We start from the raw sequence: 69,384 nt of genomic DNA on the forward strand, positions 1-69,384 counted from the left end.
GCTTCTCAGAGCCATCTGTGGACATCTCACCACTCAGCCCCAATTTTGCTCTGCTTTTACCGCTGTTTCAGGCAATCATGACATTACACAACTGCCCCTGATCCGTTTTTCACAAGTGTCCTGGGGGAAAGGTTTTTCGCCTTTCATGTGAGTTGGGTCAAATACAGTGGGGTCTCTCGTAGAACCACCTAGAAGCCACGGAGGAGCATGCTCTGGGGAGGTTCCAGTCCGGTCTCTCCTTCCCAGGCCCCCAGGCTCCTGCTTTCAAGATTCTGAGCAGACAGGGCGGAGGAGAGGGGTCGCGGGCGTCAAGGTTCTTGCTGAGAGGAGGTTGTTTTTCCTGAAGGCAGGCTCACGGGTTACCGCGACCTTGGGGAACTGCCAGCGGTCAAGGAGCGCTGATGGCGACCGATCCTGCCAGTGCTGACGCTGCTTCAAGGAGGAGAGGATTTCTGGAGGTCTGTCCTAGCCATTCACAGTGACGCCCACCCTGCCTCCGCAGCACCCCCCGAAACCAAGCTGACAGGTCACCAGCCGGAGTTCACTGTGTCGTGGAACGTCTGCATCGTGCGGCGCTGTGAAACCACTCGGGAGTGGGAGCCGTGTCTCGTGCTGTGTGAGATCAGAAACGTTGGAGGGGGGAGTGCGTCCACTCATCTCCCACTTTTCTGAAAGCACGACCACCCGAGTCCCTGAGTGTGTGTCTGTTTTTCTTTGTTCGGGGGACAGGTGTGTCAGGGTAACACGGGGGTCAGGACTGGCTGCAGTGAGACTGGGGCGTGTGGCGGCTGCTCAGCGGTCTATCGGCTTTGCGTTCTTCAGAGATTGTGGGGGGCATGTCTCACATTTGCGATTTCTGAAGATGTTATCTCAAGAAGTATTTGTGAGGGTAAAACTATGCATCATTCTACAGTCCTGAAGGGTTTTACATGTAAAGTTCTCTCTTTTTTCCTCCACTTTCTATATCCACAACAGTACATTTCTAGGGTCATAGCATCGATAAACGTGTATTGTTCTTGTTCATGTACACAAAAAACCGCCTCATTCAGAAGAGTACTTTTTACTTTTGCCCTGACTCCCCATGTTTGCTTTCTAGACTCAAGTGAGGAGCCATTCACCTGATGCTCCAGCCAATTCCCAGATTTGCTTCCGGCGACTCAGGGTTACCCCCGAGACTGCTGCAAGGGGCCCCCAGAGCCGGTGCCAGCGGCCAGGCACTCGGAACCTTCGGGACCCGGTGAAGGGTGAGGGGCGTGGCCAGTGGGCGTGGCCGTCCCGTGGAGCCTTGTTCTGTTCCCAGCCCCCAAGTGTCCGCTCCAGAATCTGTAGTCGCCAAGACCCCGGACAGCCGCTCTTTGCTCTTGAGATGCCCCAAGTCCTCTCTGCCCTTCCCCCCCAATGCAGGGGCCCCTCCCACCCAGCACCGTGTAGGTTCAAGAAGCCACGCGAGGGAAGGGGCTGGCGGACTGGGGCGGGCAGCCTGGGGTCCAACACCCAGGCTTTGGACCCACAGGGCAGAGCTGCTGCCAAATCAATTCCTCAAGCCGCTGCAAGACCATGGACAAGTGACCGGCCGTGTGTGCAGGCCCCTTACCTGTACCGGGGGAGGCGGGCGGTGCCGAGTCCAGGATCGCAGGCTCCTGAGTGAGGACGCGTGTGAGAACAGCCCTGTGCTGACGCCTAGCTTGCCTGCTAACGCGGGGTGCTGGACAGGCTGGGGGTGAAGTCCGAGACCCACCCCTGCTGTGAAAGCAGCAGGAGCGATGAGGTCCATCCGCGTATTTTGTTCTTTTAGGTACCGAAGACTGCAAATCTGGGGTCCTGTGAATAAAATCTTCCCGATCTTTGAGAAACCTTCACTTACAGAGATGTGAGTACTGAGAGAATGAAGCTGCAAATGTAGAGCCTCCGTTTACAACCTGTAGCTGTATGTGGGGAAAAAAACCCAAACCTGAGCTACCAGGGGCCTGAGGGTTGTTGGCCAGACTTTTTTCTCTTAAACTGACAAGCTGAGAAATGTATATGGTAAAAAAAAAAAAAAAAAAAAAAAGAATGCTAAAAGTTCAAAATGTATGAAAAATCTTCCTGGTTCAGTGCCTGGGTCCTGCTGCCCTGAAGGGACTACTTTGTCAAGTTTTGTGTTTTCTCCTAGGAATAATCTGTGTGTGAGCAAATTTAGGCCAAATATTTACCTATTTCTTTTTATATTTAATTGTGGTAAGATACACACAGGGCAAAATTTACCACCTTAATCATTGTTACGTCCACAGGCTAGTCGCACACCCGATCTCCAGAACTTCTTCGTCTTACAAAACTGGAACCCTGTCCCCATTAAACAACAAAACCCACTCAGCTCTTTCCCTCAGCCCCTGACACCCACCCTCCTAATCTGTTCCTTGGAATTTGGTGACTCTAGGGCCTTCACACGGTGAAGACACACAGCACCTTTCCTTGTGGCTGACGGACGTCACTGAACACAGGCTTCGGGTTTCCCCTGTGTTGCAGCAGGCGAGTCTTCTCCATGCAGCAGGGGAGAGGAGCTTGAGAAGCCCCTTTGGGCTGGACGGTGAGGCTGCTCGTCTTCCTGATGGGGTGTCTGCCCGCGGCTCCCCGCGTTGTGCGAGCCGGTGATCTGACTCCACCCCGAGGCCAGCGCTCTTCCCATAGCTCAGTCTCACAGACCCGGATTCTTTCTGAAATGCATCAGAAAAGCCTTTATGTTTCTTCCTGAACTGGTCTGACTTCCAGAACGAGCAGTTTGTGGTCAGCGGGGTACACGTTGTGTAGGATGCTGCCCCGTTGTGGGACCCTTGCTTCTCAACGTGATGGTGATGCAGGGACCCAGCCCACCCTGCTCCAGGCTGCACGATGCCAGCCTGCACTTTGCTTCTGGCTCCGAGATCCTGATGGGGTGAGGGCCACAGACCACCCGTCACTGCTGAGAAGGAGGACGGTGAGCCTGGCCGCCTGGCTGGCGGAGGAGGAAGTCACCCGATGACGCCGTGGGTTCTGGGAAGAGGAGCAGGACCTCGGGGATGGATGGCTCAGGACAGACGGTTGCCGTGACGTCAGTCCCACTCAGAGCCTTGATACTTCCCTCATGCTGGCAGTGAAGGGGCGGTCCTGCTGGGCTCTATGACCTTGGATTTGGAGGGAACCCCTGGGTGACTTTAGGTTAGCCTTGCCTGTGGTGTATCCTTGGAGGAGAACACGCAGCTGAGGCTGGGACTGCAGCAGCCAGGCTGAACTTAGGGGGTGACAGCTGAATATGACCATCAGCCAGCGCCCTGACCTGAGCAGGGCGCCCAACCAGAGCCAGTCACGTCTGCCTACCAGCGCCCGGGGAGGCAGAGCCACCAGCCTCTTGTGTCAGCTCAGCCTCCTGCAACTCGGAGCTGATGGGTGGTCCTGCCAGCCTTCAGGTGGGGACCCAAGGCCACCGGGATGCATGGCTCCCTGGCCCCCAGGACAAGAGCTGGGGAAGGGAGGTTGGCTGAAATGGAGGCCTCCTGGGCTGCGGATGAGGTGGAAAGACTGATGAGACTCTTCTCTAAAATGGAACTGCTTAGAGGTTGGTGTGTGTGCGTCTCCAGTCGTGTCTGACTCTTTGCAGCCCTGTGCACTGTAGCCCACCAGGTTCCTCTGTTCATGGGATCCTTCAGGCGAGAATACCAGAGTGGGTTGCCATTTCTTTCTCCAGGGGATCTTCCTGACCCAGGGATTGAACCTGGGTCTCCTTTATTGCAGGCAGACTCATTACCAGCTGAGTGTGGAAATCGTTTGGGCATCTGTGACAATGCAGACAGATTGTCACAGACAGTCAGTGGGTCTGGGGCCAGGCTGGCTGCTCTGCATTTCTAATGAGTACTTGAAAGAAGCCCAAGTGAATGGTCAAAGATCACCCAAAAAGCAAGGCTCTACTGAAATCTAAGCAAAATTGGCATTTATTTTCTTTTTTCTTAGATCCCTCTCCCCACTTAGGGCTTCTCTGGTGGCTCAGATAGTGAAGAATCTTCCTGCAATCCAGGAGAACTGGGTTCAATCCCTGGGTCAGAAAGATCCCCTGGAGAAGGAAATGGCAACCCATCCCAGTATTTTTGCCTGGAGAACCCCATGGAGAGAGGAACCTGGTGGGCCACAGTCCACGGGGTCGCATAGAGTCAGACACGACTGAGTGTGCGCACACACACACACACCCCACTTAACCTGCCTCCCTGAGAAAATGCTCCAAATATGTACATTTCGAGTCTTCATTCTTATTTAAAGACTGTTTTGTATCCATGGCATGTCAGTTCCTAGTGGTGGACATTTACGTGGCTTCTCATCTTTGTTCTTTTAAGAAATAATTTAAATTTTACTAGTGTATAGTTGATTTACAATGTTGTGTTAATTTCGAGTGTACAGCCATGTGACTCAGTTATTTGCTTACATGTATTCACTCTTTTTTAGATTCTTTGTAATCTTTGTTCTTAAAGCCAAAATGCAAGGAGCAGACTTGCTCACATGAATATCGCAAGTGTGTTTGAAAAGGTGTGAATTCGAATGAAGGGAAGCATATGGGACGCTTGTACACCGGAAACTGTGATTATTCTGTCGAGGACCCCAGGGCCCAGGCGTTCCAACAGGCTGGTGTTCTCTGGACTCGGGTCAAGCTGGCCATCTTCCACGACGCTGTCAGCCTTGCACGTGCTATTTTTCGGCCCCATTATCTTTCCATCTCATGCTTGTGCAATTCTTTTCCTGGAGTCTAAGTGTGGGATTGACTTACACAGCCTGTTAAGTTCCATTTGCTGGCTTCAGACTGTCATCTCACCTGCTGAGATAATTGTGGTTATTGACTTTGTCATCTAACATTTTCCTTCACTCTCTTGGGTTATTTCATCTTCACAGTTGATTCTTCCCTCCATCCCCCCATCCGTCCCTCCCTCCCTCCACCTGGTGACTGTCTCCTGAGAGCCCCGTGTTCTGAAGGCTGTGCGCTCATCTCTGGGGTGTTCACCATGGTGAACCAAACAGAAAGGAATCTGTGTTCTCCTGGACTGTCATTCCAGTGGGGAAGACAGACACTAAACAAGGACAAATAAGTTACATGGATGTTATGGTGATGCTGAGCGCCAGGGAGGAACATAAAGCAAGGACGAGAGACAGGGAAAGGGTGGCCAGAGAAAAACCTCACAGAACGTGACATCTGAGCAGAAGATGTTTCAGTCCAATTCATTGGGCAACAGGCTGAAAAAGAATTCTTTGATCTGTCACCAGAGGCCTCCCTATGGGCCGATGTTAATCCGTGAGCTGGCACCTTTGGGTTACAGCTGATGAATCTACGGACGTGCTCTGTGATGAAGTATCCAGACTGCATTTCTCAGCATCTGTGGCTCTTCCCTGATCCCGGCTGGCCCCACTTTCACATTAGAGAAGTGAGTTTAATGTGAAGGAGGTTTTCCCCTTGTTGCCGCGATGTCATAGTGAGCTGTGAGTGGAGAGAGAGAAGGGGCAGCTTGGCATTGACCATCTTCATGGCCTCAGTGAAAAATCACAGGTGGAAAGACCAGAGTCTCTTGGCAAAATCATAGGAAATTCAAGATTTTTCCCCAGGAAACTTTGGCAAAGGTGCTTCTGAATAGCAGGCACGCCTGGTTCTCCACTGTCTCTGGCCAAACCCCAAGCGGCCCACGGTCAGTGGCCCTGCAGGGTGGAGGCGGCCAATGGCCCGGCCCCGCGCTGCTGCCCAGGGGGCTCGGTCCAGGTGAAGAGGTGTCTTCCTCAGACTCACCTGCAGGCTGCAGTGTTGCCATGACTATCCTCACAGCTCTGGGGCGGGCTCTCCAGGTGAGCAGACGGGCGGAGGAGGCGCAGGCAGACACTGAAGTCACCGGGAGGAGGGAGCACGTGAGGTTCCCGTGCAGCCCAAGAACCCAGGTAGCAGCAGGGCCTCATCAGGCCGGCTGTGCACAGAGCCAGCTGGCCTGGGCCCCTCCGTCTGTGGCGTCAGTGGGCTGGGCCAGGTCGTTGCTGGAGCCGGTGCTCTGTCCCTGAACGTCAGGTTCTATGTGTGTGCTCTATGAGTGGCCACCAGGGCAGCTACGCTTTGGAACCTGGTTTCGCAGAAGCTGGTCCTGATGGGTGAAGGCCCTGGGGCCTGAGGACAGCCTGGTGCCGGCCAGGAGGGGCTGGGACCCGGGGAGGCTTGGAGCCCCTCGGGGGTGCGGCCCCAGCTGGCGAGCAAGGCGGAGGGCCCAGAACCAAAGCGTCTTGATCTGGTGAGAGATTAAACAGCGGCAACAACTGCAAGAACCAGACCCTCCCCACAGAGCCCTTCAGCTCCCTTGCTCCGGAAGCAGGGGACCCCGGTTCCAGAGCCAGGAGAGCAGACCCCGCCCTGGTCAGAATGGCCCTTTGTTCTGAGACTGTGACTAACGATGCTGCTATGCAAAGGCTTATGCAACCTGGCAGAGCTGGGCCCTCACCCCGACCCGGAGCCTGTGATCCGGGCACCCGGCCCGCAGTTGCGCAAGAAGTAATTAGGGGTCCAGCCGAGGCTTGCTGGCTCCTCGTCAGGCCGGGCTCCCGGGCCCAGCACCCCGACAGGCTCATTAATGTTTAAACCTCCTGGTGTGGGAGGCTGTTTTGTCACCACAGAGGGTTCAGCGCGGGGCTGGGGGGGCCCGGGGAGAGCCCACATGCTGTTCCTCCTGCCCCCTCCCCCTTTTCCATAGAAAAGTCATTTTTAAAGCGCTCTAAAAATCTTTGAGTTTTCTAAAAAGTTCTTTAAAAATAAATAATTTTCTCCACCAATCCATTATCTTCTAAAAATATACCTCAAGTATAACTTTAACCTTGAGAAATAAGTGAAAAAAAAAAAAAACAAAAAACTAGTCTAGCTTCCTGTCTGCTACCAGAATCTCAGGGGGGACGACAGAAAGCTATTTTATCTGGTGAAAGCTTGAGGGCACGTGTGGCAGAGGACGCCGCTGCCAGGAAGCCGCCCCCTCTGCCTCCAGGAGGGCATGGCCTTAGAAAGCAAGCCGGCCTGGAGACACCCTGTCTGTGGACCCCTCTCTGCAGAAGCCCGCGAGCTCCCCACTCTGCTCCAGGGCCTTGTCGCCGGACATCGGGACACCCTCCTGTTTTTGCCTCCTGGAAGGACGTGCGGGTCTCAGTCCCCGAGGACTTCATCCCAGGGGCTTTGCCGGGACCAGGGACAGGGCCCAGGCCAGCAGCTGGCACTTCCTGCCTCACTCGTGGAAGAACCCGAAGTTGTCCGTCTGCGCAGTCTGGGGACATCGCTCAGATTTGCGATGTACTGGCTTCTGTCCTCATGGGCCCAGGGCTCCTCTCAGAAGAACGAGGTTCCTGCCCCGCTCACCTGCCGCCTCGCCTTCCTCCCTGCTTTGCTTTCCTTCCTTCTCAGTGAAATTGTGAAGCAATGAAATATAATGGTAAAAAAAAATAGTTCTTCCAACCAGAATAAAAGTGCAGATAAATGGCTTTCCCCACGCCCGCATCTCTGCAACCCCGTCAGCTACCCCCAGGTAACTCTACAGCGTGAGTGTTTGGTAAAATCCTCCTGACCACTTCCTCTGTGAGCACGTCTGTGGATGGAGATGCACACGAAGCCCTGTCCTGCGCACAGGACCACGGTCAGCGTGCGGAACACACGGCTTTCCACCGCACTCCCGTCCTGACTGCCTGGCGGTCCGCTGTGAGGCTATGCCCCGGCCGACTTAAACTAGACCCAGGAGCTGGTGTATATACATCCTCCCCCGTTTGGGGGACCACAAGCAGGGCTGCCCTACACACCCCAACATGTGCCCTTGTGCTCAGCTGAAATAGTGCACCCTTGGGATAAATTCCTAGCAGTGGTTTTGCTGGGTCAAAGGTTATGTGCATTTTGCATTTTAATAGGCATTGCTCAACTGCCCTGCAGAAAAGGTGCACCAATTTACAGCCCCATTAACACTGTGTGAACAGCCATCTCCTCACAGCCTCGCCAAACCACATACTGTCAGACTTGCAGGTCTCTGCTATAGACAGAAAACAGCAAGTGTTTCTTTTCTTAAATTTGCATTTGTGTTATGAAGAGTGTTTATGGACTATTTGCCTTTGCCGTTTGGGGTGGAAATATGCTAGCCTTGACCACGGTTCATTTCTATTTTTAGTTGTTTTAAAAATGGCTTTCTAACAGCTTTCATTTATCATTAGCCAGCTAGGTCACAAATATCTTCCCATGTGCCTGCTATTTAGGCACAGAGGAGTTTGCAATATTTACAGAGAGAATTGATCTGTACTGAGAGTTTCCGCCGGGCTCAAGGGAGCCCTGCCTGCACAGAGAAGACTTAACCTCTCCCTCTCCCCTGTCGCTCTGCCCTGGGCTTGCTTTCCACACACTCCGGCCTGTGCTCTGGTGTGCGGGGTGAGGTAGGGATTCATTCGGTTCTTTGGAGTTTGCTCATCGGCTTGCTGGCTGGAGGGGCCTTTCTGCTCCCTGTGAAGTCACTGGATCCAGACAGGAACTCACCTCCTTCCCTTCTTCTTAGATAGATCTGGCCCCTTCCCGGAACCCTGGCCTTTTTTGAAGGAAGCTTCAAGGAGTAAATGCAAAAAAGAATGATTGAGAGGAAAGCAGAAAATGGAGGCTTCTGGTAGGAAAAGAAAAACACCAACTTAACAGGGTTAAATCACTTATAAGCCACTTAAGATTTCACTTTAACCAAGTGCAGGGTCCCTTGGACAGCAAGAAGATCAAACCAGTCAGTCCTAAAGGAAATCAACCCGGAATATTTATTGGCAGAGCTGATGCTGAAGCTGAAGTGTCAGTACTTTGGTCACCTGATGTGAAGAGCCAGCTCGTTGGAAAAGACCCTGATGCTGAGAAAGATTGAGGGCAGGAGGAGAAGGGGATGACACAGGATGAGATGGTCGGATGGCATCACCGACTTGATGGACATGAGCTTGAGCAAACTGCAGGAGATAGTAGAGGACAGAGGAGCCTGGCGTGCTGCAGTGCATGGAGTCACAAAGAGTTGGACACGACTTGGTAACTGAAAAACAACAGCAATAAACAGAATCCCTGGGCTATAAAAACAGCTAAGCAGATGAATTATGTTTGCCGTTTGTTTGCCCAATTCTGCTCAAGAAAGAGAGAAGGGATATACAACTCTCATTTTAACAGTATCTCTGCATTGAGTTTTCTTAGTTGAACAGATCAAAAATCTTGTGGGAAGTTCAAGAGGTCACATTTATAGCCTGGGTTTTCAGGATTCCTCCCATAGTTCCTAAGTAGGTGGGGTATTTTCTCTTTAAAGACCAAATAAGTTAATTGCACAATCAGTAGCATCAGCAATTTCAACTTGTTGGCATGAGTGATGTGATATGCATGTTGGCAAAGACCTACATAGTCTGATTTGCAGCATAATTCATATAATCCTGTAGATCAGACTCCAGGTGATTTAGTTAAAAGGTACTGAAGCACTCCTTCTCCCCCCCGCCCCAAGTACCCACCTCATGGTAAACTGTGTAATTTGTACGATGATCTAAGGTGATTGATGAGGATTTGGGTTCATCGTTCGGGGCTAAAGAGTATCACTGCTGTTGGTCCTGGTCCAGCGAGCCACCTCTGCTGCGCCTGCCCCGTCCCCTCCTGAAACGCGGCTTTTCTGGTTTTTGTGAGTCGTTTTCTCCCCCTCCCCCCTTCTCAGGCTCCTGCGTCAGCTTCTCCTTGTGCATCTCGTACCCCAGCTCCCCTGGCCCTCCCTCAGCTCAGGACACTCACCTCATCTTTAACTTGAGCTTAATTTGCTGACTTTGTGTCTTTCAACTGATTTTCACCCAAGTCATCTCGCGTGCCCTGGATGAGGCCTTCATGCCTCCAGTGGTGGGAACTGTGTGGCCCGTTCCCAACCATGCCCGAGCCCCGTCTGTCCTGGACTTCAGACAAGGGGTGCCCCTCAGGGAACCAGACTCCGCTGCCTACGGAGTCTGCCCCGCCCCTGTGCAGTTGGAGTGGCTCAGATGGTGCCTTTGAGCACATTCGAGAAGTGTTCTTTCCTCAAAACACTTACTTCCATTGGGCAAAAGTTGTTGGAATTACCAAGACTGCTGAGAATGGCACCCTTCACCTGTATTAGGGAGGGGACAACCGCAGTCACACGGCCCTTTGTCCTGTGTTTCAGAGACTCTGTCGCTGCTGGTTGCGGGGTTCCCGGTGGCCCCCCTTCCGCCGGGGCCCTGGGGCTGAGGGTGCACGGCTGCCTACCTGCCTGCCTGCCCGCTGCCCGGGAAGTGTCCGCCTCTCCAGGAGGACGCGCGGCGTCCAGCTGACTTCCCCTCGATGGAAGGAGTGATGTGGCTTGCTGTCATCTCATGGGTGAGCAGAGAGATGTGCCTGCCAGGCCCAGAGTGCGTGCCGCCTGGCTTTTGGTCCAGGAGGAATCCAACACTTCACCAGTTGCCCAGGGAGACAGCAGAAGGCACCACGGGCAGGACGTGTGGGCAAGTGGTCTCTTGGAACTAGTGTGTCCCCTGGTCTGGTGGGGTGGCCGTGTGTGGTCACGTGACCCGCACATCCTTCAGGCAATTGTCTTCCCAGGACCAGAACCTCTGCCCTGGGCATGCTCAGACCCTTCAACACAGCCTCCTCATCCCAAAGGGCGAAGCGGCGCTGCTCAGGGGGCCGTTGGGGGGCCACGGCCTCCAGGCAGCGTCTGGACTGAGGGCCAGGTCGGAGGGATAGCAGGGCCGTGGGCTCCTAGCGGGCCCTGGTGCCCAGTCACTCCCCCGGAGCCTGGCTGCTGACTGTGGGCATGTGCTTTAGGCCCTGCGTTTGCTTTCTAACTTGGACAGTTCATAGTGGAAGGAATTCAAGAGCAGATTTATTCCAGTGCGCTTGAATAATGCAGCTGAGCATATCACTCACATCCCTGCAGGAAGGAGGCGGCAGCCCCGTGGGGAAAGCCCCGTGTCCTACGGGCAGTGGGACGTCTTCATCTGCAGACTGGACTTGCTGCCGGTCGCTGGACCTGGCTGGGGGTTCCCTGGACTGGCAGCCACTTTCCAGAGGTGTTTCTTTCATACCGAGCATCCCCACTAGTGCCTTGTGACAGATAAAAGCTTGAGGAGTATTCCCGAAGACTCTGCCGTTCATGTCGGTCTGTGGACGGGTGTCTCTGGGTGTGGACGGTGAGCGCTTGAGGCCGGCGAGCCCGTCCACAGCCCCGCAGTCACAGCACGAGGAGGGGGTGTCTGTGACGCAGCGTGGTCTTCCATGCCCATCTTCTCTATCTTCCCCCTGGAGAATGTCCTGTGTCTGCCGCGTGACTTAGAGTGACTCGATGTCCTAGGAAGCAGAGGCGGAGGCTGCCCTCAACCTTTCCTGGATCTGGGCAGACAGGCTGCCCGCCTGAGGGCTTGCTTCAGCCAGAACCCAGAAAGAGCCCCGTCATTTTGCAGTAAACAATGATGCACCTTTTATTGCATTTATAAATGTCCCCAGAGGCTATTACTCAAAAGGGGTTCAGCTAATAAATACATAACTAATAATTACCTCGGTTCAGAGTGCTGACTTGTGTAACTGCCATCGGGGTCAAGAATGTCCGTTTGCTCAGCCTCCCCGGCACCTCGACACCTGTGGTTACGGAGCCGGGGTGCAGGCTGAGGTCAGGAGTCAGGGAACAGGATGTCCTCCCGCCGGGTCGGAGCGTGGCGGACAGGCTGCGGCTCTGTCACCGGTCCTTGGGGCGTCCTTTCCTTGTAGGGGTGCTGGGTCCTGCTGTGGACGCTGGACAGACGGCAGCCCCGGAGCTGCTCTGGGGCTGCCCGGGCGTCAGGTGGGACCGCAGCAGGGCTGTTTCTCTTCCACTTGGGCACTTGGTCCTTGTCCATCCTCAGCCAGGTGGCCAGACCAAGGGAACAGTCAGCCCGTGCTGTGCGTGGACTCGGCCAGAGACTGGGCCAGGCCCCCAGTGTCCATTCTCGTCTCCGGGGCCAGGGCGGGAGAAGGCAGAGCTGCCCGCACTGCCGGCCTGAGGCTCACCGCACGAGGCGCGGCCCCGTGTCCCCACGTCCTCCCGCCAGGCCCCATAGGGTCCCCAGCTGGCCAGCGCGAGCGGTCACCCAGGAGAGGCCTGGCTCTGCGCCGGGCTGGCCCAGAGCCTGGCACCAGAGGCGCTGGCAACCGACACGTGGGTGAACCAACGGGATCAAGACAGGGCTGCTCTGGAGGCCTCCCCTGAGGAGGCAGCCAGGCCTCCCGCAGCCGAGACTGAGGGGCCACCTCTCGGGCCCAGGGACAAGTCAGCTCCCTCTGTCTGGGACGGAGTCCCTCCCGCCCCAGCTCCGGAGCCCTGGGGAGACGGCCGGGCCCCACCGCGCCCCCACCGCGGGCGGGAGCAGAGCCTGAGGAGGTCGGAGGTGCCCCCGCTGACAGGGCAGGCCTCTGAGGGGCCCTGGAGCCTGGGTCGCTCCGGTTCATCTTCCTGGAGCCCCATCCTGAGCGCTCCTGTGGATGGACCGGCTCCGTGGTTCTGAGCCTTACAGACTTCTGATGGCAGTGAGCACAGCTAGCCAGACATTGCCAAACCTTTCTGCCTTTTCCCTTAACCATTAGACCTTGGTGATCAGAAACAGCAAATCCGTGTCAAGGCTGTTGAATACGTTTGCTATCTCAGATTCCAGATGTGATAGAAAGGCCAAGCTGTGGCAAATCCTCTGGGCTAAACTCCCTGAGAAGAGTGGCAGAGAGGCTCCGGGAGTGCTGAGGGCAGTGTCGCTGTAGCAGCGTTTGTGTTTGCCTGCAGTGCCCCGGGAAGGAGCATGTAAGGCCCGTGTGTGAGCTGGCGAAGGGCAGGACGGCGCTTGCTTCCAACCAACCGTCCTTCTGAAAGCCGAACACAGAGGTCCACACTAGCGCTGTGTGACGTCAGAGCCTCTGCCAGTTTGAAAAGGACCTGGAATAGGGGGAAGATGCATTTTCATCTTTTTGATCACAATCTTAGAAGACACTTATTAGAGCTGTTTGCTGACAACATTAAGAATTAACAAGTTATGTCATCAAAGCATAACAAGAGTTTAATGGTTTCATGAGGGAGCTATAAAGTCTATTACTTAGAACTATTGTGGTGTTAGAAAGCAGGAAATATTTACTGGACTCTTTGGGGTCTAACTTCTAGAACCAGGCAAAACTCAGCTGTTATGATATAAAGAATTTGTGGTTGTTTAGTTGCTAAGTCGTGTCTGACTCTTTGCGACCCCGTGGACTGTAGCCCACCAGGCTCCTCTGTCCATGGAATTCCCCAGGCAAGAATCCTGGAGTGGGCTGCCATGCCCTCCTCCAGGGGATCCTCCTGACCCAGGGATCAAACCCACATCTCTCACACTGCAGGCAGATCTTTTACTGCTGAGCCTCCCGGGAAGCCCAGAGTAGAGAAATGAACAGTAAAACAGAGGAGCAATGTTTTTGGACATGTGATGCCAACAAAGCTCTTGACACCTAAGAAAGTTGTGGATCATGTGACTGCATTGCGCTGGCATTTTTTAGAGGTGGAAACGGAAGGCGGGTTACTAGAAGTTCTTTCTTTCTAGCGAGAGGCCATTTCCGTTGTTTTGGGGGAGCAGGAGAGGCCTGGGGGAGGGCGTCCACCCATCCCTGTCACCAGAGAGCAGGGCTGGGGAGGGTTTCTGGGATCCTCTGGGCACAGAATCCCGCTGCACCCTCGGGAGGGAGGGGGCTCTGCAGGCACAGAAAGAGCATCGGGGGCGCCACCTAACCTCGACGGTGAGGCTGCGACCCCCACGCCCAGGCTCTCACTAAGGAAAGAAAGCACGTCCCAGTTTGAGAGGCTTGCCTACCAGTGAATGAGTGAACTGAGACAGTTGTCTCAGTAGTTCAACCAAGTGTAGGCCACAGTATGTTTGGTCTGAATTATCCCGATAATTGTGTTACAATGGAAACAATTCTGAACCAGAGGCGAGTCTCGGTTTCCTCTTGGGTCAGGGAGGAGTGTTTCAGCTACCCTCTGGCCTGTTTTCTCATCTATAAGATCCAGTTCAGTTCAGTCGCTCAATCGAGTCCGGATCTTTGCAACCCCACGGACTGCAGCATGCCAGGCCTCCCTGTCCATCATCAACTCCCAGAGTTTGCTCAAACCCATGTCCATTGAGTCGGTGATGCCATCCAACCATCTCATCCTCTGTCATCCCCTTCTCCTCCTGCCTTCAATCTTTCCCAGCATCAGGGTCTTTTCCAATGAGTCAGCTCTTGGCATCAGGTGGCCAAAGTATTGGAGTTTCAGCTTCAGCATCAGTCCTTCCAATGAACACCCACAACTGATCTCCTTTAGGATGGACTGGCTGGATCTCTTTGCAGTTCAAGGACTCTCAACAGTCTTCTCCAACACCACAGTTCAAAAGCATCAATTCTTCAGCTTTCAGTTTTCTTTATAGTCCAACACTCACAATCCATACATGACCACTGGAAAAACCATAGCTTTGACTAGACGGACCTTTTTTGGCAAAGCAAGGTCTCTGCTTTTCAATATGCTGTCTACTTTGGTCATAGCTTTTCTTCCAAGGAGCAAGGAGGAGCCTGTGGGAGGGAGCCCACCTGTCTTTTAATTTCATGACTGCAGTCACCATCTGCAGTGATTTTGGAGTCTCCCAAAATAAAGTGTCACTGTTTCCATTGTTTCCCCATCTATTTGTCATGAAGTGATGGGACTGGATGCCACAATCTTTGTTTGTTGAACGTTGAGTTTTAATCCAACTTTTTCACTCTCCTCTTTCACTTTCGTCAAAAGGCTCTTTAATTCTCCATTTTCTGCCATAAGAGTGGTGTCATCTGTGTATCTGAGTATATTGATATTTCTCCCAGCAATCTTGATTCCAGCTTGTGCTTCATCCAGTCCAGCATTTTGCATGAGGTGCTCTGCATGTAAGTTAAATAAGCAGGGTGACAAAAGATTAGGGTCTGTCCAAGAGAGTCAAGGAGCTATCTTTCATTTGTCTGTGATTTTCCTGAGAAAGGGCAATGCTGTGGCAGGGACCGAGTTTTGTAAGACGGTGGCAGGGATCGAGTGGGCCTGGGGGGCCCCCATGAGCCCCTCTTCCCCGTGGGGTGGGGGGAACGTTTTGTTTCGTCTTTTCTTGAGAGTCCAAGGGACTAAGAAGTTGACTCAGTTCTGGAGGGAGCCCAGGGCGTGGGGTGGTCATGCCAGGGCTTGGTGGGGTTGGGGCAGGGCACAGGGCCCTGCTTCAGCCTCTGGTGTTTGGGAGAATCCTCTGTCTTAGGAAGCGGCTGGGCTGCTCAGGTTTTCTGCCACCAAAATCAGCAGATTGAGCTCAGGTTGTAGGGGCCTGGCCTGGGGCACTGGGGCAGTGCTGGCCCTGCAGGCTGAGACCAGACACAGGGTGTGGGTCATGGGTTTCTCTCCCCCCATCCCGCGCCCTGGGCCTGGGGGATTCTTCGGGGTGGGGGTGGGCAGGTGAGGGGACCACAAAGCACGCAGAGCGAGCCCAAGTCCCTGGCGCTCAGGGATCAAAGGGCGTTTCCCAAACCAAACAGACCCCCACCCCCGCCCCACCGTCCTGAGCTCCGGCAGGGCGAGGGTCAGCTGCCCTCGCCTGCTGTTTGCACAGGTGGGCCTCGGCCCCTGGCTTGGAGGCTGGGGGAGGGCTGAGGCAGGTTAGGGCCAGGGTGGGTGCCCGGGGTGGGCTGGAGAGGGTCATGGGCAGGGCGGGGCGGGGCGGGGCGGGGCTCCCTCGGGCCCAGCCCTTCGCCCGCTGGAACGCAGGAGGAGCGGGGTTTTCTGGGCGGACTGGAGAAGGTTGGACCTCGGCGGAGTCTCCCAGGGAAACCGCCCTGCGGACGCCAAGCTCCCAGGGCTGAGTGGGTTGCAGCCGCGGCGGGACCTCCGCCGTCCGCCGCCTCCAGCCCGGCCCGGCGGGGCGATGCGCAGGGTTCGCGCGAGTGGGAGTCTGGCGGGGTCATGGCCCCTGACAGGGGCGCCCAGGTCCCCCGACTCCGGCCTTTCTGTAGAGAACCTGGTGGTCGCTGGCGGCGAGGCGAGGGCGGCCCCTCGCTCACCGGGGTCCGTCCGGAGTGTGTCTCTGGGAGGACCGCCCCTGGAGGGGAGCGGGAAGCGCTGTGACTGAGAAGACATCTCCTTTCCCCTCGCTGTTTCTGTCCATTCGCAGAGTCGTCCTCGAGTATCCACTGGACATGAAAACACTGGCTTTACCAGCCCGAGGGGGCGGTATTAGCACCCGGCCTCTGAAGGCGGCAGAGTCGGAGAGGAGGGCTTCGCTGCTGCAGTCAGCGAAGGGGTCGGGAGGGCGCTCCCCTGGCTTCCTGGGTGCCTTCAGGGTCCCAAGGAACTGAGCGATGGTCCCCTCTTCTACCCCGTGAACCTGGGCTCCCCCCATTTCAGTTTTATTTTCTCGTCTAATTATTGGCCATGTGGGTGCAATCTCCATGTAAATGGGTGCCTTTTGTCCTAATTCAACCCTGTTATTATCCTTCCTCATGACCACTAAGTAGATCAAATCAGAATCAGTCAGGACTTGCTTCCCGTTAACTAGACTTAGGGATGGGCTTTTCCCTCCTATTTTTGCCAAAACACAGCATCCTGAAGTAAACCCCACTCACCGTACCCAGCCCCCACGTCACCCTCTTGTCTTGGTTACGATGACACCTGCCCAACCCCGGAATAGCATCGGGGCCTGAATTTACAGCCTCTGAGTCTTCACTCTTTACATTCCTTTTCCAAGACTGCAGCCCAGGGACTGTTAGAGCTCGACTGCCTCTGAGATTTTGAAGAAGCCTAGGTGAACGCTGACTTCCGGTTCGTCCTCTGATGGATCCTCCCTCCTACGTCACCAGTGGCTCTTCCCTGCAGGTCAGAAGGAGCCAGGCCACCGGGACTCCAGCAGACAAAACCTCCTCTGCATTCCTAAATAGGTGGGTGGTTTTGTTTAGATACAGAAAACACTGACTTTCAAAATGTTCTTAAAACTGCCCTGAGCACTTCCCTGGGGGTCCATTGGCTAGGACTTCAAGCTCCCAATGCAGGGGGCCCAGGTTCGACCCCTGGTCAGGGGACTAGATGCTACATGCCACAACTAAGACACAATCAAATAAATAATTAAGAAAAAAATTTCCCTGAGGAACTCTTCAGTGTTGACAGTCCCTTGCCAAGATCACATTTTTGAGTGTGATCAGAACCAGTTTACCTGATAAAGTCTGCTTGAGGCTACAAAGGTTACCAGCTGAACTTGTCCCCAGAGGTTCTTGGGGAAGGGGGGCCCACACGTTCTGGTAACAAGTGAATTCTAAGAGGTCATTGCTTTGACGTTTAAGAAACCCCACTGATGAAAGTTGGATCCTGCAGAATCTCACAGCGATGTGTCAGGTAATGAAATCCACAGCATCTACCTTTACTGAATTATTCAGGAAAATGGTTTGAACTCCACAAGGTGAATTATTCAGGAAAACAGTTTGAACAACACAAGGAGTTTCTTAAGAGTCAAACCTGAGATCATTTGGGAGGGGGGTACAAAACTCTGTCTCCAACCCATCACCACAAAGTGCTAAAGTCAATTGTCGGTTTTATTAAAAAATAAGCATTATGCCTGGGTTTCATAAAATTTATACATGAATAGGTACATAGACAAATAATATTAAAAATAAAAATCACACTTGCTTTCAAGTGGCAGTGACCCTGGCACCCCACAAACATAATGGTTAGCTTTTCCTTGGAAGAAGCCACCTGGCCTAAAGAGACCACACTTAAGAAATGACCCAACAGACAGTAAAGCCGCAACCGTTGCCTGCAACATTTTCCATTCGGGTTTCAAAAATATATAAATAATTTAATTACAAAACCCAACAATATATATATTTTTCATCTTTTGGCACAGTGAAACACTGGTCAATAGCAGAGATGACTGAAGCTCCTCTGGCCCCTCCCGCTCAGCCGCACCTGTGAACACCACGGGCACAAAGGAGGGGGCCGGGACCCCCGCAGGAGTCGTCTCACGGATCACCTGGAATGGTGCCCCAGGTGCTGTTCAGGCTTTGTTGCGCTTTGTAAGGGACAAAGCACTGGAAGGTGCAACGAAAACAGCAGGAAGAAGGCAGAGCCTGGGCCGCGAGAAGTTTCCGTGAAGGGCCGGGCACAGGCTTGGTTCGGGAATGGGAACTCGCAGGCCCTGCTTTGCTCCTCTGCAACTCGAGTTAAGGACGAAGGGAAACGTTCGGGGTGCAGTTGAGACCCTTCTGTCCGGTGTTCGCTCTAAGGCACGTCGGGTGATGGTTCTGGGACCGTCTCTGTCCTCGGGCGGAAAGCGCCCGGCCCCGAGCCCGCGTCCCCGCCGCGCTCATGCCAGGAGCGTCTCAGGCCGACCAGGTAGGTGCGGGCCCGGCGCGCGGACCGACGCCGCGAGCAGGGCGTCGGGTAGCCGCACGGGGCAGTACAGGTGCGCACCGGCGGCCGGGCCTCGGAGCGGCTTGGCCGGGGCCGGGGAGGCCAGGGGCGCTAGGAGGAGGGGCGGCGCCTCGGCCCTGCGCGCTAGCAGCCCCGGCGGCTCGGCCGCTCCAAAGGCGCAGAGCGGCAGCAGGGCCCCGGCGGGCGCGGACTGGAGCAGCGCCGGGTAGGCGGGCGGCGGCGGCGGCGGGCAAGGCGCCGCGCCCCACGGAGAGCGCGCCCCGGGGCCCGAGTCCCCGGCGCGGCGGCTGCGGAAGGGTTTGCTAAGGATGCTGTCGATGGCGAAGGGGCCGGAGAATCTGCCCGCCGGGCTGGCGCGCCCCTCCGGGCGGGCGGGCGAGTGCGCGCGGGGCGAAGCCGGGGCCGGGGCGGCGGGCGCGGGCGGCGGGGGCGCGCCGTCCGGGGGCCGGAGCGCGGGGCCCGGGGCCGCTGCCCGGTGGCTGAGGCGCTTGCGGCGGCGGCGGAAGACGCCGTCGGCGAAGGTGTACTCGCTGTTTGGGTTCAGCATCCAGTAGTTGTCCTTGCCCCAGGGCCGCGAGGGGTCGCGGAGCACCTTGACGAAGCAGTCGTTGAGCGAGAGGTTGTGGCGCACGGAGTTGCGCCAGCCGGTGTAGCTGCCGCGGAAGAACGGGAACTTGCCCATGAGGTACTCGTTGATCTCGGCCAGCGTCAGGCGCCCGCCCGCCGAGTCGCGGATGGCCATTGCGATGAGCGCGATGTACGAATACGGCGGCTTGGGCCGCCGGGTGTACGGCTTGCCGCGCGCGCCCTCGCCGCCGCCCGCGCCCCCCGAACCTGCGCCCCCGGCTCCGGGCCCCGCCGCCGCCCCCGCAGCGCCAGCCGCGCCCGCCTCCTCAGCGCCCGGCCCGCCGCCCGCGCTCCGCTCGCCGCCGCCTGCCGCCGGGCTGTTGGCCGCGCAGTCCCCGTCCGAGCCCAGGGAGTCGTCGCCCGCGGCCGATAGCGGAGACGGCGCGTCGCTGCCGCCCGCACCCTCCAGATCACTCCCCGGCTTGTCCCCGAGACCCGGGCGGGGCCCGAACACCTCCAGCTTCATGCCCGCGCCCGTCCCCGCCCGGCGCGTACCCTTTGCCTCCGCGCAGTCCTGGACAGCGGGCGCCCGGGGCGGGGTGGCGATCGGGGCCGGGGTCCTGGCCTCTCTCTCCCGGAGCTCGCCTTCCTCTGGGTGAGACAGTCGCTTTCCGGATTGGAGTCCCCCTTCCGCTGGAGTTCTTCTTTGGAGTGGGTGTGCTTATTGGGTGAACCGACAGGGGCGAAGAGGGAGGAGCTGGGGGCGTACTGGCTTCAGGATGAGGAGCGGAGACTTGGGGGAAGGCGTGCAGAGCCGCGGTTCTAGCCTCGGGTGCCGGGGCGCGCGGGGCTTGGAGTTCCTGCCGGAGGAGGAAGCGTGCGCATCTGCTTCCCGTTCCAAAGATGGGGTTTCTTCTCCCGCAGTCGCAGGTCCCGGACAGGCGTCCTCGCGGGTCGAGTCAGTGCCGGCTGCCGTGCCTGCCGCCCCGGGGCGAGGGTCCAGCCTTCACCCTCGAGCGCCCACGGAGCCGAGTCCCCGAGGCCGTGGCGCCCGCAACCGCCTTCCCGCCCCCGGCATCCGGAGCAGCATCTCCACGCTTGCCGCCGCGGCCCCGTCTCGTCTCCACCTTCGACCCGGCCCAATATAACCCCGCGGCGCCCCGCGAGGGCGGGGCCTGGGCGCCGACGAGGGTGGGGAGCGAGGTGGCCCAGGTGGCCGCGGCTCCGGGGCGGGCGCGCGCTAGGCGGAGGCCACGCGGCGGCGCGGCCGCAGGTTGGTTGTTTTGGGTCCGCCCGGCCCCGCCCTCCTCCTCCCGCCAATGGGAGGCGTGCGCGCGGCTGAGGTCCGCGCGGCTGCGCGCGAGCGTGAGCGCCTCGGCTCGGGGGCCGCGCGCGGTCGCCCGGGAGGGGCCCCTGCGCCCCGGAGCTCACGAAGCGAGACGAGAGCGCGGCAGGGGCACCTGTCGCGACGCCTGGCGCGGCTGGGGCCGCGGCCTCCTAAGCCACACTCGGTGTGCGGTTCTCTGCGAGGGAGAACGGCGCTGCTCCCCACGCAGACGCCCGTCGTCCAGGCCGAGGGACGAGCGGCGGAGCACGCGCAGGACACACTGCGGTGGCCTCCCGCCGGGGCCGCGCGCCGGGTCCTTCTCCGGACCTCATCTTGAGGACCGTCTCTCTCTTCTCTAATGAATAAAAGTCTGGACTCTGACTACACCTGAGATGACCGTGACTCGCTCTCATGCTGGCCTGACTTTCTTTGTCTTCCGTGGCCTCTTTCCTCACCTGGGCGGGGGCTCCTGCCGGCTCTGCGCGGCTCCCGCCCCCAGGCGGCCCGGCAGCCCTCCTGCTCCAGGACGTTCGCTGTGGTTTCCGTGGTACCGGCGTCTGGCGGTCGGAAACGGGGCCCTCTCACCCCGGCGGGACGCCCGGCGGCGTGGATGACCCCCGAGGGCGCACTTCTAACCCGCTGCCCCTCCAAGCTGAGGCTTCCTCCTTTTCCGGCCTTTGTTGCAAATAAGCGACGGAGCTGCGAGTAGGTGGGACCCCCGTCGATGTTTATTTTATTACTTTCCACCATTTGTGCAGAGAATGTACACAACCCTCTCATCTTTTTTCAGGCAGTTTTAAAGGCATTCAGCATGGGCTCTGAAAAATGACGGGCCATGGAGAGCTCTGTTGTTTTTGGTTTTGGGGGAAAAGATCTGCTTTGGAGATTAGACTGGATTGTGTGCCTGCCGAGAGCTGGGAGCTGGCAGGAATGGTTTTTTTTTTCCTGAAGGCAGCTGCCCGAGGGGTCCGGGCTCCAGGCCAGGAGTCTGGTCCCCAGGACCTGGAGGTGGGATGGGCTGGAACAGGAGAGCAGCAGGTGACAGCGCTCTCATCAAATGCCATCCTGATGTGAACTCTGGAGGTGGGACGAAGGCGCTTTATGGGGCAGATAAGCCAGAGCTTGAGGTGTGGGCCAGTCGGCTGCTGCAGTCTAAGGGAGGCCAGGGACACTCCAGGGCCAGGTGCGCGGGGACCCAGTTCCACCTTGGAGACGCCTAGGAGGCAGTCCTGCGGGCCCGTTCACCTGGTCACCACCACAGCCCTGCCCTCAAGCCACCCAGAGCATGGATTCGCAGCAGTTCCCCTCCTGGGCTCCCCACCTACCGCCCCCCAGCCCCTCCTGTCTCTGTCTCTGCTTCCCCCTCAGCCCCCAGCGGTTCTCCAGCCTGACGGTTAGTCTGGGAAGTGCTAGTGAGCTGGGCCTGTCGATGGAGGTTTGTTCAGAGGGGAGAGAAGAGATCCCCACACTGGGCCCTGTTGCCACTCACAACACGCAGCAGCGACCTTGGGCCCTGTCCGCCCCACTGCGCGTGTAAAATGATGCCCAGCTGGACTGCTGTGCCCATTGCCTTTGGCACTGCTCCTTTCCTAGGGTGAATATACGGCGTTGCATTTCCGCCTCTGGGTGCTTGGGCCTTCAGGGTGAACTCCCAGAGCCCTGAGATCCTGCCTCTCACCCCTGCTCCAGCCTGGCCTGGTAGGAAGGGGTGTGTTGATATGTGGCTGCTCTCCCCCGCCCCAGCTCCCCGCTTCAGGCCAGAGGAGTGTTGGTCCTGCCAGGGACGCAGCCCTCCACCCTGCCCCCTGCAGCAGGGTCTCCTCCACCATCACCATTCTGCAGGGGAAGGACCAGCTGTCCTGTGGGGCAGGCTCTCCCTGCCTCAGGGCTGGGCCGCTGGGCGGGCTGCAGGTTTGGGAGGAAGGAGGGAGGAGAGAAGGGCACGGAAGTGGGGGGACCCTCACCGAGAAAACCTTTTTGATTTTCAGGGTGAGAGCTTTGGGAGATGCAGAGTGAGCTTTCTAAAGGAAGACCCCGCTGACTGTGGTGGACAGAAGGCCACTCGGAAGGTTGGAAAGACCCCAGGTGCTAGAATGCAGGCCCCAGGAAGCCAGGAGTTCCTTCTCCATCCCACTTCGCCCCCAGGCCTTGCCGCAAGCACTGTCTCGCTGTACCACCCCTGAGGCCGTGCTGCGCTGCTCTTCATTCTCCCTTGTTGCCTTTACCGCCCTCTTACTCCGAGAAGTCCTCCCCTTCTGCAGGTACAGGAGGACGGCAATGGATGGAGGTTGCCCTCCCCTCTGCATCGTGTGCACTCCAAGCCAGTGCAGACCCTGCAGGCATTTCACGGCGTACTGTTTGAAGGTTCGCTACAAAGGCTTGGAGACATCTGCTCCCTAACTTTCAACCCCTCGGGGATCAGCACTGATGGGTTAATGATAAATGCCCGGACGTGGAACCTGACCAAACACTTGTAGGTTTGAAAGACCCATCTATTTTTTCATTTATTCCCTGGCCCTTGAACTTGTGTGGAGATGAGGAGTGTGACCTCACGTCTCAGTGATCGCCAGGGTTCCTTGAGCCTGGAAGAGGGCGCGGCAACCCACTCCAGGATTCTTGCCTGGAGAATTCCACGGACAGAGGAGTCTGGCGGGCCACAGTCCGTGGGGTTGCAGAGAGGTGGATACAACTCGGCGACTAACCCTTTCTTCACTTTCTTTTTTCTTGGGCTCCTGGAAGTGGTTTTAGGCAAAGGACGGATGTGCGTCCAACTCCAGACAAAGACTAACTTAGCTGGGAAACCTCGGTGGGGTTTGAACTCACTGTAACCTGATGTTCACTGCTCCATGCCTAAACCACAGTGTGCGATTCCTAAAATGGAAGGGACTTGGCGGACCTGACTCCACTGGCGACGTCGGAGCTGGCCCAGGTGCACACAGCCTCCTGGCCCCAAAGGAGCCAGGGAATCGCCTCTCTCACTGTTCCCTGCCCCCCGGGCACCCGAGCTTCTTGCTGGGTTCCCTCGGCAGGAGCCACCTTTGGCCTCTGGGTCTGAAGAGAAGGTGGACTTTGGTTGCCTGCCCTGGGGTCCCAGGCCTCTGACTCTGTGAGAGCGGCCGTGTTGGGGCCCCAGTCCACAGGCGTGGCTCAGATCTGAGCTCCATCACTTGTGGGACGGGGTTGGACTGAAAGCTGATGGCCTCTTCAGGGCCCAGGCCCAGCTCCCTGGGCACGCCTTGCTCATGGTGAAAGGGCAGGAAGCGGGGAGCCTTAGCTCTGACCAGGCCTCCTCACTGGTCTTGCTGGCTCGTGGTGACGCAGGGCCCTCAGGGGGAACCTGCAGGGTGGGGCACACGTCCCTGACACAGAGCCCGCCTCGCTGGCCTGCACTTGGTCACTTCTCTTCCTGCTGCTACTCGGCCGGGGACTCGGTTTAAGCAAGGACCCAGCACTGTCCGGCCTTGTTCACCAGGTAGAAACCCAAGGGCTGGGCTGGAAGTTTCTCTAGAGACCGCAGGGGTCCTGACCATAAGAAGCCCGGTGGGTGTCCCTGCGTTGCAGGTGCCACTCCTGGGCAGTGGGTCCCGGGTGTGGGGAGGATGGGGAGGGGGCCCAATGACCTGGGGAGGAGAGAGGGGTGTGGGTCTCACAAGGGAAGGGGGTGAGGATGGGGATCAGCCCCAGCTGGGGGCGGGGGATGGAGGCCAGGGGAGCTGCCTGAAGCTCACGACAGCCCTGCTCCCCGTGGGAGGTGCTGCTGAAGGAGAGGAAGCCTGGGGGACTTATCACGGTGTGGTGATGGCTTGATCCTGGGGTCATGGAGCCGTCCTCAGGGGAACCCTCCTGGTCCAGCGCTAGTCCAGCTTCCCTTTCACTTGAAGTTCTTTAACTTGTGAGTTTTAAAAGCAGAGCAAGAAAACTTGCGCTTCCCTTTGAGGTAGGCTAATGATCAGACACACGCCCGTGTTTGTCCAGGAAGGGATGTGTCTGAGCCTCCCCTCAGCCCCTGGAACTGCCCCTTTGGCCTGCTGTCACAAGGATCTGGTGAGAAGGGGAGATGGCAGACGGGACCGCTGTGTCCTTGGAATGAGACGGTGTGTGCAGGGCCCACCCAGCCCTCCCCACCTCCACTGGGAGCCCCAGATCCTGGGGGTACAACTTACCATGGGCAGTTGGACCTATGGAGACCGGACGTGTTTGCAAATGTTCAAAAACCCCCTTCAAAATCCCACAGGGCCCCCATCAAACTCCTTAATCTTGGCTAAATTAAACTAAGCACTGACTGTGGACCAGTTAGAAATATGACGGGGCTTCCCTGGCGGTCCAGTGGCCAGACTGCGTTTCCTCTGTAGGACTGCGCGTTCCACACCTGGTGGGACAGCTAAGATCCTGCGGAACTAAGATCCATGGCACGACCAACCTTTTTTTTAATTAAAAAAAAGAAGTATTATGACAGCAGTGTTCTACAATTTTATGCCCCAAAGTATTGGCCACTCAAAATAGTTTATATTTTTAAATGAATAGCTTATGACATCATTCATGTGTTTAGAGCATTTCAGAAAGCTTTTTGTTTTGGAAAGTTCCACATAGTTATTGTAAAAGATAGAGAAAATAGGATAATGAACTCCCACATACCCAAGATTCCACTTCAGCCACTCGCAACCGATGACCAATATTATTTTATCCTTATTCCTTCCCATTCCTCTGTCACCTACATTTTTAAAAAAACAAACCGCAGATATCATATAATTTTATCTATATTTCACTATGTTATTCTAAAGATAAGAACTCATTAAAAAATAAGCAAATTCCATTATCATACCTACAAAATTAATAGTAATTTTGACATTAAATGCTCAGTATTCAGATTTTCAATTATCTTAAAATGTAAGGTTATTTTAAAGTCATTTTTACTGAGGTGCATTTTTGTATAGTAAAATGTACCTATATTAAGGGTACAGGTAAACGTATGACAGGTCACAAATGTATACACTCCCGTAACCACCGTCATATCAAGAGATGGAATATTTTTGCCACCACAGTAAGCTGCTTCCTACACTTGCTGTCAACTTCACCTCCTTTTCTATCCTCAGCCCCAGGCTACTTGGCTTTTTTTTTTTTTTTAATTTATGTACTGCTAGAAGATCCAACCAGTTCATCCTAAAGGAAATCAGTCCCGAATATTCATTGCAAGGACTGAGGCTGATGGTGAAACTCCAATACTTTGGCCGCTTGATGCGAAGAACTGACTCACTGGAAAAAACCCTGATGCTGGGAAAGATTGAAGGCGGGAGGAGAAGGGGAGGACAGAGGATGAGATGGTTGGGTGGCATCACCGACTCAATGGACATGACCCTGAGTAAACTCTGGGAGTTGGTGATGGACAGGGAGGCCTGGCGTGCTGTAGCCCATGGGGTCTCAGAGAGATGGACACGACTTAGCGACTGAACAGCAACAAAACGTTTATGTGAATGTAGGAATTATAGGATATATGTTTATATATCTTTTTTTTTTTCTGGCCACTTAAAACATTTCCTGCCAACTCCTGGTCCTCAGCAGTTTGACTGATGCTCCTCACTGCGGTTTGTCTTGCCACCCACTCTCTGTCTTCTTCCTGGACTCTGACTGCACACGTCTGACTGATGGTAACTAACCTACGGGCTGCTGAGCTTGTGTGTCTGTGTTTTGTCTTTTTTCCTCTCTATTTGAACATTTTCCATTGCAGTGTCTTCATATTCACTGATCTTTCTTTTGGAATATCTGATCCAGTGTTACAGTTAAATTTTGTCAGCAGATACTATACTCTTCTTCTCTAGAAGTCCCATTTGATTCTTTTTTAAAAAAATATTTTTCATCTTTCTCTTCATCATGTGCATGTTTTCCTTTTAGATTTTAAATATGCATATAACAGACTTAGGTGTCCTTGTCCGCTTTTTCGAGCCTCTCTATCATTTGTAGATTTGTTTCTTTTGACTGATTTTCCTTCTTGTTATGGGTCAAAATTTGCTGATTTTTTTTGCATGTCTAGTAATTTTTAATTGGATGCAGGACATGAACTTTAGGTCACTGAATGTTTGGATTTTGTTTTTTAAAGAGTTTTTGAATTTGTTTTGCTTGAAAATTAACTTCCATGTTTCTGATTAACCCTTACCAAATTTATTTATTTAGAGTACGTCGCTTTACAATGTCGCGGTCGTTTCTTCTGTACAACAGCGTGAACCAGACATGTGTACACATATATCCGCGCCCTCTCAAGCCTCCCACTCTACCACCCCCCACCCCACTCAGTCCTCCGGGTCATCTCAGAGCACCAAGCTGAGCTCTGGACGCTGTTCTGCAGCGGCCCCCGGCTGTCTGTCTGCGCGTGGCAGTGTGTGAGCGTCAGCGCCACGCTCTCGATCTGCCCCGCTCTGCGTCCCACCCCCGTGTCTCTAAGTCCGTGCCAGCTTTGTTCTTCAGCCCTTTTTAGGGTAGCTCTAGACTAGTCTGCAGTCAGTCCCGTCACTACGATGCGCCACTTCTGGCATCTCTGCCTCCTGCCTTGGATGTTCGGGCAGGCATGTCCACTGCGTCTGGTTGGAAGCCGTAGCTCTCCCAGCCCTGCAAAGTCTAGGAACCATCACAATCACAGTTCTTCAGTTCTCTGTCCAGCCTTGCAGATGCCCGCCCCCCCACCCCCCCCACCCCGTGAATGGTCTGAATTTGCCCAGGCTCGAGGGCCCCTGCAGACTTCGCGATGCTTCTGTGCACATTTCTCTCTGGCGCTCGGCCCCTCACACCCCAGCAGACGTGCCCCTCAGCTCAGACGGAGACTTCCGCTGCTCCTGTCCTTTTACTGTTGTTTTAAATTTACTTTAAGGCAAAAATCGAGGATGATTGTAATCTCTGGGATCAGCATCATACTGTTTGATATCTTATGTCTAAAAACGTTTTTATTTGTATTTTTCCCAATTTTCTATTTGTTCAGCAGAGAAAAAGAATATATTCTGGTTTCTCCTTCATAGCCAGGAATGTAAGCCATGACTTTAAGACACAGTTTATGTATTTGAATTGGGATTCAAATAAAGTTCACACAGTTTGATTGGTTCATGTGTCTTTTAACCTTTTTCAATGATTAAGTCCATCCTTCACCTTCCTTGATGTCTCTTTTTCCTGCCACTTTCTTTTGTTGAAACACTGGCAATGTTTGTATGTTGAGTTTCACACATCATTTTGGATTTCCTTGACTGTGTTCCCAGGGTGTTTTAACCTGTTCCTCTGTACATGTTCCCTGGTAGCTGGTCATTGGATTGAGAGACTCAATCAGATTCAGATTAGGTTTTTTCAAGACAACTTTAAAGATGTTGGTTGCTTTTCCATCACAAGGCACACGCCTTTTTGTTGTGTTCGCAGTCACTGATGCTCAATAACTAGACCAAAGCCTTTCATTTAATTTGCTGAGTTATCACAGAGCCTGGGTCTCAGCAAGGATGAATTTCTAGACTGAGCAAATGGGACCATTATATCTAGCCATGTACTTGTTTTCAAAAATACCAATTACGATGACAACTTGGAGCTCCAGTAAAACGTGGAGTGTTTTTAAACTTGCTCAAGGCAAAGTTGACCCATTTGTACACACTGGAAGGAGGCCACGCTGAATTATATCCATCCATACCTGTTCCTTTCAAAGCTGTGCTCTAGATAAAGCTGGGCTCAAGCAGTGCTGCCAGGAGGGAAGGCACCCACCCTCCTTAATGTGAGGCAAGAACAGCTTTTCATATTAATCCTCGACAAGGATGCTCCCCTGCTGCCCATTGTCCCTGTCTGGGGGCAGGCACAGGGGCTGCGTCCACAGAGGGTGTGTCCACGGGGGCTGCGTCCACAGAGGGTGTGTCCACGGGGGCTGCATCCACAGAGGGTATGTCCACGGGGGCTGCGTCCACGGGGGCTGTGTCCACAGAGGGTGCGTCCACGGGGGCTGAGTCCACAGAGGGTGTGTCCACGGGGGCTATGTCCACAGAGGGTGTGTCCACGGGGGCTGCGTCCACAGAGGGTGTGTCCACGGGGGCTGCGTCCACAGAGGGTGTGTCCACGGGGGCTGCATCCACGGGGGCTGAGTCCACAGAGGGTGTTTCCACGGGGGGCTGTGTCCACAGAGGGTGTGTCCACGGGGGCTGCATCCACAGAGGGTGTGTCCATGGGGGCTGCGTCCACAGAGGGTGTGTCCACGGGGGCTGCATCCACGGGGGCTGAGTCCACAGAGGGTGTTTCCACGGGGGGCTGTGTCCACAGAGGGTGTGTCCACGGGGGCTGCATCCACAGAGGGTGTGTCCACGGGGGCTGCATCCACGGGGGCTGAGTCCACAGAGGGTGTGTCCACGGGGGCTGCGTCCACAGAGGGTGTGTCCACGGGGGCTGCGTCCACAGAGGGTGTGTCCACGGGGGCTGCATCCACGGGGGCTGAGTCCACAGAGGGTGTTTCCATGGGGGGCTGTGTCCACAGAGGGTGTGTCCACGGGGGCTGCATCCACAGAGGGTGTGTCCATGGGGGCTGCGTCCACAGAGGGTGTGTCCACGGGGGCTGCATCCACGGGGGCTGAGTCCACAGAGGGTGTTTCCACGGGGGGCTGTGTCCACAGAGGGTGTGTCCACGGGGGCTGCATCCACAGAGGGTGTGTCCACGGGGGCTGCATCCACGGGGGCTGAGTCCACAGAGGGTGTTTCCATGGGGGGCTGTGTCCACAGAGGGTGTGTCCACGGGGGCTGCATCCACAGAGGGTGTGTCCACGGGGGCTGCATCCACGGGGGCTGAGTCCACAGAGGGTGTTTCCACGGGGGGCTGTGTCCACAGAGGGTGTGTCCACGGGGGCTGCATCCACAGAGGGTGTGTCCACGGGGGCTGCATCCACGGGGGCTGAGTCCACAGAGGGTGTTTCCACGGGGGTCTGTGTCCACGGGGGCTGTGTCCATGGAGGCTGTGTCCTTGGGGTGTGTCCACAGAGGGTGTGTCCATGGGGGCTGTGTCCACAGAGGGTGTGTCCACGGGGGCTGAGTCCACAGAGGGTGTGTCCACGGGGGCTGTATCCACGGGGGCTGAGTCCACAGAGGGTGTGTCCATGGGGGCTGCATCCACAGGGGCTATGTCCACAGAGGCTGAGTCCATGGGGGTTGTGTCCATGGAGGCTGTGTCCTTGGGGTGTGTCCACAGAGGCTGAGTCCACGGGGGCTGTGTCCACAGAGGCTGTGTCCTTGGGGTGTGTCCATGGAGGCTGAATCCACAGGGGCTGAGTCTGCGGGGGCTGTGTCCATGGGGGCTGTGTCCACAGAGGCTGTGTCCATGGAGGCTGAGTCCACAGGGGCTATGTCCACAGAGGCTGAGTCCATGGGGGCTGTGTCCATGGAGGCTGTGTCCTTGGGGTGTGTCCACAGAGGCTGAGTCCACGGGGGCTGTGTCCACGGAGGCTGTGTCCTTGGGGTGTGTCCACGGAGGCTGAATCCACAGGGGCTGAGTCTGCGGGGGCTGTGTCCACAGAGGCTGTGTCCACGGAGGTTGAGTCCATGGGGACTGTGTCCACGGAGGCTGTGTCCTTGGGGTGTGTCCACAGAGGCTGAGTCCACGGGGGCTGTGTCCTTGGGATGTGTCCACGGAGGCTGAATCCACAGGGGCTGAGTCTGCGGGGGCTGTGTCCACAGGGGCTATGTCCACAGAGGCTGAGTCCACGGGGGCTGTGTCCTTGGGGTGTGTGTCCATGGATGCTGCCTCCGCTCTGCAGGTAGGGCGTCCAGAAGGCCCTTCCACCATCTGCATAGATGTGCCTGTGGGTGTGGGATGCTCTCTGTCCAGTTTAATACACCCGATCCTCATCCTAGTCCTGTGAGGACGGAGTGGGTGACAGTGAGGGAAGTGAGCTCGGGTGCTGTTTGGGGCTCTTCTGTGTTGTTAGGGTTCTGCCTTGAGCCTGGGGGCCCAGGGGTGGGTCTGGCTGGGGCCCCCACCCTTTCAAGTCCCACAGTCTTGTCCAGTTTCTTATCTCTCAGCAGCTGTTGCCTCACTGGGGGAATAAGAAAGAGTCAGAGTGAGGATTAAATTAAGCCTGAGCGTGCTCTGAGACATCAGCTTAGATCGATGCTCTGTGGGTGGAGAGGACTACGGGGCTCAGCAGGCAGTGGCCGCCTGCTCCCGGCCCATTCCTGTATCTTCCCTGAGGAGCTTGTGAGTGAGGGAACTTGACCTGCCCACAGCAGCAGCCTCGAGCAAGTTCAGCTCGCTGCCAGAACGTTTACAGGGAGCTTGGCGGGGCTCGGGCTGGGCCAAGGGGCCCGATGGTCCTCGAGAGCCCAGGACGTGTGTGAGCCGAGGGCGCTGACCCTGCGGGCCCCGAGTGTCTGAGTGGGTCCTGAGATGTGCCCTGTGGCGCTGCGAGGCTACAGGTCAGAGGCGTGGGGGGCAGGCTTCTGACCGCTGTCAGTGTGCTGGATCAAGCCCCTGGGGGCAGCGACTGCGCAGCTCTGGGCTGGGCGCTCCCAGGTCAAGCCCTCATCCGACTGGGGTCATCGTTGCCCTCTGGGCGCTGAGCCCCAGGGAGAGAGTGAGACTGGTGGCTTCTCACCGCTGCTCTGCAGCAGAGGACCCATCAGGAGCCTGGGCGAGTGTCCTCCAGGAAAGGACCTTGCATCAGGCGAGCTCTGAGAGGCTTTCAGCAGCTTCATCCTGTGCGTGGCTCCCCTCCGGCTGGGGGCTGCCGCCGCCCTCAGGGGAAGCTGCAGACCCGGGAAGGACTGGGCAGATCGGAGTTCTCCTCCACCAGTGCGGTGACGGCTGCTGCCCCTCTGTCTGTCCGCACCCGACTGTTTGGGGCCCAGAGGCAACAGCAAAGCGTCAGCGCTTTATTCACTCCAGGCAGCACCCCTGTGGATCTGGACGCGGTGTGGTGAGGATGGCCGGCCTGTTGCCCCAAGTCAAGAGTGGTGCGGGTCTCGGCCCCAGGCTGGCCACAGACCCCTGCACTCTACACCAACGTCTCCTGCCCGGCATCCACTGGACACGCCGGGTCTATGCACCGGGCGCTAGGACTGGCCTTTTCTGAACATTTTACCCACAGTCACTTAGCGTCTCGACACTGCTGTTGGTCTGAGTGTCCACTGACATCCAGTTGCAAATGCAAAGCTGAGAATAAACGAGGCACCCCCATGCACAGGGTCACCTCTGTGAGCTTCCTGGTCTGGGTGTCACTGGTGTGATTTTCCTGCCTGAAGAGGAGAGGTGTGCATGTGTGTGCACGTGTGCATGTGGTGTATGAGCACGAATACGTGTCTGCGTGTATGCCTGAGCACGTGTGCCTGCAAGTGCCCTGCAAATGTGTGAACATGCCTGAGTATGCATATGTGTGTGTGTGCAGGTGTGCATGTGGGTGGGTATATGTACATGAAAAAGAAGTGGAAGTGTGTGTGCGGTGTGATTGGAGGCACCTGATTTCTGGTCATTTTTTGCATTGACCCTCCCATCAAGTCACTTAACCTATGACTTGGACATTAGTTCTGACAGCAGTTAAGCGCAGGAATTGGATTGCATTATCCCAAAGAGAATTTTCAGCCTGAAATGTCTGTGTTTCCGTCATGAATGCCCTGAAGCCTTTACAACCCCTGGTGGAGAGTGGACGAGCCGACCTTGGCGTCTGTGCCCTTGAACGCAAGTGCATGCTGTTCATACTCCAACCCGTCTTGTAGGTTTGTTCTGATCCTGCGTCCAGGTGATACTGGTTTGGACTGCATTTCCTGGCTTCCTCCTAAAGTGGGATGGATTTTACTTCCTGTTGTGTGGCCCGAGGGCTGTGGTGTCACCAAGAGCAGGGGAGCTGAGTGGTGGGAGGGAGGGTCCCAGGAGCAGGGGGAGAGGAGGGGAGGGCAGTGCCCGGAGCCCAGGCCCCCCGGCTGCCTGCTGCGCACTCAGCCCTGACTGAGTGCCCATCTGCCGAGATGGGACGTTGTTCTCTGTCGACTGAGGGCTTCTTGTGAGCTGGGAGACACTGGTGCGAGCCGTCTGTGGGGCGAGCCGACAGACGAGGTCTGGTTCCACCTTCTGGGTGGAGGGGTTGCAGATGTCTGCAGCCTCATCCGGGCTCCCTTCGGGGGAAACCTGGACAGGACTGTGCTCTCGGTGGGTTTGGGGAGCACCGAGGACATCGACAGGTGTGGGGCTCGGGCATGGCGGGCGTGGTGGGCTCTGGCGCGGTGGTGCGGTGGGCTCTGGGGAAGAGGTGGCGTGGTGATGCGGGGGTGGGCTCGGGGGAAGCAAGCAATGGTGCGGTGATGCGGGGGTGGGCTCGGGGGAAGCGGTGGCGTGGTGATGAGGGGGTGGGCTCTGGCACGGTGGCGTGGTGATGCGGGGGGCGGGCTGCGGCGTGGCAGGCGCGGCTGCCAGGTGGCACAGATGCACCGGAGCTGAACTGTGCTTCAGTCGTGGCCTGGCTGTGCGTTTCCTCCTTTGCCAGGAGCCGGGAGGTGGGAACGTGTCCTTCCAGCCCGCGGTGCTTTGGAAGGAGGAGCAGAGCCAGACCCAGCAGAGCCCGGCTGGAGGGGCAGCTGGGAAGTGACCAGTGTTCGTGGGTCGATGGACCAGCTCTTAGCCGATGACGGGATCCTCTTGGTCCTCACAGTGAACTAAGTGGATCACTGTTCTCAGCTGCCTTGAAGGAGTTCTGGTGTGTTTGAGATCCTCTTTGTGAATTTCTTTACTAACTGGGCTATGAGGGAAGCTCAGATGATAAAGTGTCTGCCTGCAATGCAGGAGACCTGGGGTCAATCCCTGGGTCAGAAGATCTCCTGGAGAAGGAAATGGCAGCCCACTCCAGTATTCTTGCCTGGAGAATCCCTTGGATGGAGGAGCCTGGTGGGTTACAGTCCATGGGGTCGCAAAGAGTCGCACACAACAGAGCGACTTCATTTGTGTGTGTGTGTGAATTTCACTTCTGCCATCCCATGTAATCGAAGGGAATGACAGAAGCCCCTGGGGCCATAGGACAGCTCTGGATGAGCCCCGGGGTCCCCAGCATGGACGGCCGTCAGAGGGGCCCATAGCCTCTGTGGTTCATGAGCTCGGGCACCATCCTGAGGGCAGTTTTGCAGACGCACAGGCTGAAGTCCTAGCTCAGAGCAGGGCCGCGAGTCAGCACAGCGGCACAGTTCTCTCTGGCCCACAGGGCCCTTCTCCTCCACAAGTCCGGCTCTCCGGGCCCTGTGGGATGCGGGAGGCCTTGCCTTCTGCCAAGACTCACGTCCCACGAGGTCCGATGCTCTACGCGCATTTCCAAGACATTGTGTGACTTGGGCATCCCGTCCCTGTGCTGAGGGGACCCTGAGGCCAAGAGGCTGGAACACGTCTCCATGCAGCCACACGCCCAGGGCAGGGGTGCAGCCTGGCCTCTGACCCCACACGCCCCCCCTTCACATGGGCCCCACTTCCTGGAGGACAGTCTGTCGCCAGAGCTTCATCTCTGCTTCAACAAAGGGAGATCTAAGTTTCCGAAGAGGGAAAGAGGGTTAGCCCCGTTGGAACCCTCCCAAGCGATCAAAACCGCTTCTTGTTGGGGGGCTGGCACTCATCACAGAAGAGGCTCGGCGGCTGGGCCAGCGAGGGGAGGGCCTGTCCCTGCCTCAGTCCGCCCTTTCGCCCTCCCGCCCCCGGTTCTCACCGCCGGCCTCCTGGGCTCCGTGACCGAGGCACCAGCAGCATCTGATTCCCGGCTCACTGGCCTGCCCTGTGTCCTGCGCACGTCAGGGTCTCGGGTCGGACGCCCACCCCTCGCCGAGGTGCCCGCACTGAGTATAAGCAGAAATGAAGGCTGCAAGGTGGGGATTAGATGGTCTCCACAGAGAAAAAGTCAGTAGCCAAAAAAGACAGAGTTTAATATTCTTAACATGTAACGTGTCTCGGCTAATTAGTGAGAAAAAGACGAACACTCCAACTGTGAAATGGGCAAAGCGCAGAGACACGGCACCCCAGGTAACAGCATCCATAGCCTGCTCACACCCGGAGGTAAATGGAAGCACAGCCTGGCTGGAGGACACAGCGGGGGACGGGCCCACTGGCCTGAGCCCTGGGCTCACGGCTTATTGGCCCCACGATCTTCGGCACGTGAGACTTGCTGAGCCCCGGTTCTTTGTGAAACAGGGGAGGCCGTGGTACCCGCCTGCAGGGCCGAACTGAGGTTGGAAGAGTTGATTGCGTGAGTTGAGCCAGCGCCTGGCACACATGCTCTGACGTCTCTGCCAGCGGTGCAGCGCTGCTGATAACGGGCCACGTTCACAAGTTCACACCTCGCCGCTATCACACACGTGCTGGAAACAGCAGGGAAATGCTATTTGTTGCCTATCGGAGCGGGGCAAAGGGGAAAGCGTTGCTAACCACCTCCGTGGGTGAGATGTGGGAAACCAGTGCTGGGGCGGTGGGACCCAGCACCCCACCTCCGCCGGGCGATTTGGCCGTCTGCCCTCACGCTGGAAACGCTGACAGGCCCTGACTCAGTCTTCTCCTAGAGATTAACCCGGGGAAGTTCTGGGATGAGGGCACAGTGAAGAGTGTGTCTGGACGCTTATCCTGCCATTGTTTGTAGGAGCAACAGTTCAGAAGCAATCAGGGATGGGTCATAGTTGGACCAAATCAGCGTGTTTTATGCCTTAGATGTCCACAATGTGTACACCTGTGTAAACTGTCCCTCAATAAAAAAAGAAAGACTCAGGAGCCTTTTAAACACCCCTCAGTAGACTGATCAGTAAATTGCACTTCGTCCACACACGGGTGCCCTTCACGGCCACAGAGGAGCACGGCGTGGTGTTCTGGCCTCCAGCGGCTCTCGAGGGTGGAGCTCTCTGACGCTGATGGGGGAAGAAAGACACGTCTGTCCAGTGTCTGCGTTTGTGTGCATCCACATATTAGTTCAACTTAAGGAAAAAGTTTGAAAGATGCACTCACTTTGAAACACCCACATTCCCTTCTTCTTGGGAACTACGTTTATGATTTCACTTTTGTGTCTATTATCTTTTAATCAGAAAAAAGAAAAGGAATGCATTTTTTTTTTTTTTTTTTTTTGGTCCTTTAACAGCTTACTCTATAGGCAGAGATCTGTGTGTTGATTTTGCTCCAAGCGTAAACTGACTTGGAGCTGTGGTCCAAGAACACATCATCCTCGCTTTCTTCCTTTTCTTTTTCCTTGTTTGCCATCCGGGAGCGTTTCTTCATTCTTTAGTCTGTGACTCAGCAGGGAGACACGAGAGCCAGTGTTTTGCAAGACTCTGTGCTGTGGCAGGCACCCCGGCCCTGGCGCCAGAGCCAGACGGGCATGGAGCGTCGCCGCCCGCCCGCCCGCCCAAGGAGGATGCAGCCCCGCGGGGTGGGGCAAGCCAGAGCCGACCGGCCAGCGTCGGATGCCCGGCCGCTGTCCCTCTCCAGCTGGGGCCTCGGGCAGCACCGCGACACACAGGCCTCCTCCGCTTGCGTTGCTGGGACTCCCTGCAGCGAGGGTCCCTGAGGCGTCCCCTGGCCTGGGTCGCCCAGCTGTTCGCTGGGGAACTGGGGGGACGCACCCCGGTGATTCCCAAACCACTCTGGCACCCGTCTCTTTCCCTCTTGGCTTGAGCTTCCTGCCGTCAGCTGGACTTTCACAGACTTTCACAATGCCCCGCTCAGCCTCGTTCTGGGCCATGTACAGTTTAGCAACTGTTGCTCCATCCAAGCTGCCCAGAATCCCGGGGAGCAGGCAGAGCGGGAATCACCATCATCATTTTGCAAATGAGGAAGGAGCTCAAAGGCTTCTGAGGCTTGGCTGGGCACTCATAGCACGGCCAGGGCCCGATTCTGGGTCCTCTGTCCCCCCCGGTTTGGTTTCTCCGCTGTGCCTTCCCAGCTCTGCAGAAAGTCATTGCCGTTACCCTCTGTGGACACCCGAGGGCTGACCTTCAGCTTTCTAACTGAGACGCAGGGTTTAAACTGTGGGCCTGCACGGTTGCACACGTGGGTGTGCACGCACACTCATACACACACACACACACAGGAACAAAAGCTTTAAGAAGCGAAACTTAACCTTTCTACCCTGTGTACACGATGACTCAGATGTTTTCTAGTCTTTTCATTCCATTCTATTCATTCTCCAAAAGAAAAAGGAAGGGAAAGTTTGCCCCTGATGTGGTGACTTGACTTCATGACCCTCGGGGACGGTCCTCTGGCAGGTAATCCTCTCACGGTCCTCTGGTCCTCTGGAGGGTGGGCTCCCAGGCGGGGGTCCAGAGGGAGGGGCTGAGCGCCCGTCTCTGCAGAGGGAGCGAGGGGCCAGTTCAAGGGCCTTTCGGCTCGAGGGCCTCAAGGGCAGCCTCGGCCTCCCCCTCTTGTCTGTCTTCGGCGGGGGATGGGCCCAGGGCTTGGGGGCCCTGAGGGTCTGTCTCCTTCCCCATTCGGGGCCAGGTGGCCTCTTGGGGAGGACACTCAGCTCTCCCCCCTCACCCCTGCTCAGGGCATCATGACCACGCCACCAGCCGCTGAGGGTCCCCAGGTGCCTGGGCAGGGGCTCCTTGGGGCCGCAGGGGACTTTCAGCAGACCTCAGACTGGGGTCCCACTGAGCGGCCCGAAGGCTCCTCGGGGGGCAGCCTGCACCCGGCTCTCCACCTTCGTGGGTGGGAGATTGTTGCCTCACATTTCACAGACGCAGAGGTCAGTGTCCGTCCAAGGCCTGGAAGGGACTGTGGGCCCCGAGGATCCTAAAGGCTGAAGTCAAAGAAGACGGTGCTGGGGAGGGAATTCACAGGGGAAGTGCTTCCTTGAGGCCCACTCTTCTGTAGACGACCCGGTGAACCGCAGTGTCTACTGGTGTCTGACCTCACAGAATCAGCCCTCTCCTCTTCTTTGTGCATGTGGATACGCTAATTCTCTCCAGTCATGTCTGACTCTTTGCGACCCCATGGACTGCAGCACACCAGGCTTCCCTGTCCTTCACTGTCTCCCAGAATTTGCTAAAACTCATATCCATTGAGTCGGTGATGCCATCCAACCATCTCATCCTCTGTTGTCCCCTTCTCTTCCTGCCCGCAATCTTTCCCAGCATCAGGGGCTTTTCCAATGAGTTGGCTCTTCCCATCAGGTGGCTAAAGTATTGGAGCTTCAGCATCAGTCTTTCCAGTGAATATTCAGGACTGATTTCCTTTAGGATGGACTGGTTTGATCTTCTTGCAGTCCAAGGGACTCTCAAGAGTCTTCTCCAACACCACAGCTTGAAAGCGTCAGTTCTTCAGTGCGCAGTCTGCTTTATGGTCCAGCTCTCACATCCATTGCTGCCTGTATCCATTAGGAATGAGACAAGTTACCAGTGATAGAAAATTCAAATTAATGATGACTCAAACACAAAATGCTTGAAGTGCCCCGAAAAGTTGGAAGATGGACTGGGGTCAGTCCAGGCTGGCATGGCTATTCCACTGGGTCCTCAGGCCCAGGCTCCGTCCCACTGTCTGTTTTGCTGACTGCATCATCTGCAGTGGATGCTGGTGCTCCTGCCATCACATCCACCTCTCAGCCAGCAGGAAGGAGAAAGAGGCAAGGAAGAAGGCCTCTCTTCTCTGTTTGCAACATTTCCTGAGAGGTACATGTGCAACTCTGCTTGAATCTCCTTGACCAGAATGCACTGTTGTGGCCACACCCGGATACAGGAGATGGGAAGTGTAGTCCTCACTCGAGACAGCTGGGCATTGAAGGACGGGGCACCTGGGCAGGGGCCAGCATCAGCTCCTGCTACGGGGCTCCAGGGAGTCGATGTCTTAGCCGGAGGGGGCTGGGAGGGTCCCACATGAAACCCTCGGTGGTAGATTTCAGTAACTTGGACTCTGCTTTGCGGAGCAGAAAACCAAGCTGCCTGGCTGGTGGGCTGGGTCCCTGGGCACTGGAATCGATCTGGAAGGTGGGAGGAACAGGACTTCAGGCAGACAGCGTCTGGGGAGACATCTTCAGGAGATCAGTGAAGGCTCTGGAGTGATTTTGCACTTGGACTCAAATGCCAGAGCTGCTGTGTGACCTTGGGAAAGGCGTTTGGTCTCTGGAAGCTTCTGCGGCCTCGTCCCCTGGACACCTGACTTGTCTCGGCTCCTGCTCGCGTCCCCTGCCACAGAAGGCCCCTCTGAACCTGGCCTCACCTGGAAAGAGGGCAGGCGTTGGCTCATGGTTTTCAAGGTCCCTTCAAGCCCCCAACTCTTCGGACTCCTCATTCAGGGCCAGTCAGTCCAGCGCTGTTGCATTAGGCCGTTTTCTCTTTCTTTTTTTTTTAATGCTGACACAATTCATTTATTTTTAAAACCGTTTCCATAAACAGAGAGAAAGCAAATGGCTTTCTACCTGCTTTTCAGGCGCGAGTAAATACTGAGAAACACTGGCAGGTAAGTTTCCGTGATGGAACCAGTCACCTGGGCGACCACGCATCGCAGGCACACAGCGCACTCGAGCTGGATGACAAGCCACATGAGTGTCCAGAGGGGGGTGGTCGGGACGGGGCGGGGGCCGAGTCTGGCTTCCCCTGGACACCAGGACTTTCAGGAGAAAGTTGCTGCAGAAATATCCACAAGAGCCATTTAATCGTGACGCCCAGCCCCAGTCTTGCATCAGTGTCCCCAGCTGAGCTGGAGTCGCGTCAGGAGAAGCGCATCCGACGCTCTGCCCCTACGGCCTCGACGCTGAGCATGGGGGAGCGTGCCAGGGAGGGGACCGTCTAGTTCTCAGTCCCGGGCACTCCTTGGAGCCTTGGGAGGCTCTGCCAGGTGTTGACATGGGGCGGTCCACCTACCTTCAGGGCCCAGCCCCCACCCAAACCTCCACGCAATGCCAGCTTGGGGAACACGAGGTTAAACCGCCGCATCACTGCCTCCCTTTCCCAGCGCTGCTGAGGGTCGTGGCTGAGCTCCCCCGCCCCCGGCACCCCACGCCACCCCAGGGCAGATCTGGTCCACAAGGTTCCTGGGTGCCCTGCGAGATGGAGCTTCTCCTGGGGTTTCTCAAGCAGAGCTGCTCTGTCCCCAGAAGAGGGATGCTCGGGAACTTTCGTTTTGAAGAATGCATGAACCCGTGGGGGCTGAGGCCCGCTTCTCCTTGTCGGTGGCAGGCAACCCAGAGCGGTTCCCTGTTCTTTCCTGCCAGGCATGCTCGGCGGGAGGCCCTGGGACCGCGCTGCCCAGGGAGTAGCCGCAGGCCTCAGATGGCTTCTGGGTCGGGAGCGCGGGCCGAGTGTTCATTTCCTGTCCCCAAACACGCGCATCTGGACAGCCGTGGGTCTGGTCCGGACCCTCCGGGACCCAGCAGATGCAGACAGAGGTCAGCCCGTGGAGTCTTTCAGCACCAGGCCCGGGGCCTGGGCCTTGTTTTGCACAGAACGGGCAGACAGTGGAGGCTTTGGATTAAGAGCAGGGAGCTGGGGGTGGTGCCTGGGAGGCAGGCTGAGATGGTGGCGGTGACCAGGGGAGTGAGGAAGAGGGGAACGCGGAGAAGGGAATCCGGGATGAAGACTGGGCTTCACGCCTGGAGGCCCACGATGGCTGAACAACCGGGCCAGTAGTGGGTGCATCGGCCCAAAGTGGACAGCCTGCAGGGGTCCGCACCCCTGTCAGACCTGCCTGAGGCCTGAGGCCGAGGCCCGCTCAGAGCCACGCACCCACAGCAGTGCTTCTCTGGGCAGGGCCTCCAGGTGTTCACCCCCTCTCTGTCAGGCACGCCTGGGTCCCAGGGCAGGCCCAGAGTGGAGGCGCGGGAGTACCCGTTCCCGCTGGGGGAATTCGTCTAGCACGAGACAGGTGCGGGGCCTGGCTCTGGGGTGCGGGAGGCCGTTCTGCCTCCATGCCCGCGTTGCAGCGACCCCCGTGCCCGGGAGTGGACGGAGGCTGCTCAGGGGCTGCCAGGCAGGCTCGGTTTGAGGTGAGGAGCAGGAGCCATGCGTGGGGTGGGGCCAGAGGCTGGGGAGCATCCAGGAGGGTGAGCGGGAGGTGGCCGGGCTCCGGAGGCCAGGCCTGAGTCTGCTGGACTCTGGGGGTGGCCAGGAGTGACCCGTGCGGTGTGCAGTTTTGACAGGGTGCTGGCGGGGCGCCTCTGCTCTGGCCCCGTCCCTCTGCCCGACTCTCCATCATAAATGGGTGTGGTGTGCGAGGCCGGCGCCTGTGAGCGTGGCTGGCTCCTCACCCCCAGTGAGCTGAGTGCAGTGCGACCAGCTCGAGGAACTCTTCGCATCCAGGGGCAGATTTTCCAAAAGTGCAAAACGGATCGTGCGGAGATGCGGGGCGGCTGTTTCCTGAGAGTTTGTCCTGAGCAGCTGAGAACAGCACCCCGCTCCCGCTCTTGAGGGAGCTCTCGACTGCTCTTTCTGCAAGCAGGGCAGCTCACTGTAGGGTTCTCAGACTGAGAAGGGGCAGGACGTGATTCGAATCACTGTTACCCTCCTGTTTGACAGAGAAAACGGAGGCAGGGTGTCCAGGGGACTCTCCAGGGTCGCAGGCTCTGGTGGGGCAGCCACGTGGTACCCGCACGACTCAGGCTCTCAGCCTGTCTGCCCCACGTCCGGCCACTCTCAGCTCACCTGCCATCCTGCCACAGCCCTCTGGCTTGACTTGGACCCAGGTGCCCAGGGGTCCCGCCTTCACAGAGCGCCTGTCCCGGGGGAGTGAGTGACTGACCGACCAGCGCCCACACTATGAAGGGACCCACACTGCCGCTGGGCAGGAGCCCCCAGTGGGGGGCTTGGGGCGGGAAACTCCCCCCGACCAGCTGTCTTGCAAAGGTCAGTGCCAGGGTCGCCCACGCCTGTGGGGAGCCTTCTAGGGAAGGTGCAGTAAAGATTCTAGGACAAGCTGTACAGGTTAGAAGGACTGTTTCTTTCTGCTTCATTTTTCTCTCACTGACACGCCTGACAAGTTCACCCCAAAACACTCGGCCCCACTGACATGTTTCTTATTTTAAAAAATGTTTATTTTATGGATATTTTATTCTGGTATTCAGTTTTCCCTTAGCATGTTTTGTTTTCCAAATAAGAAAGGGAACAAGAAAAAAAGAGAAAGATGATCTTAACCTCACTGCACTAACACAGATTTGCAGTTCTTTTAATACCAAAAAACTGTATAAAACACACAAAAATGGAAACCCGAAACTAGGCAGTCTTAGCGATTCTCTCGACAACCAGTGAAAATAAAATTCTGTGAACAGATCCCCCCAGGAGCTAGAATTTCCAGTTTGCTCGCGGGACTTTCCAGGCACTGGGCACTGCCTCTTGCACTGAGTAAATAGCAGATGATAAAGAGTAGAAAGAGTTCCTCTTTCCTGGTTGAGTGACCAAGTAACACAGAAGAAATCATTTCTGTTTAGAAAGAAAATAAAAGAAAGTGTCGCTTTATGGGCAAAGAGAGAAGCGCTGTCACCCCAAGCCGAGGTCCCTGTGAATCCCACACCGTTCTGGACCTCTGCCTCCCGGTCGCCCATCCTCCAGACTGGGGGCTGGCGTCCATGCAGAGACCATCTCCAGGGGCCGGTCCTTAGGCCTCGCCCAGAGCCAGAGCCCACGGAGTCCCTAAGCATATGCCCGGGGCTCGGACGCGGGGTGTCTGGTCTGGTTCTGAGCTTCCTCACCCGCGGTGACTGCTGTTCCAAACCGACATCTGCACAAACAGCCCTCTCCAGCCCAGCTCAGCTTCGCCTTCAGGAGCCTGGGGCTCTGCAGTCAGCCTGGGCCGGGGACGGTGCAGGCCTGCCCCACGACATGATCTGCTGGCGCCTGGCTCCAGTTTCTCCCGGCCAGTGGTGGAGGGTAGAGGGGCGGATCTCAAAGCCCCTTGTGTCTGTGAGCTGGGGTGGGGCTTTCCTTCACCTGGGACACCCTGGCTCTGCCACCATCTGCTCTAGGTCTGGGTTTGGTGGGCATTCACCATCATGTCTGGGTCTGCAGACCTATTCTGCTTAGATGGCAGAGCAAGTGGAGCTCCGGGTGATGACCACAGGCTGGACGCTGGCATTCACCTCCCGTTCTGGCACCCAGACAGTGTGTGGCCTGTCTGAGGTTCTCAACCTGTCCGAGCCTCATGGAGACTTTTGTTTCAGTTCAGAGGAAGCCTGGCACCCACAGCTTCAGAACATTTCTCCCTTGAAGAGACTCTGAGGGCTGTGCAGCTGAGTTCTGAGGAACCCTGGTGGGGTCTGCAGGCGTCCACGGGGATTCATTACAGCTGCTAGCACCAGCTGACACTCTTGGTGTGGGGCCATCACAGGGCAGGGTATTTCAGGGTGTTTCAGGCTGTTTCAGGGTGTTTGGGGATGTTTCAGGATGTTTTGGGGGTGTCTCAGGGTGTTTCTGGGTGTTTCGGGGTGTTTCAGGATGTTTCAGGCTGTTTCAGGCTGTTTCCAGGTGTTTCCGGGTGTTTCAGGATGTTTGGGGATGTTTCATGCTGTTTCAGGATGTTTCAGACTGTTTCAGGCTGTTTGGGGATGTTTCAGGGTGTTTCAGGATGTTTCAGGCTGTTCCCGTGTGTTTGGGGATGTTTCAGGGTATTTGGGGATGTTTCGGGTTGTTTCAGGATGTTTCCGGGTGTTTCAGGATGTTTCGGGGTGTTTCAGAATGTTTCAGGCCTCCAGGAGGCTCTGGGCTCCAGCCTTGAATCCAGTCCTGCTGCCTGCCACCTACCCGTCACCTAGGAAGCCCCCCGCCCAGCCTGTCTCCCTGGTAACCCACCCAGAGTGATGAGACCCCGTGATCTGTCCTGTGAAATCACAAGTGAAGCTAACGTCACAGAGGAGGACGCCGAACCCCGGGAGCTTGAGGCTCAGACAACTCGGGGCACCTCTTGAAGGAAAGGGTGTGAGGCTGCCATGCTGAACATCTCTTGGGTTCTCCCGACAAGGCGCTGCAGCTGCCCCAGGTCAACAGGGCAGCTCCAGAGGTGAGGTAGGACTCGAGCCGAGCCCGGCGCCCAGGCTTGGGCGCTTCCCCATGGGACTGTTCCAGAGTTTGCTCCCAGCAGCTCCTCCTGACTCACCCAGCGTGACTTCCTGGCTGAGCCCCGTGGAGCCACCGGCCCATCCCCGCTCCCCACTGTCTGCTTGTGCAATGCTCCCCTCCCGCCTGGAAGCGGGGCTGCAGGGCCAGTGGCCTCGGCCCGCCGCTTTCCAGCTCCGTGGTCTCAGGTGTCCCCACCAATCGAGAACACAGTCAGCCCGCTTCATTCCGCCCCAGTGCCGTCAGGAGGAAGGACGGTCTGAGGGCCCAGAAAACTGCGGTCTGTGTGGTAGACGTCGGTCACTGCGTCGAGCCTCCTTCCTGCAGGCCTCAGTCCCAGTCCACACTGAGGCTTCCCGTCTCACAGGCTCTGAGTCCGTCTCACGGTCAGCGTTTCAGTGGCCCCTGCTTGCTTCCTATGCCTTTGCTCTATTTCTATTATCAAATCATAGTCTTTGCAAAGCAGATCAGACTTTTGGCCTCTGCCTCCTTTTGTCACTAGCACACTCTGAAGTCTTGTAAATATCTTTGCTGACTTACTCATATTTGTGATAACAAGGTTTTGTTGGTTGCTGCAAATACTCAGCTTTACCTCCACTGTTTTCTGATCGAGTTTGAACCGTAAGCTATAAACTGCACGGGCTGCCTTGCGTCCCCACCCTCAAACTGCAGGTGGCTTGGTGAGCAGAGTGCTGGAGAGGTGTCTCGGCGTTTCATGGGGCCCGGCCTGCGGGCCATGTGGGCCTGCTGGCTGGCCGGACGCACAGGGCCAGGCCTTCCTGGCTGTCGTCCTGTCTAGACCATTGCAGGCAGAAGAAGGAAGAAACCAACTCTGTTTGAGAATTTGATGCTAAAAAGTATAGTTTTTCAAACACATGGCCTTGGAGAAATTCTGTCCCAACACGTTTCACAGCGAAGCCTGGTGTGTGCACCAGAGTTGCCTCTCCAGCTGGGCGGACTCGCCACACCTGCCGTGCAGCCTGCCCGCCCTCTGCCCGTTCCTCCAGCTGGCTATCAAGCATCTTATTTTTAATTACAAGGATGTCCTCTTCTCCGTAAATACTTAGTCTTGAGAGAGTTCGATATTCGTTTAAGGTTTTTCTCTTTTGAGGTAAACTTTGCGTGCTTAGCCGCTCAGTCGTGTCTGACCCTTTGTGGCCCCGCGGACTGTAGCCCCCCAGGCTCCTCTGTCCATGGATTCTCCAGGGAAGAACAGTGCAGTGGGTTGCCAGCCCTCCTCCAGGGGATCTTCCCAACCCAGGGATTGAACCCAGGTCTCCCGTATTGCAAGCGGGTTCTTTACCATCTCAGTTACTCAGAGTGAAATGCAAACCTCAAGGGTCACATCCTCTGAGTTTTGACCAAGGTGTTAGTATGACCCCAACACATATCAAGATGCCGAACGTGACCACTGACCCCTAAAGCTGTATGATGCCTATCCAGCCCCACCCCCAATCCTCAGGTGAACTTGTCCTATAGAACTTGAGACAGCCTGACGCACAGGGCGTGCACTCTTTGTGCAAAGCCTTCTTTTGTTTAGCAAATTCCTCTTAGGGTCCATGTGTGTTGTTGGACACGTGACCAGCTCACTGCTTTCTACACCTGAATTGTAGTTCCTTGGAGGAGTCCACCGCAGGTAACTTATACGTGCCCCAACGGATGGACACGTGGGCGGTGTTCACCTTTGGGCCTCTGTAAGTAAAGCCACTACAAACATGCTTATGGAGATCTTTGTAGAAATGCATTCTCATTTCTCCTGGGCAAATACCTGGTGGCTGGGTCACATGTAGCTGTATGTTTGGTTTTTAAGAAACTGGGAGATGCTCTCCCCAAGTAATTGTGCCATTTTACACCTCCATCTCGTTGCTTTACGTCCTCACCAACGTTAAGTCTTGTCAATACTTCTTTGGCTTAGGGAATTCCCTGGTCTAGTGGTCCAATAGTTAGGACTCTGTGCTTCCATTGCTGAGGGCCCAGGTTCAACCCCTGGCTGGGGAAGTAAGGCCCCGTGAGCCGCACAGCGTGGCCGAAAAAAGAATCTCGGTGTGAGACCCTCCACTCGCTGTGCAGTGGGACCTCACGGCACTTTCCCCTTTCAGTTCCCTCCTCGGTGCTAATGTTGGACATTTTTCACACGTTTCCCTTCTTTTGTAAAGTGTTGAAATCTTTCACGTGCTTTTATTTTTATTGAGTTTTAGGAGCTCTTTATAGAATGTGAATATTTGTTTTGCAAATAATTTCTTCCAGTCTATTTCTTGCCTAATTATTATCTTAATGGTATTTTTTAATGACCAACAGTTTAAAATTTTGATGAAGACTAGTCATTTTTATTTTGTGATGATTGTTTTCCATATCTTGTCTGAAAAACCCTTGCTTAGCTGAAGTCACAAAGATATTTCTGTGCTCTGCTTGAAAAGCTTCATGGTTTTAGCTTTTACATTTTAGTTTATGACTCATCTCAAGTTAATTCTGGTGGGTGGTGTAAAATAAGAATCAAAGTGTATTTTTCCTGCACCAATGTACCTTTTGTTTGATCTGTTTTTCTACAGAATCTGAAAAGAAGGCCACATTTTCCACGTCTACTTGCCTTCCTCAGACATCCACAGGCCATGCTTCTAGTTTCTGAATGGTGTTATGAGGAAGATTTTCGTTATGTAATAGACTGAGGTCCAGAATGCAGCATGCCAAGCTTGTTTGAAAACCATTGCAGTAACTCAAATCACAGACCACCACCCCAAATTAAATGTTGTGGCACGCCTACATAGCCCAGTTTCTGCCTGCTGATTTTTCTTAAGTCATCTTCAACATTTTTAGCTGGTATCATTGCTATTATTATGTAGAGCACTTTGTTTCATGACAGCGTTACTCAGCTTTTGGATTTTTATAGTCTAAACCAGAAATAAAGTTTTATTTCATGACTCATTTTATGTAAGTAAGCAAATCATTTTGTTGAGCAAGGGTGTTTCATCTCATGATGATGGCAAAGAATTTGGGGATTAACTAAATGATGGATGTAGAATTTAATAGGTTGTGACAGATCGAGGCATAATCTTTTAAATCTTTACGAATATGTTTATATACTGTGTTTTACTTAAATAGTAAATAGTCAGTATCTTTGGACTCTTATAAAATCTCCCATATATTTCAAAGAGTAAGTATTCATAATATGCATTATCGTTCACTCATTTCAGTTCTTTGATTTGTTTTTGATAATAGCCCATGCTATAAATTATTCAGAAGAATCTCTTTAACCAACAGACAAAGCACCACACATCCATTACCCTTACCCTGCCTAGCAGGCTTTCCACAGATCAGAATATTTGCAATCTCCTTTTGTTCTCTCAGGAGATCCTAGGGAGGGCTTTTCTAGCTAGTAGGGCAGGTACTTTCATTTGTATTTGCCTCTCCTTGATAGAGACATGGAGACCACACGCGTCTCTTTCCTTCACACCTGAATGTGCTCTTCAGTGTATAATGGAAGTAGACATGAGGTGAGTGGATTTTGGGCAGTGGGGACTAGAGTGTCTTCGTTGAAGAACTGAAGGACATCCGGTTGGGACGGGCCCTTTGTGTGAACAACCTGGGGCCAGGACTCTCAGATGCAGTAGAATTATCAGGTTGAAATCGTGGGCCAAGGGCTTGTCATGAGTGTGTGTGTGCACGTGTGTGTGTGATTGTCTGGATCAATTAGGTAGTGTATTAGCTACCAGCTGCTGAATAACAAATCACCCCAAGCATAGCACCCTAAGACAACAAGCAGTTATTATATCACAGTTTCTGTGGGCTGGGCCTGGGAGCACTCCCCAGCTGGTTCCGGCTCAGGCCCCATCACTGCCAGCGCTGTGGTCGTCCAGAGGATGACCTCCTTTAGCAGAGGGCATGGCCGCCTCATGTGGTCGTGAGAGGACATGTGTTCTCCGTACCTGTTGGCTGGAATCTCAGTGCTTTGTCTCGAGGTTGCCTGAGAAACCCCAGGGTGGCTGCAGCTTCCCCGGAGCTGGTGATTCAGGGTGAGGGCCCAGAGCTCCTCCGTCACTGCCGCCGTGGTCGACAGCAGCAGGGACCGCCTGGTGCAGCCTGGGGGTGGTACCCACGGGGAGTCCCTCCTGCAGACCTGGGCATGTTGCTGACTCTACCCGATACACAGATGTTTCTCTGCTTCATTCGCTTTCAGTATCAAGTTTCTATCCAGTAGGACATCCATAATGCCACATCATCGAAACTGAATCATTACAGGTAGAATAATAAGGCCTTATTATTTTTTTGGAAAAAACCTCCTTTTCTATATAACTCTTCACTCTGAGAAGATAAACATTTATGGATCACAGAAACGACCATCCAGTGGGTCTTCAAAGCTCTGAGTAGAACACAACAGTTGTTATTGACCCTCATTTTAAAAACGAGAGGAGCTGCAGTGGCCGAGTGACTGGCCTGGATGTCACGTCTGTGTCCGGGGGAGGGAGGAAGCGGCCATCCCCCACGGCCCTGAGATTGGATCCCTCATGGGAGCCATCTCGGGAGGGATGCCGAGATGCCGCCCACTCTGCAGTGAGCAGGTGAGGCTGAGTAAGGTGGCCAGGTGTAGCCTTGGAGGTCACAGCGTGGGAGGTCACATGTGGGGCTGAGATTCAATGCAGGACCTCAGGCTGGAGCCACAGCCGTCCACCCCATTGCTGTCCCCACAGAGCCCAGGACCATGTCCTCACTGCAGTCCTCTGGGGGGCGTCTGGGGTGGGATCAGGCCCTCACTGCGGTCCTCTGGGGGGCATCTGGGTTGGGATCAGGCCCTCACTGCGGTCCTCTGGGGGGCGTCTGGGGTGGGGTCAGGCCCTCACTGCGGTCCTCTGGGGGGCATCTGGGGTGGGGTCAAGCCCTCACTGCGGTCCTCTGGGTTTGGGGGGGCGTCTGGGGTGGGGTCAAGCCCTCACTGCGGTCCTCTGGGTGTGGGGGGGCATCTGGGGTGGGATCAGGCCCTCACTGCGGTCCTCTGGGTTTGGGGGGGCGTCTGGGGTGGGGTCAAGCCCTCACTACGGTCCTCTGGGTTTGGGGGGGCGTCTGGGGTGGGGTCAAGCCCTCACTGCGGTCCTCTGGGTTTGGGGGGGCATCTGGGGTGGGGTCAAGCTCTCACTGCGGTCCTCTGGGGGGCGTCTAGAGTGGGGTCAGGCCGTCACTGTGGTCCTCTGAGTGTGGGGGGGCGTCTGGGGTGGGGTCAAGCCCTCACTGCGGTCCTCTGGGGGGCGTCTAGAGTGGGATCAGGCCCTCACTGCGGTCCTCTGAGTGTGGGGGGGCGTCTGGGGTGGGGTCAAGCCCTCACTGCGGTCCTCTGGGGGGTGTCTAGAGTGGGGTCAGGCCCTCACTGTGGTCCTCTGCAGGTCGTCTGGGGGGCATCTTGGGTGGGTTCAGGCCCTCACTGTGGTCCTCTGGGGGGTGTCTGGGGTGGGGTCAGGTCTTCATGACATGACGAGCTCATGCGTGTGCAGGATGGACTGCTGCCTCATGTCTGATCCATGTCTCAGGACATGTAGGACCCTCGTCCCAGTTGGACACTCCAACCCGTTGGGGCTCCTGCACTGGGCTGGCACTTGGACGTAGGACCTTGGGTTGTGCAGGGGACGGAAAGCATGTGAGCTGAGAGCCAGAGGCAGGAGGTGCCGCACGAGCCCAGAAGACCCGACCCCGCCTTCCCCACTCACCCTCACCCCCCGCCCCCGACACCCTGGACTGCAGGGACACATGATGGTCAACAGAAGATTGAGCTGTGAGGTAGGAGATGGTGACCTTCACTGCATCAGCCTCTGTCACATCCTGGGGCCGCATCTCTGAAGTCACCTGGGGGAGCCATTCTTGAGCCATCCCCCTTCCAGGTGACATTCTCAGCTGCAGCAGAAACTGACTCAGGCCAAGTTTGGAAGAAAAATAAGGCATTAAAATGTGCTGACCTTCCAGGCAGCCTGAACAGTCCGCCTTCCCATCTTGCAGAGTCGGGAAATTCCTATAGTGACATCACGGACTAGGAGCAAAGTCACGACGTGACCAAGGCCACCCTCCAAGGGGATACTAGTGGCCACCGCTGCAGACCAGGGGCAGCTCCTGCCGCCCTGTGCTCGGCACACTGGCTCCTGAGCCGCCGTCCCCCGCCTGCGCCAGCTGGAGGGAGCCCAGGAGGCAAGGGTCCGCTTCCCGGAGTGGCAGTCTTCTGCACTTCGTGAACAGCACAACCTAAGCTGAGTAACGATGAGACTGCGGGCGGCCCCGCCTCAGCCCCAGCCTGCTCTCTCTCCCACGAGTCTCCTTCCAGGAACTCTCACACACCCATTGCCATTTTACCTCTTCGGCTTAGTTTCACCCCGGAATGAGCTGTGCTGTCATCACCCATCCGACCGGATGGTTTTGGAGAAGCAACTTTTGATGGAAAGTACCAAAACAGAGAAATCAGGGGTCGTGGGACTCCGAAGAAAACACCGCAAGTTTTTACCGGAGCTGACCTGGCTGACATTTTTGTGTTAAAGATGCAATCATGTAATCTTCCCCCTGGGCTTGCTCATTCAGGGGCTCCATCTGCCGGCTGAGCACCGAACCCACTGTGTGCAGCTCCAGGTTCGCCCAGTCCAGGAGGCAGTCCGTGGAGACTCTTTGGAAAGTGGCCTAAGACATACCTGCTTTAGCTCACCGTTTCCATGAAGCCCACCCAGATTCCTCTGGCCACCCTGTGTCAAGGTCAACAGAGACCTCACTGTTTCTCAGGGATTTCCCTGCTGGAGCCTGTTCTCGGCTCTAAAACGCCAGCATCCAGCACCTGCCTGGAGGAAGGAGGCCCAGGACCCACGGGGTGTTGCAGCGAGGCTGTCTGATCTCAGTTCTGTCTTTAGCAATGACTTCTCGGAGGCATTGACGTCTAAGGTATACCAGTCTGTCTGACCTTCACACGAGTTTGCCCCTCACCCCCAAGAAGAAAGGCCTCGGTTACCCAAGGAGTCAGGCAAAAATTCCTGAGTCAACGCTTACTTTAAATGCAATAAGTGCCTTGAAAGCAAATATGTTTGGGTGTGTGTGTGTGTGTGTGTGTGTGTGTCCAGGGCTGTATTTTAAAGTAAGTGTCTCTCAATCCTGTGGCAACCTCAGCCTTAGGATATTGTTGAGCCAAAGAGCTCCGTGAGATTTTAGAAAGGATTAGCTGTGCCAGTGAATAGGACTAGGTTCTGTAATTATTCCCGAAGCCGTTTCTCAGTGGGCAATTAGGGGATTCAGCCTACGATTTGATCAAATATTCAGGCCCTTTACACCCTGTACCGCACTCTCCAGGCCTCGGAATACCTCCATTTGTCCTAATATAACAGTCGTCCTTAAAGGACTCACTCAGCGAAGGGATTTGCCGCCAACAATTAAGCTGAAGGCACCACAACTCAGACGGCAAGCCTTAATGATTTTTCTGTCTCCAACATCACAGAGAATTTCGGCCCTCTCAGAATTTCACAACGGCACCTCATCAGTCCTGTGCGGACAGCGCGCCAGCCAGATCAAAGGCTGAGCCTCCACACACGAGTTTTATGTTCCATCTAAGTGACTCTTCTGTAAGAAAGCGGCATGACTAAAGGTTAATTGTAGAAGTACAAGGAATACTGCCGTGAACTTTATGAAGTCAGTGGGCAATGAATAAATGTCCTCTGAAGAGCAGCCTTCCTGCCTCTTAAGGAGTGAGTCACTCACGTTAGGGTCACAGCCTTCATTACACCCATTTCAGGTTTCCTGTCAAGAGTGCACAGCAGAGCTTGGCATTTCCTGCATCCTTTACATGAGACAGTCTCCTTGAATGTAAGGAGACTCTGCGATGGTTTAAAATTTTTAAAAAACTTTATTGAGTTTAATAACACCAGTGCATGTATATCCATCCTTTGCAGAGGCCGTGAGGGTCTTGAGCCTTGAGGGTGTGGCCTTGCTTCTCTCGGGGCTCCCCGGCGTCTCTCCTCTGTGCCCACAGGTGCATTATGGCCTTTCTGCAGTTTCTCACCCAGGCAAAGATGCTGGGACTTTCTTTTGTGTAACACCCTCTTTTTATGTAACTTTACCTCTAAATTCTTTATACAATGTTAGAACTATTTGTTGTCCTTGGTCCCAGGAGGGAAGGCGGGTCTGGGGGCCATGAGTTTGTTCTCCAGAAAACACTGGTGAATATCTTTGCTGTCACGACTTGGGGTGCATGGGTAGAGGTTGGGGTGCTGCAGAATACCTGGGACACAGGCCAGCCCCTGGATAGAGGCTCGTCTGCCCCAAAGGCCAGCGATGCTGAGGCTGAAGCCTGGAAACGGGGGCCTTTCCTGTTAGACGGGGGCCCGACACACCGGAGGCACGCAGATCTTTTCAGAGGAATGAGTGTCCACCGTTGATTCTGTCTCCTCTCCCAAGTCCACAGCTGGAGCTGGGTTCATGGTAGGCGTGGAAACCGTTCACCTGCAGAGGTGGGTGGAAGACACGCCCTCGCTCCCCACCAGGGGCCCTGCGTCCCCAGAGAGCCCTGAACCTTCTCTGGTCCCCTGCCTAGCATCCTTCAGGGCAGCCCCAGCTGCAGATGAAAACATTCTTTTTTTGCCCAGAACTGTTTTGCCTAGAAAACATCTTCTCCTTTCCAGCTCCACGGTTCACACGCGGGGACTGAAGCAGGAAAGGACCGGGTGCAGAGCTGCTGAGCAGAGAGAAGGAGGGGCCGCCCCTCGGCCCCGGGGGATGAAGTGTTTGGAGAAGCGTGGCTCTGGGCTCATCTGGAAAGTATGCGTCTTGAAAGGGAGATGATGCAAAACACCCTGCGCGGTGCCCGCAACTGTCGCCTGGGGGCTCAGCTCCCTCTGCCAAGAGCCGGGCGACTCCAGGCTGGAGTCTTTCAGGAGCCCATTAGGTGGGCGCCGGGCTGGAGGCTGGGGCCCAGCTCCAGGAGGACCACAGATACTGCGGCATGGCTTCAGCCGAATGTCCCCCGCCACGCGCCCCTTTGGAGGATGTTTCATCGACCTCTGGTCTCACAGCCTCTGTTTCTCTCGCCTGACCTTTGAAAGAGCCGGCCGCGATGGCTGTCCAGCCGATAAAGGTGTGAGACAGGGCGGCGGGCAGGGTGCTCCGTGTGTCCAAGTCCGCTTGATAAAGGCCTTTGTGGGTCTTGATCTGCCGCGTCTGAAGTGTGATTTCAGACGAAACTCGAGGATGGGCTGGACCCTGGTCAGAGACGGCTGGAGCTGGGGTTCCCCGCCCCCAGGCCCCATCTCCTGACAAAGCCCTCCTGGAAAGCTGCTTTTTCAGAGCAGGCCCAGGGCGCCACCTCCTAGACACGGCCTCAGTGGGGCCTTTGCTCTTGGCTCTGAGAGTTGCCCCGGGTTGGACGAGGCCCGCTGGCACATCAATGGTTAACCTTGCCAGTGGGCTTCCCAACAGACACTGTTTGCTCAAGACCCAGCCCTTCTGGTTGCTTCAAGGAAGTGGTGTGTGATTATGTTTGTATGTGTGTGTGGCTTCTCCTTTCTAAACACACAGATTTCAGGGTGATTGCATTGCCGTGTGGGGATCAGGGAGTCTGCCTGGGGCCGGGGCGCCTGCAGGAGGGGCTTGGGCCCGTGGGGGTGGCGGGCTCCCCGCCAGCTCGCGGCCCAGGCGGGTTGTTTGCCCAGGTCTGTGTGTTTGTCCCCCGTCACGGCCGGGTGGTGTTGAGCGCCCTGCTCCATGCAGAATCTGCGAGGCTGTTAGGGGGACACATTAGTCCTTTCTGGGAACCCGTGGCGGGCGGTCATCTGACATGGTGGAGGCCTGGGTATCACGTTCCGTGGCTTGTGCCTTCATCCTGGAAGCTGCGTGGTGAGCCCGCGGGCCCTGGGGCAGTTGTGAGTCCCTGTGGGTGCTTCTGGAGCGGGGGTCGCACCGGCCCTGGGTGCTGATCCTGCGTGGGGTCACTCTCATCTCTCCCAGGGCTGCGGTGTGTGCCAAATAGGGGAAGGGGCACGGCCCCCAGGGGCTGGGGAGGGCAGAGGCTCCCGGCTGGGCTGACCTGCCCCAGCGACATTTGGAGATACTTTTGTCTGGTAGTGAGTCCTGGCGGTCTGTGCTGCTGGCTCCTCGCGGGCCACCGGGCCGCATGTCCCACGAGAGCTGGGCCCCTCCATGCCAGGTTGCAGCCGCGGGCGTGCGGGACGCAGCTGAGAGCCCGGGCTGTGGCCGTGAGGTGCTGGCCTGTGAAGCCCCAGCCCCTCTCCTGCCCCGCTCTCCCCTCCCTGGGCGCAGCGCTAACCCCCGGTCTGCAGCAGCAGCAAGCGTCTGTCCCGGATCCATAGCACGGCTGCTAAGGGGGAGTCAGAGCTCATCTTGCCATGTGGCGCTCCCACCGGGGAGCACCCCGCTCCTTGGGGTCCCACACCCGCAGGCAATGCCCTTGCCTGTGTTCTTCTGGCACTTTCCACTGAGTCTGGCCCCGTAGACCCCGGCGCCCCCAGTCTCCTGCCATCATCAGCTCGGTGACTGCGAGCCCACCAGTGGTGCCTGTCCCCGCCTCCTTCCCCACGCATGGCTCTGGGCCCGGGTCCCAGGGACCCAACCTTGCTGCTGTGGCCATGGCCGCCAAGGTCACCTAAGGTCGCTGGGGCTGGTCCCCTGCCAGGACCCTGCAGCGTCCCGAGCCCCACCCCCAGTCTGGTTTGATCAGCCGCAGCAGCGTGCCCTTTGCCATTTGCGTTCAAGTCAGGCCCCCTCCTGACCAGGGCCCCGCTGTCCCTGGGACCCAGTCGAGTCCCCGCCCTGGCCCCAACCCTGGGGCCCCAGGCCTGGTCCTCTGCAGACCGGCCCTCCTGCTCCCGCCCCTCGGGGCCAGGCCTTGGACTTTTGCCGCCCGTGTTCCTGCCTGGGATCTCCTCCCCCGGGACTTTCCACTGCTGCTCGTGTCACCTGCGGCTCGTCCAGCCTCACCCCCTCACCCAGGAGGCCAGCCTCCACTCTGCCCCGCTCGTGGCTTGCTCTCTGCCTGGCCTCGATTGCCCGACACCGCGCTTTCTAGGTGCGCTCGCCGGCTTCCTATCGGCCTGTTAGATCGCCAGGCCCGCAGGGCAGGGACTCCGTCTCTATTAGTCACAACACCTCCCGGGTGCCTGGAACAGCTAGGGGAACAGCGTGGGCACTGCCTGGATGCCCGTGAGGCCCCCTCCCCTTGGACGGACGAAGAGAGAGACCAGCCGGGGGCTTCGGCTCTCTCGGTCCTGGGGGCAGCCTGGCTGGGGTCTTTCCCCAGTGATCGTATAAGCAGGTGGAGCTGCCACTCAGGAAGTCCTCTTTCCTGAAATCCTCAGGAGGAGGGGAGCCAGGAGTGCGGCAAGCCGGCCTCAAGGTTGGAGGGACTCTCGCCGGCCGCCATCTCTGCGGGTCCTGCAGTCCCGGGCCGGGGGCTGCGTCTTTTCCTCACCCCTCACCCGGGGTTGACTCGCTCCCTCTGCAGTGCAGACACCTCCGAGAGATGTAGCGGTTCTCCTAGACAGGCGTCAGGGGCTCTTTTCTCTCTCCAGGTCTCAAGCGAAGTGAGACCACTCTTACTCTGATAAACTCACACCAGAAATTGAGAAGTTTGAAAATTATCGCTATTTTCTCCAAAAGTGATTTGAGGCAAACAAGGACAAACCCACAGTTTGTTATGATTATTGCTCTTATTGTTTATTGATTATTATTATTAACGAAATCCATGCCAACCTTCGGGATGACTCCAAAATTCTACTGAAGGCAAAATCACCAGGACTCTGTCCTAGCTCCTCTATGATCAGAGTTAAAGGAATGTTTCAGCGAGTCACTTTGCTGACGTTGGTGGGTTTGCTAAGCTCGTGCGCTCTTCCGGGGATGCTGGGCTGAAGGAGCTCCAGGTCTCCCACCCCCACCCTCCAACGTGGATCGTCATCCACACGTGTTCTTGCCCAGGAAGCTGTGCCTGGGAGCCTCTGTAGTCTTTATTTGTGCCACATGTACTCGTGTTCCGGTCATTTTCTACCATGAATTTTAAGACAGGCTACACATCTATAAAGAAAATAAATTCAATGATAAACGCTTCTGGGAATAAGTTGCGCTTGAAAAAAGTGGACAGCTACAAAGTTTTATGTCAAGTAGGCAGAGTAAAGCTGAGTGATGATTATCCTTGACCTAGTTTCTAGGTTTTGCTAAGAGTGTGGAAAATACTTTTGCAATTACAGGGGTTGGACTTGGGCTTCCTGACTCGGTAATGAGTTTGACAAAGGATGTTTACGTAAGTGAACTCGGGGCAAGCCTTGCCAAGGCAGCGAACAAGTTGCTCTGCTGTTCTGATCGCCAGCAGTCAATATAGCCTGTGTTGCATCACGTTTCTTTTATATAGATTATCAGTCACTGGAACCTCCTCAGGTCACTGTTACCATTCCCCCCCCTTGGCATCAAAGCAAGTTTACTGAGCTAACTCATTACTCTTGCTTTTGAAATGTAAGCATTGATTGGCAAGTTTATGCCAAACATCTTGCGTAAGTTTCTCCTGGAAGCTGTAAAATCTAATCTGAAAAGGAAAGTAGGAACAACTTCTACAGATGTTAGTATAACACACTCTGAGAGCGTTTTCTTTGTTGCTATCCAGTGATTTTTGTAGCTTTTTTTTTTTAAATTGGAAATAGTCCCTAAAGTTTTTGTTTCAGGCAGATAAGGAAAATATCTCAAGTACTTGATCCCTCTTGGATGACGTGTATTGATTGGTTGTTTTCACTTTTCAAATAGTCACACTCATTCCTTGTTTTCCCCTTCTGTTCTTAGAAGAGCAATTCACTCAATTGAGATCACTTTTTAATCAACTATTCCCCTCCCACATACTCTAAGGAGCACGTTTAAATAGCTCTTATTTTGCTCACCCAGCCCCTGTCTGAGAATCACGCTAGGGTCCACTCCTCAGTCGGTCTCCCTAGGATGTCTCTGTTGAAGAATTGTTGTCGCTTAGTCACTCAGTCGTGTCTGACTCTTTGCGACCCCGTGGACCGTAGCCCGCCAGGCTCCTCTGTCCATGGGATTCTCCAGGCAAGAGTACTGGAGTGGGCTGCCATTTCCTCCTCCAGGGGATCTTCCCGACCCAGGGGTCGAACCTGCGTCCCCTGCATTGGCAGGCGGAGTCTTCACCGCCGAGCCACCAGGGCAGACACTCTGACGATGAATGACCGCTGATCACCTGCTCGGTCGCTCCTGGGGGGCAGCCAGGTCTGTCTCGGTGCCCGATCCTTCCTCCCCCTTCCTGGCTCTCTCCGTCTCCTGTGGCGCTTGCCACTGAAGGCCGCGCTCCGAGCTGCGAGTTCTCTGTGACTTCCAGGTTTCCTGTCCTCTGCCTCCCGACGGACCCCTCCTCCCGGGGCCGCTCTCCAGGGTCCATGCTCCCACTTTCTTGTTCCCGGGCGTCTCTGTCTCGTGACTTCAGATTGGGGACGCTCCTCTCTGCGCTCTGCTGTCCTGATCTCCGAGTGTCTTCAAGCCCCTTTGCTTGGACGTGTCGCGGCCGTCTCTCCCTCAGCGGATCTGAAGCCGCAGCTGAACGACCTTCCCAAGTCCTTTATTTCCATGAACGGTGTCATTACTCTTCTAATCAGCCTCAGAATCTTGAAATAATTGCTCATGTTTGCTTCTTTCTCTTCTCACATAGCTACACTGTAGATCGTGACAGGTGTTGCCATTTCTATAAGCTTCCATGTTACCCCGCAGCATTACTAGGTTATTCCTAAGTGTGACTGACAGCATTATTACCCGCTTAGAAAGACACCTTATATTTGAGTGATCTGACCAGGACCTACAGGACAAGATCACACCGAAACTACAAGGATAATCATGAGGCTTTGAGTCAATCTTTTGAGTCAGAGTAGCTTCTGGGGCCTAGTCTTATCCATCCATCATCCCACCCATCCACCCATCCACCCACCTACCCACCTACCTACTTACCTATGAACTGACTTGCCTACATTTCTGTCTCTCTTCCAGAATTTCTCAGCATTGGCACCACTGAGAATGTCTTTACAAATAATTCAGTGTTCTGTAAGTCATGTTACAATATTCAGTGTACATTATCTACCTATATATTTTTTCTTTTTTTAAAAGACTAGTTCAAGAAATTGGACACACCCTTACCTGGCTTCTGGTTGGAGGACTCAGCATGGTCAGGACTTAGGAGACACCAAAGAAAGATCTTTGCCCAGTGGAAATTGGAAGACGTCTTATTACTCAATCCCTTCTGGCCAATCCCCAGACGGCCCTTCTCACCCACTGTGGGTTCCCCCCGCCTCCTTTAGAGCCTCTCACCTGGACCTGCTCCCCGGTGGCGTCCTTGGCGGAGCGGCCACCTGGGTCACAGCAGCGGCAGGACCGAGTCCCAACCCTGCCGATGTCCCAGCAGGACTGCCCTCCGTGCCCCGCAGCTGGGTCATCCTGCTGCCAGGCCACTGCCAGGCGGCCCTCCTCGGAGAGGCTGCGGAGCCGCGCTGCGTGCTCACACGGCTCCCACGCTCACGTGGCTCACAGGGCTCACGTGGCTCACACGGCTCACATGGCTCTCACACGGCTCCCACGCTCACGTGGCTCACAGGGCTCACGTGGCTCTCACACGGCTTACACGGCTCTCACATGGCTCACGTGGCTCTCACACGGCTCACGTGGCTCACGTGGCTCACATGGCTCTCACACGGCTCACACGGCTCACATGGCTCTCACACGGCTCACGTGGCTCACGTGGCTCACATGGCTCTCACACGGCTCACGTGGCTCTCACACGGCTCACGTGGCTCACACGGGTCACATGGCTCATGTGGCTCACACGGTCCTCACACAGTTCACACGGCTCTCACATGGCTCACGTGGCTCACACGGCTCTCACAAGGCTCACACGGCTCTCACACGGCTCACGTGGCTCACACGGCTCACACGGCTCTCACACAGCTCACACGGCTCTCACACGGCTCACGTGGCTTTCACACGGCTCACGTGGCTTTCACACGGCTCACGTGGCTCACGTGGCTCACATGGCTCTCACACGGCTCACACGGCTCTCACACGGCTCTCACACGGCTCACGTGGCTCACGTGGCTCACATGGCTCACAAGGCTCTCACACAGCTCACACGGCTCTCACACGGCTCACACGGCTCACATGGCTCACACGGCTCATGTGGCTCACACGGTCCTCACACAGTTCACACGGCTCTCACACGGCTCACGTGGCTCGCACGGCTCTCACAAGGCTCACACGGTCCACATGGCTCACACAGCTCACACGGTTCACATGGCTCACGTGGCGCACACGGCTCACATGGCTCACACAGCTCACGTGGCTCACAGCTCTCACACGGCTCATGTGGCTCACACGGCTCTCACATGGCTCACACGGCTCACATGGCTCTTACACGGCTCATGTGGCTCACGTGGCTCACACGGCTCTCACAGCTCTCACACGGCTCACATGGCTCACACAGCTCTCACAGCTCATGTGGCTCACACGGCTCACGTGGCTCTCACACGGCTCACATGTCTCACGTAGCTCACACATCTCTCACACGGCTCACACGGCTCTCACATGGCTCACACGGCTCACACAGCTCTGTGAGGAGCTGTCTGGCTCTCTCCCTGACCGCCCACCTCCACGAGCAGAGCAGCGCCCGGCCTGCAGAGGTCTTCCATCCACCAGTGCTTTCACTCGGCCGGCGGGACCCCTGGCAGCAGGCGGCCTGGCTGAGGATGCGCGCGTCTCCCCGCTGTTACAGAGGGTCAGCTGCAGGCCCTTGCGTCCCGCCGTGAGCGTGCAGGCTCTCTGTCTGCCCCCACCCCATGGGGCTGATCTTCTCCCCGCGCGCCCGTGCGGTGATGTCATGTGTCTGAGGGGCCATCCCCCCGCCAGCGTGCGGGCTCTCTATCCGCCCTCGCCCCGTGGGGCTGACCTTCTCCTCACATGCAGCTGCCCCTCAGGTGTGCCTCTGAGCCGCCTGATGCCCTGGGCCACGTCCTGCTGGGTTGCGGGTCCCTCCTCATCTTCACAACTTGCAGAAGCTTGTGCCTGTGTCGTGGTGGGGCACTGACTTGTCTACAGACCGCTCCTTCCAGAAGATGCCTCCACATGTGTGCCCCACTGTGCCATCTGCCTGCTGATTTTATCTACTCTACTTCTGGCTTCTGTGTTCAAGTTTTTTCTATAGTTGATTAGGTATGTGCGTATGTACAAGTGTATGTCTGTGTGGGGGGGGTGTGTGTCTGTGGTGTGGTGTGTGTGTCTGTGTGTGTCTGTGTGTGTGCCTCTGTGTGTGTGTGTCTGCATGTTTGTGTGTGTCTGTGTGTCTGTGTGTGTCTGCGTGTGTCTGTCTGTGTGTGTCTGTCTGTGTGTGTGTCTGTGTGTGTGTGTGGGTGTCTGTGTATCTATGTGTGTGTGTGTGTGTGTGTGTGTGTGTCTGCGTGTGTGCCGTGTGTGTCTGTGTATCTATGTGTGTGTGTGTGTGGTGTGTGTCTGTGTGTGTGTGTGTGTGTCTATGTGTGTGTGGGTGTCTGTGTGTTTGTGTGGTGTGTGTCTGCATGTGTGTGTGTGTGTGTGTATGTCTGTATCTATGTGTGTCTGTGTATCTGTGTGTGTGTGTCTGTGTGTGTCTGTGTGTGTGAGTGTCTGTGTGTGTGTGTGTGTCTGTGTGTGTGTGTGTGTCTGTCTGTGTGTGTCTGTGTGTGTGTGTGTCTGTGTCTGTCTGTGTGTGTGTGTGTCTGTGTGTCTGTGTGTGTCTGTGTGTGTGTCTGTGTGTGTGTGTGTCTGTGTGTGTCTGCGTGTGTGTCTGCGTGTGTGTGTGTGTGTGTGTCTGTGTGTGTGTGTGTCTGTGTGTGTGTGTGTCTGCGTGTGTGTCTGCGTGTGTGTCTGCGTGTCTGTGTCTGTGTGTGTGTGTGTCTGTGTGTGTCTGCGTGTGTGTGTGTCTGTCTGTCTGTGTGTGTGTCTGTGTGTGTCTGCGTGTGTGTCTGTGTGTGTCTGCGTGTCTGTGTCTGTGTGTGTGTGTGTCTGTGTGTGTGTGTGTCTGCGTGTGTGTCTGCGTGTGTGTCTGCGTGTCTGTGTCTGTGTGTGTGTGTGTCTGTCTGTGTGTGTGTCTGTGTGTGTGTGTGTCTGTCTGTGTGTGTCTGTGTGTGTGTGTCTGTGTGTGTGTGTGTCTGTGTCTGTCTGTCTGTGTGTGTGTGTGTCTGTGTGTGTGTGTGTCTGCGTGTGTGCGTGTGCGTGTGTGTGTGTGTGTGGTGTGTGGGCGTTTATTCTGCAGCCCTTCTTCTCGCTCCTTTGTTTCCACACTTGTCAGAGGCTCTCTCTACGCCCTAGCTCCTTGGAGCTCTGTGCTAAGATTTACGGTAAATTACTACTGGTTTCCTCTGTGCATTCAGGTCCTTTTTTCACCAGTGTCCGTTTTGCATGTGCTGTGAGTCTCTGTTCCTCCAGATGGATCGCCATGTGGCCGGTCTCATTTATTTAATAAACCCACCTCCACCCACTAAACTGAAATGCCAGGTGTGGCATTGATTATATTCTTACATGAATTAAGCTGTTTCTAGAATTCTGTTTCCTTTAATTAATCTGTTTGTCTTCCTGCCAAAGTCATTTCATCTTGTTTATCATGTTACCATGTTGTATAGTGTGTGTTGGCAGCTGGTGAGACAAGTCCCCCTGCCCACGGCATCCCCCACACACCAGGAAATTTTTTTCTTTGCTATCTTTGATCGTTTATTTTTCCATAGGAACATTAAGATAACTTAAACCTACATTTCTACCAAATCCAACAGGATTAAAATTGCAGTTTTTAGATTATTTGTTAATTTTTGGAGGGTTGAAAAGATTGAATCTTCTCATTCAAGAGCATAATGGGTTGTCTGCATTCTTCAGAACTTGTTTTATGTCTTTTGGTAATATTTCATGGTATTCTTCACATCACCTGAACAATATTTCATACGGACTGTTTTCCTATTCTATAGACCTCTCTATTAAGAATTAAACATTTCCCCAAATATCTATTTTTAGCTATTTAATACCAGTATAGAAAAAAAAGTTACAGATTTTTGTATGTTTATCTTGTATATGGATACTTCATTAACTTCTTTGATTATTTCTAATTTTTTTTCCTCCAAGTTCTAATTTTTTTTCCCCTCCAGAGTCCTCTTGAATTTTATAGAACACATCACCAGCAAGGAACGATTTGCCTTCCCCCTCCCCCACTCCCCCGCCCCCTGCAATACTTATATGGGCTGTTTCCTTTTCATTTGTCAGATCACTGGTTACCTGTGTTGACTCGTCCCGGTGAGAGTGGACACTGTACTTCTCCCTGCCTTTATTGCAGGTGGCTTGGACTTTTTCATTTACTAGAAGGCCTGTTATTTTTTTGTCCTCTATTACGTTGTATGCATTCAGTTTCCATTCCCATTTAACTGAACTTTGGCAGAACAACCCTTGAGCTTTTACAAAACGTCTTCAGAGCATCAGCTGTGTGCATGTGAGATTCTCCTCGTGGGTTTAACAAGTCATGTTGTCTTGTCTCCAAATAGTAAATGCACATTCATTCTTGGGTTAAAACTAGTTTGACCCTATTCTGTTATTCTTTTGAGACACTTAGGAGTTCATTTTATTCAGTACTTTAAGATTTTTTAATTCATAAATATTATTTGTCTACAGGATTTTTTGGGTACTGTGTTAATCTTATAAAGATTGTTATTAAACATAGAATAGCTTTAGAGAGTGAATTAAGGAAATTTGCATCTTTTTATGTGCCATATGTGACTATATGCTACATTAATAGGCACTGTACGTAAATATGAGACTGGACTCAGCTCTGAAGCCAGTTGACCTGGGATCTTTTTTGATGGTACATGTTTAATCACTCTGAGTCTCCCATATAGTAACTCACATTTTTTTTCTTGTTAAGGGGAAATTTTGTATTTGTTAGCAAAATCACTACATTTTCTCTAGGTTTTAACTTCATTGCCCCAGAGTTATGAATGCTATTTATTTATTATTCCTATATTTTTTGTACCTGTATACATTCTTCCAGAGTTTTGTGTATTTCTTTTACATTTCGTTTTCTTAATCAGGTTCTTGGAGAGACTATTTTAATGGTCTTTCCAAGTAATCAGTTCTCGGATTTATTTGTCTTTTCTACTATTTTTTCTTATTTTTCTTAATTTCAGCTTATATCTTTATTGATTCTTCCTATTAATTTTTCTCACACTTTTTCTCCCTAGTGTCTTAAGATAGATAGCTGCCTTAGCTGCATCTGTTTTAGTATAAAATATTTTTTAATTGTTTTGGAGATAGAGTTAATTTAAAATTTGATTTTCAATATTTTTAAATGGATTATTTACAAAGATATATTTTAGTTTCTAACAAATCATATTCTTCTAATTTTATTGGATTATGATCAGAATACCCTAACACATTTTACTGTTAGGTCTGTCTAATTCTGAAAGAAACATACTACTAACAAATTATGCTGTAATTCTTTTTTTTTTTAGGTAGCTACTAATATTTGTGACCATCATATATTTTTCTCAATTAAATACCTTTAAATCACATTTTTCATGTGAATATTGTAGCTCCTGCTTTCATTACCTTTGTCTCGTGTCTCTGTCTTCCTCCACTGCCTCCTCACTCCTGTATTTTGTCCACCTTTGGACAAAGGCTAGCCTTGTACATCAGTTTGCAACATACTAACGTTCCCTGGGGGCTCAGAGGGTAAAGAACCTGCCTGCAAAGCAGGAGACCTTGTTTGATCCCTGAGTTGGGAAGATCCCCTGGAGGGAAATGGCAACCCACTCACTCCAGTACTCTTGCCTGGAGCATCCCGTGGACAGAGGAGCCTGGCAGGCTACAGTGCATGTGGTCACAGAGTCAGACTCGACTGAGTGACTCAACACACAAGCACACAACATACAGGTTTCATCATAGATCCTCCCCAGAGCAAGGTGGAGAACGCATGAGAAAGAAAGAAGGGAGAGGAAAAAGAAAACAAATCAATCACGAAATAGCAGAAATTTGGAGACTTGAGCGTGAGCCGGGCAGGGCCCACGGTAAGGAAGCTGACACAGTGCGCTCCGAAGTCAGCGTCCCTTCTGATCCTGGTTCCTCTCACTTTGGACCAGGCCTCTCTCCTCCCATAAAAATGTTTATTAACTTCAAATGAACACAAACATACAGATATTAAAAATGAGAAAATAAAAAGTGGAACAAATTCTGCCTCACTTTAATGGTCTGTCCCTGTAAAGAACCGCATTAATAAGGAGACTGATTCAAGGTAGTTCTAGTTTTAGACTTGAAGCTTCCTGGGCTAGATGGACCAAATTAAACATCTGTGAGGAATGCTGTTACGCTTGGGGTCGGGGGTGGCGGTGCGTGGAGCTAACAGACTCTGACTCGCCTCTCTGATGATGTCTCTCCTCTGTGGTTTCTGCGGTTCAGCCTCGGGCTGCGAGCGTGGCGAGCCTCCGGGGAGCAGGGGCACAGGCTGCACCCCAGGGCTCTGTGCGCTTTGTTCCCACGAGCTTCGAGGGGCAGCCGGACCCCGCGGGCACCCAGAGCCTCGCCGGGCGCGGGCACTGCTGGATGTGGCCGCGAGAGTCGCACGAAGGACTCAACGGGCGAGCTCCCCAGACGCATTCCTGCGGTCTGCTGGCTGTCTTTAGTGATTTAGTCACGACTTCAGGTGTCTAATTACAGGGTTTTGTTTTTATTTTTAAAAACAGTGTCGTCTTGAGGCAGGCAGTCCCTGCAGTGCACATCCTCTGCTTTATCAACCGCCCCTTCTTGACAGACCCGGTGCCAAATGGTCTACACACCCTGATTCTCAGAGAACTCGGGTGTCAAGGCTGCGAGGCTCAGCGAGGCTGGTTAAACCCCTTCCTCGTCTGTAAGCCTCATCCGAGGGAGGGACGCTAGAGGCCTGAGGGGGACGGCTGGCTGTTAGCTGGCTTAGAGCCTTCTGGGTCTGTTTGGTTCACTGTATTTACCAGATTTTAATAGGAGTTAATTTATGTGGCTACAAGGCCAATGAGGCTGTTATCTTGTACTGGGAAAAGCTGCCATCATCCAACTAGGGAGTGTAGCTCTAAACGTCTTCCTGTGCAGCCTGAATTACAGAGTAAGGAATCCAGGGTTTGAATGAGAGTATTCTAGACAACAGTGATGGACACAACAGTGAGGGACCTGAGTACGTGCCTCCTCTGCTGGGCGCCCACCCGTCGCCTGTCCTCAAGGAGCCCCCCCGACCACCTTGATCCCGTCTCACTGGGTGAGAGGCACCTGTGAACCCGCTGCCCAGGTCGGGGGTCAGGTGGCTACACTGGACTCCGTGTTCCCCGGAACCCCTATGCGAGGACAGCTTCATGGGGCATCACCAGCCGTGATGGGGGCCCCAGGACTGCTCTGCCTGGTGCAGAAGATTCGAGGTGCTGAGTGTGTTGTGGAGGGGGATCTCTGTCACAGGCAGAGCGTTTTAGGGTTGGTCGTTCACCCCGTCTCCTCCTCATGGGGGTCAGGGCAGGGAGGCAGGGGCAGCTGAGCCTGGAGCTGGGGACGGGGCCCCGCGGGGCGTCTGCCACCATGAGTGTGGAGCCCTTGGTGTCAGGGGTCAGAACTCCAGGTGAGGACCCTGCTGGGCTGTGGCCGCACGGGGTGGAGCCGAGTCTACAGGGGCCGGCAGCCCCGTGTCCGGGTGTGGGGAGGAGCCGTAGGTGGAGGAGGCGGTGGGGGTGGGGTGGGGTGGGGTGGAAGCCCGGGGGGTGGAGATCGGCGGGGGGCGGAGACCCGGGGGGGGGGGTCTCCAGCCGGGAAGCAGCCGGCTAGACATGGCTGACAGCTGCAGCCTTCACCACTTGGTGTGGCTGCCGAACACCCACGGAGAGAGATGCTGTGTAAGATGCATCCGGAAGGAGCAGCTGGCCCCGCGGGCGAGGGCATGTCGGGACATCAGAGGTTGGAGGGGCTGAAGGCTGACCTAAGTGGGCGCTTGGGCTGTTAATGTTGTTAGGAAGGAGGGGATTCATCCCCTTCAACACGTGACCTGCCGTTTCTCCCCCTTATTCCGAAAAGTCCTGTTTGGGGAAGATCCCTTTTGTCGTAGGCTCGGGTCTGCTCCCAAGGCCAGATGGGAGGGAGAGGTCCACAGGCTGTCCGGTTCCCCTAAGGACCTGGGATGCGGGTTGGGGAGCAGAGGGCCTGTCTGATGAGCTGGGAGCAGGTCCATCAACTGGGGTCTTCACCGAATGGCTTCCCGGGAAGACTGGTTGGGCGACACCAGGACGGCCTGGCAGCCGCAGGTCCACGGTGCTCGCCCTCGGACCCAGGCCACCCCTGGGTCCGAGACACCTGCTCCGTGCACTGGAAGGGGTGGGGCTGGCCAGCGCTCCGCCCCTCTGTCAGGGGCACCTGCCACCCCCACCCCTCCACCCCAGCACACCTTCCCTGCTCACACTGACCAGCACGGTCTCCACACCCGGCGATCACCTCCCTCGGCTCTGCTCTCCAGAGGGCTGGATCAAATCACATAGCTTCTCGGAACTGCAGTTTCTTTGCCTCCCTTTGTGAGGGTCAAATGAGTGATACATAGACATGTATCCCCTATATCCACGGGTCCTGTACTCACAGACCTAACCAACTCTCGACAGAAAATATTTGAAAACAAATTCCAGAAAGTTCCAAAGAGCACAACTTGAATTTCCTACACACTGGCAAGTATTTACAGGCATTTACATTGCATTTACAACAGTCTACACGGCATTTACACTGCATCAGGCGTTACACACCATCCAGAGTGATTTGACATGCACGGGAGGATGTATACAGAAGTGTGCGTGTGATACGCAAGGGTCTCGAGCATCCCCAGAGTTTAGATTTCACGGAGGTCCTGGAACCCACCTCCCCATCAGACACCAAGGGGTGACTCTACGTTACCTGGGCTTCATGGACACTCCATGGATTGTACCTTTTGTTACTAGTTGGCACTGACGGAATTCTTTTGGAACTTCATATTAAAAGCAGAGAAAACCACACAGAACCTCTGAGGCCTCAGGGTGCTGACGTCCATCCTGGCCCCAAAGCCCCCTTCCTGGCCCTTCAGACCACGGTTGGCATGTCAGAGCAAAGCTGTGCCCAGAACTCCAGACGGATGCACAGAAGCTCCCTCTGAGGTTCTAGAGCAGAGGACCTGAGGCCTGGGGCGGACACGGGGCAGCAACGCTCAGCCCTGGGGGGGGCCCCCTGGGGCGCGGCCGGCCAGCCTCGGAGCCGACCCGAGGCCTGGCTGCACCGCACCTGCGCCCTGGCTGTCTGGGAACAGATCACAGTCAGGGGAAGCCATGCGGTTTAGAAAACAAGGGCTTGTTTGTCGTCTTGTTCCTCTGGAGCCCGAGGCAGCGGTGTGGGTCCCCAAACCACCGAAACTGGGCGGGAGCCGAGTCTGCTCTGGGCGCGATGCCCGTCCCCGTGCCAAGCAGCCGCCTCCTCCAGGCAGGACATGGGGGTGAGCATGGGCCGGTCCCCTGGGAGGGCACAGGCTGCCCCCAAACCTGGCAGAGGTCGGGGGGCGTCCACCTCTCCTCTCGTGGGCCTGCCCCTCGAGGTTTCCTACGACACGACCCTCACAGCTTCACCCTGGGCCCCGAGGCCGTCAGCGGGAGGCGGGAGCAGGCGAGGTGTGGCCCCTCCTTCGTGTGGAGCTGTAAGGGGGATTTAGCATTGTCACCTGCGGGAATGACCGCAGCCCGTCCTGAAAGTGAACCTCAGCGTGTTTCCATGACGACCCTATGGACGGGTGTTCCGGAGGCAGGAGCACGCTTTGTACCAGTATGATCCACAGCGACAGTCAGAGTCCCCCTCCACACAGGAATCCGCCCCCGGGGCCCCGCCGGCCAGGATCCCCCGAACTCCGGTCTGCTCTAGGCCGTGGTCTCCACCGCCCTGCTGGCCGCTGGCGGGAAAGCAGTGAAGCACACGGCCTGGACCCGCCAGGGCCCGGTTCCTAAGCCTCTGCACCCTGAGCGCAAGCCCCTCAAACAGGAGTTCGGGTCACCTTTGGGGGTTTCTCCCTAAATCTGGGGGGAAGACATGTGGCTGTTCGTGTACTTTGCTCCCCGAACCCCAAGGACATCTGGGGAAGGCTCCTGCTTCAGCGGCTTAATCACCTCCATTAACGTTAATTACCGTAATTACGGCTCCACAGTCGTAATTGTAGCTCCTGTTGTCTTTGCAAGGATCTCTAAGGCCCTGTGGGTTTTGCGTGGTTGTTTACATGGTCTTTGATTCTGTTTGTGCCTCGCGCTGTTTACCTCTCGCTGCCGAGGGCTTGGCTGCATGGCCTGCTCAGGACCGGCGCGGCCCGGGCTCTGGGCTGGTGCTCAGGTGTCTGACGCTGTCAGCCTGCGGCAGAGGGCAGTAGCCAGCTCGCCACAGCAGGTCATGAAAACGCAGTCACCCTGCAGACCTTGCCACCAAATCACTCCTGGAGACTCGCTGTGAGTCTCGAAAACGGCGCGTACTCGGGCCAGCCCCGCGCCGCCCCCGGCGACCTCAGAACAGACGCCCCATGCTCTCGTGGCTTACTGAGGCTGCTGGGGGGCCTCCCATTCCTATTGTTCCGGCCTGAACTGCCTTCTCAAGGGTTCACTCACACTTCTGTCGAAGTGTTTAATAATAAAATCCATTACTTACGAGTGTAAATATGTAACTTCATTTATTATTATAGTAAACAATTTAACAGTAGTGGTAATAATGAGAATAGACATTTAGGAGGCCTTCCCTAAGTGCCTTCCGCCACGCTAATGCTGTCGTGTTTTATCTCCTTTAATCCTCACTGTCTGGTGAGCTATAATCAATCATTATCCCCATTAAAATGATACAAGCTTATGAAGGTTAAATGAGCCACACAAACTCACACAGCTAGTGATACAGTCTGGTTTATGAAGAGCTTGACTTGGAAGTTTAACCACTTGCTGTCATATTAAGTTCTTGCCTTCTGGTTTATTGTTCATCTTTCACTTTAACCAATGCTTTTCTTACGTAGAAAATTTCAAATGTTCATATAGTCCTGCACATTGATCTTTCATTACTGTATTTTTTTGTGACTATGCTTAGGGGCACTGTCCCTACTAGGGATCAGATCAGCATTTAGCTTTATTGCTTTCTAGTCTTTTTGTTGGTAACTTTCTGTATGTAATTCTCTGTATTCCACTCGAAATTTATTTTGTTGTAAAATGTGAGTTGGGAATGAAGTTCTTTACTAAGTAACCCATCGTCCCTTCTGATTTTAAAATCCAGCTTTTATCAGGTGTGACCCCATCACATGTCTGCAGGAGTCTGACTGGTGCTTTATTCTGTTCCGTGGATTTGTCAGCTCTTCTCCCCCCACGTCCTGCTGTCTTGATCACGGCCTCTTCACATTGTGCTGGCGTCTGGGGAGCAAATCCTCTCTCTCCTCCTGGGCCCACGTGCTCCTGGCTGTTCTGTAATCAGGGAGAGAGGGTTCCTCCCCGGCTCTGGCAGTCCACCTGGGCTCTCCTGGCTGATCAACAGTTCAGTGGTGTTGAACTGCTTGGTTGCCGCTCAGAGTCCTGTTCTCTGAGGAGGTGAGATCCTGAGGGTGAGCCTCCCATCCCCTAGAGGTAGAGTTGAGGAGGCGTGCAGTGGAAGGGCTGGCAGACATCCCGGCTGCAGGGCCCCCAGGCCCCGGTGGTGGTCAGCAGAGGGGAGCTGTGTGCTCGCCGCTTACGGCAGGTGACGGGGAGGCTGGCGACACTGGCCCTTTGTGTGCGACGGTGAAAGAGGCTCAGTCTCCACCCAGAGTCAGACGGGGGATTTGCACGGTGACTTCTCATCATTCATGATGCCATTTGTTCCTTCTCAATTTATAGCCCGAGAAATGCATTTTGGACAGAAACCAAGACAGGAAGTAACGGGAGGGGCTAGACAAGACGGGAGGGAGGCATAAGTGAGAGGCACCCTCCCCCATCCTGGCTCCGGGGTCACAGCCTGGTTCCAGGTGGACCAGCGGGGCCCGGGGACCAAGCGTCTTCAGGAGGCATCAAGGGCCGCTAGGCA

The 69,384-nt window shown here is 55.3% G+C and overlaps 2 protein-coding genes and 1 long non-coding RNA gene across 3 annotated transcripts; 1 reads left to right on the forward strand and 2 right to left on the reverse strand.

Moving 5' to 3' along the window:
• Positions 1 to 17,581: 17,581 nt before the first annotated feature.
• Positions 17,582 to 20,071, reverse strand: FOXQ1 (forkhead box Q1). The gene has a single exon (XM_065912608.1). It carries the CDS (start codon positions 19,528 to 19,530, stop codon positions 18,370 to 18,372), a length of 1,161 nt encoding a protein of 386 aa, XP_065768680.1. The 5' UTR covers positions 19,531 to 20,071; the 3' UTR covers positions 17,582 to 18,369.
• A 3,423-nt stretch (positions 20,072 to 23,494) lies between these two features.
• Positions 23,495 to 29,473, reverse strand: LOC136151255 (uncharacterized). The gene is made up of 5 exons (XM_065912197.1): positions 29,054 to 29,473; positions 28,601 to 28,801; positions 28,149 to 28,454; positions 23,859 to 23,951; positions 23,495 to 23,668 (listed from the first exon to the last, which is right to left on the reverse strand). Exons 1-5 carry the CDS (start codon positions 29,471 to 29,473, stop codon positions 23,495 to 23,497), a joined length of 1,194 nt encoding a protein of 397 aa, XP_065768269.1.
• A 6,992-nt stretch (positions 29,474 to 36,465) lies between these two features.
• On the forward strand, positions 36,466 to 46,227 carry LOC136151915 (uncharacterized). Its single transcript, XR_010660105.1, has 3 exons — positions 36,466 to 36,534; positions 44,919 to 44,999; positions 45,855 to 46,227. It is a non-coding gene; the product is annotated as an uncharacterized lncRNA (long non-coding RNA).
• The last annotated feature ends 23,157 nt before the right edge of the window (positions 46,228 to 69,384 follow it).

This window comes from Muntiacus reevesi, chromosome 20, assembly GCF_963930625.1.
Source record: "Muntiacus reevesi chromosome 20, mMunRee1.1, whole genome shotgun sequence".
NCBI lineage: Eukaryota > Metazoa > Chordata > Mammalia > Artiodactyla > Cervidae > Muntiacus > Muntiacus reevesi.

What these genes read in the sequence shown, in the direction of transcription:
- LOC136151255 (XM_065912197.1), bottom strand. Translation starts at nt 29,473, where the DNA reads ATGGACTCAGCCTCTGTGGACATAGCCCCTGTGGATGCAGCCCCCATG. An exon ending in CCCCCGTGGACACACCCTCT is followed by an intron (nt 28,802 to 29,053) that starts GTGGACACAGCC and finishes CTGTGGACACAG; the next exon opens with CCCCCCATGGAAACACCCTC. An exon ending in CCTCTGTGGACGCAGCCCCT is followed by an intron (nt 23,952 to 28,148) that starts GTGCCTGCCCCC and finishes TCTCCTCCCCAG; the next exon opens with GTCATTGGGCCCCCTCCCCA.
- FOXQ1 (XM_065912608.1), bottom strand. Translation starts at nt 19,530, where the DNA reads ATGAAGCTGGAGGTGTTCGGGCCCCGCCCGGGTCTCGGGGACAAGCCG.